This window comes from Arachis ipaensis, chromosome B8 (genome assembly GCF_059453495.1).
Source record: "Arachis ipaensis isolate K30076 ecotype BB chromosome B8, ASM5945349v1, whole genome shotgun sequence".
Lineage (NCBI taxonomy): Eukaryota > Viridiplantae > Streptophyta > Magnoliopsida > Fabales > Fabaceae > Arachis > Arachis ipaensis.
Window position 1 is genome coordinate 44,049,376 of NC_142443.1, and position 72,089 is coordinate 44,121,464.

Below are 72,089 nucleotides of genomic sequence, written 5' to 3' on the forward strand. Positions count from 1 at the left end.
TGATTGCTCCAAGGTACTTAGCAACTTGTTCTTCAGTAACATCTTCATCCTCTTCAGAAGAAGAATACTCATCAGAGCTCATGAATGGCAAAAGTAAATTCAATGAAATCTCTATGGTCTCAGTGTGAGCCTCAGATTCCCATGGTTCCTCATTAGGGAATTCCTTGGAGGCTAGTGGATGTCCATTGAGGTCTTCCTCAGTGGAGATTACTGCCTCTTCCTCCGCTCCAGGTTCGGCTGTGTGGGTTATGTTGATGGCCTTGCACTCTCCTTTTGGATTTTCTTCTGTATTGCTTGGAAGAGTACTAGGAGGGAGTTCAGTAACTTTCTTACTCAGCTGACCCACTTGTGCCTCCAAATTTCTAATGGAGGACCTTGTTTCAGTCATGAAACTTTGAGTGGTTTTAATTAAATCAGAGACTACAGTTGCTAATTCATAGTGATTTTGCTTGGAATTCTCTATTTGTTGCTGAGAAGATGATGGGAAAGGTTTGCCATTGCTAAACCTATTTCTTCCACCATTATTGTTGTTGAAGCCTTGTTGAGGCCTCTGTTGATCCTTTCATGAGAGGTTTGGATGATTTCTCCATAAAGGATTATAGGTGTTTCCATAGGATTCTCCCATGTAATTCACCTCTTCCATTGCTGGGTTCTCAGGATCATAAGCTTTTTCTTCAGATGAAGCTTCTTTGGTACTGACTGTTGCTGCTTGCATCCCAGACAGACTCTGAGAAATCATATTGACTTGCTAAGTCAATATTTTGTTCTGAGCCAATATGGTATTCAGAGTATCAATCTCAAGAACTCCTTTCTTCTGACTTGTCCCATTATTCACAGGATTCCTTTCAGAGGTGTACATGAATTGGTTATTTGCAATCATTTCAATGAGTTCCTGAGCTTCTTCAGATGAAGAGATCCTCCAGCAGAGCTATCCAATGACATCTTGGACAGTTCAGACAGACCATCATAGAAGATACCTATGATGCTCCATTCTGAAAGCATGTCAGAAGGATACCTTCTGATCAATTGCTTGTATCTTTCCCAAGCTTCATAGAGGGATTTACCTTCCTTCTGTCTGAAGGTGTGGACTTCCACTCTAAGCTTGCTCAATTTTTGAGGTGAAAAGAACTTTGCCAAGAAGGCATTGACTAGCTTTTTCCAAGAGTTCAGGCTTTCTTTAGGTTGTGAATCTAACCATGTTCTAGCTCTGTCTCTTACAGCAAACGGAAAAAGCATAAGCTTGTAGACCTCGAGATCAACCCCATTGGTCTTGACAGTGTCACAGATTTGCAAGAATTCAGCTAAGAACTGATGAGGATCTTCCAATGGAAGTCCATAAAACTTGCAATTCTGTTGCATCAGAGAAACTAATTGAGGCTTAAGCTCAAAGTTGTTTGCTCCAATGGCAGGGATTGAGATGCTTCTCCCATAGAAGTCGGGAGATCCTTGCATTGTTGGCATTGTTGTTGTTTTCGGCTGCCATGGCTTCTTCTTGTTTGAAAGTTTCTGTTAGGTCCTCTATAGAGAGTTGTACTTTAGCTTTTTTTAGCTTTCTCTTCAAGGTCCTTTCAGGTTCAGGATCAGCTTCAACAAGAATGCCCTTGTCCTTGCTCCTACTCATATGAAAAGAGAGGAAAAGAAAATATGGAATCCTCTATGTCATAGTATAGAGATTCCTTGAGGTGTCAGAGGAAAATAAAAATAGAAGGATGAGGTAGAGAAGAGAGAATTCGAACTTATCAAGAGGGACAGAGTTCGAATTGCTGATAATGGAGAAGAGTTAGTCCTTTAAATAGAAGGATTTGAGGAGAGGGGAAGAATTTTCGAAATTAAAGAAAAAAGATTTTGAAATAATTAAAAGAAATTTTGAAAATTTGGTAAATGATTTTCGAAAACTAAGATTGGGAAAGAAATTAAGTGATTTTTGGAAAAGATTTTGAAATTAGAAATAAAAAAGGTGTGATTGAAAATTAATTTTGAAAAAGATGTGATTGAAAAGATATGATTGAGAAGATATGATTGAGAATCAAATTAAAAAGAGAAATTTTTAAAATTAAAGTTGATTACTTGACTAACAGGAAATTAAAAGATATGATTCTAGAATTAAAATTTGATCCTTTCTTAATAGGCAAGTAACAAGTTGAAAATTTTGAATTAAATCATTAATTGTAGCAAGGATTTTCGAAAATAATAATAATTTAAAAAAATAGAAAGAAATTGATTTTGAAAAGATATGATTGAAGAGATATGATTTGAAAAAGATTTGAATTAAAAACAAAATCTTCCCTCTAGTGTCCTCCTGGCGTTAAACGCCCAGAATGGCATCCATTCTGGCGTTTAACGCCCAAAATGCTACCTTTTTGGGCGTTTAATGCCCAGCCAGGTACCTTGGCTGGCGTTTAAACGCCAGTTTTCCTTCCTCACTGGGCGTTTTGAACGCCCAGCTTTTTCTGTGTAATTCCTCTGCTGTCTATTCTGAATCTTCAATTCTCTATATTATTGACTTGAAAATACATAATTTTGAAAACTTTTTGAATTTTTTTAATGATGAGAAACAATCAAAATGCAACTAATCATGGAAAACTAAGATTAAATCAACAATGCATGCAAGACACCAAACTTAGAAATTTTCATATTAGAGACACTAACAAATTGAGAATGCATATGAGAAACAACAAAACACACAAAACAAGAGAATTTAAAGATCAGAGCAAGAAAATCATCAAGAATAACTTGAAGATCAATGAAGAACATAATGCATGTAATTTAAGATTAGACACTAGACTCAAACAAGAAACATAAAATATTTTTATTTTAAGATTTTATAAATTATTTTGTGATTTTTCGAAAATTATTTGGAAAAGAAAATAAAGAGATTCAAAATTTTTAATACGAATTTCAGGAATCATGCAATGTTAGTCTAAAACTCCGGTCCAGGAATTAGACATGACTTACTAGCTAGCCAAGCCTTCAATGAAAGCTTCGGTCCAAAACACTAGACATGGCCAATGACCAGCCAAGCTTTAGCAGATCATTACTTTCAACACCAAAATTGATAGAAATCAACAAGCTCTTGTGATGATAAGTTGAAACCTTAGTCCAAAAGATTAGACATGGCTTAACAGCCAGCCAGACTTCAACAAATCATCGTGAAAATCTAGAATTCATTCTTAGAAACTCTGAAGAACAGAATAGAAAATTTTTTTTGTATTTTTGAAAATTTTTTCGAAAATAAAAAGTAAAAAGCTTAAACATAAAATAAAATTACCTAATCTAAGCAACAAGATGAACCGTCTGTTGTCCAAACTCGAACAATCCCCGGTAACAGCGCCAAAAACTTGGTGCACGAAATTGTGATCATCAATGGCGCCAACAACTTGGTACGCACAATTGTAATCTCAACTCTTTGTCAAAACTCCGCACAACTAACCAGCAAGTGCACTGGGTCGTCCAAGTAATAAACCTTACGTGAGTAAGGGTCGATCCCACGGAGACTCTCGGCTTGAAACAAGCTATGGTCATCTTGTAAATCTCAGTCAGGCGGATTCAAATGGTTATGGACAATTGATAATTAAAATATGAATAAAATATAAAATAAAGATAGATATACTTATGTAATTCATTGGTGAGAATTTCAGATAAGCGTATGAAGATGCTTTGTTCCTTCTGAACCTCTGCTTTCCTATTGCCTTCTTCCAATCATTCATACTCCTTTTCACGGCAAGCTTTATGTTGGGCATCACCGTTGTCAACGGCTACTTCCCGTTCTCTCAGTAAAAATGGTCCAAATGCCCTGTCACCGCATGGCTAATCAGCTGTTGGTTCTCGATCATGTTGGAATAGGATCCATTGATCCTTTTGCGTCTGTCACTACGCCCAACACTCGCGAGTTTTAAGCTCGTCACAGTCATCCCTTCCCAGATCCTACTCGGAATACCACAGACAAGGTTTAGACTTTCTGGATCTCAGGAATGGCCGCCAATAATTCTAGCCTATACCACGAAGGTTTTAATCTTAGATTAGAAACCCAAGAGATACTCATTCAAGCTTGTTTGCTTGTAGAACGGAAGTGGTTGTCAGGCACACGTTCATAGGTGAGAATGGTGATGAGTGTCACAGATCATCACATTCATCATGTTGAAGAACGAATGGATATCTTAGAATAGAAATAGGCTTGAGTTGAATAGAAAAACAATAGTACTTTACATTAATTCATGAGGAACAGCAGAGCTCCACACCTTAATCTATAGTGTGTAGAAACTCCACCGTTGAAAATACAAAAGTGATAATGGTGATCATTGGCTTCGGCCCCAGAGAGGGAACCAGAAGAACCAAGATCAAAAATATGATCAAGTGTGTAAAAGTCTATCAAATACAATAGCAAAAGGTCCTATTTGTAGAAAACTAGTAACCTAGGGTTTATAGAAATAAGTAAATGATGCAGAATCCACTTCCGGGCCCACTTGGTGTGTGCTTGGGCTGAGCGTTGAAGCTTTCACGTGTAGAGACTTTTCTTGGAGTTAAACGCCAGCTTTTGTGCCAGTTTGGGTGTTTAACTCCAGCTTTTATGCCAGTTTTGGCTTTTTGACGCCAGAATTTCTATGCTGACTTGGAACGCCGGTTTGGGTCATCATATCTTGGGCAAAGTATGGACTATTATATATTGCTGGAAAGCCCAGGATGTCTAATTTCCAACGCAATTGAGAGCGCACCGATTGGGCTTCGATAGCTCCAGAAAATCCACTTCAAGTTCAGGGAGGTCAGAATCCGACATCATCTGCAATCCTTTTTCAGCCTCTGAATCAGATTTTTGCTCAAGTCCCTCAATTTCAGCCAGAAAATACCTGAAATCACTGAAAAACACACAAACTCATAGTAAAGTCCAGAAATGTAATTTTTATTTTAAAAACTAATAAAAATATAATAAAAACTAACTAAAACATACTAAAAACAATGCCAAAAAGCGTATAAATTATCCGCTCATCAGTTATGTATATCCAGGCATGCTTTGTTGAATCTTTCCATGTAGCTGCATAAACTTTCCCGATCTCCTTGTTTGATTCCTAATAAACTTGGGGCGTGTTTGGTTTTGTCTTTCTGGATAGAGAATCTGGCTAGAAACTTTTTAGCCAAGTCGTCAAAGCTTGAGATGGACCTAGGGGGTAGGTTGTCGAACCACCTAATCGCCATTTTGGTTAGGGTAGTCAGGAAGGCTTTGCAGCGAACTGCATCCGAGGCATCTGTCAGGTACATTCAACTTCTGAAATTACTGAGGTGATGGCTGGGATCTGCCGTGCCGTCGTATAAAGGCATATCCGGGAGTTTAAAGTCCTTAGGGATTTTGGTCTTCATGATCTCCCTAGTGAATGGATCTTGATCCTTGCGAGAGCTATCCTTATGGGTGGATCGAGTAGCTTTGGCTTTAAGATCAGCTTCGAGTTTTAGAAGTTTATTTTCTAATTCCCGGCGCTGCCTTATCTCCCTTTGTAGATCTTTCCCAGCTTCTCGCTAATGTTGGGCTTCTTTTTCAAGTTGTTTTAAATGATCTCGAAGCGTCTCTAGAGCTCCCGGGTTCGGTAAGTTTTTGTCCCCATTAGATTCCGGGGTATCTTTTGGTGTAGTATCCGCGTTTTTGTGCAGCGTTCTATCTTCTAGATCTGAATCATGGTCGTCTGCCATGGTGATGGGATGACTTCCAAATTTCCCGGCAACGGTGCCAATGTTCCGAGGGTTACCTAAAACTGTAGGTCAATCTTGGATGAGATCTTCTGTGTTGATCGGAGATGACGTGTCTGGCTTTGAGTGGAGGCCGGAGCTATCGTATCCGACTTGTTGAGCTGGGATGCACTGCCGATCCTTCGTCACCGGAGGGTGGGGGGTACTTGCAAAGGACTCCGATGCTTAAGTTAGCAAGGGTATTAAGCAGGTTTTTAGTAGAATCAGAGTATGAGTTATACCTGGGTACTCCAGTGTATTTATAGTAGTGTAGAGTGACCTTTTTAGATAAGATAAGTTAGTTATCTTATCTTATCTTATCTTATGAGTGAGGTCATCTTATCTTCAAGGGAACCACCCTTATCTCTGTAGGCTTGGGCCGCCTTTGGATTTGGTCGTGTTCCTCTATCTGGGCCCTTTATTGGGCTTTTCTGGCGATTTGGCCGAGCTCTTTGAGAAGAGGTCGGATAGTCTGACTTGAAGAGGTCGGTCACCTTGTCGCTAAACATCCCAGGTCAGATAGCTCGACCCAAGGTATGAACACTTTCCAACATGAACTGAAGAAAAATTTAAACTTTACCAAGAAATAAAAGGAACGATGAAAGAAGTAAAGAAACGAGAGCCAACCTGAAGAAAAAGGAGAAAGCTCTGCAGAAGTTGAAAGACGGAGCAACAAAATCGCCTTTCGAGCAAAGCACCAACAATCGCCAAACAGCGTCGCAGAGAAAAGGGGGGAAGTTACAGAGAAGAGAAAACCATTTTTGTGTGTAAAGTTCAAAATAAAAGAGGCAAGAGAAACGGGGCATTAAAAACTAATTAATGAGGATATTAAACCCTCGCACATTTTCAAGACAAGAATGCAAATGCAAGGCGCGCGCTTTTAAAAAGAAGCGAAGGAGAAACGCTTCACATTCAAAAGCTTCAGCAAAATCAACCAAAGTGCTCGAGCTCGGCTTTACCAGTGAAGGATTGGAATCCTAAAACTAAAGGACTCGACCTCAAAAGGAAGGCCGCACTCGAACAGGGGCACTGTTCATACCCTGAGTCGAGCTGTCCGACCCGGGTTGTTTAGCGACAAGTCGACCGACCTCTTTAGGTCAGGACTATCCAACCTCTTCTCAAAAGAGGTCAGCCAAATCACTAAGAAAGCCCAAAAAGGGCCCAACAGAGGAACACGACCCAAATCCAAAGGCAGTCCAAGCCTATAGAGATAAGGGCGGTTCCCTTGAAGATAAGAATGACCTCACTCAAAGATAAGATAAGATAAGATAACTATCTTATCTCCAGAAAGGTCACTCCACACTACTATAAATACACTGGAGCACCCAGGTATAACTCATACTCTGATTCTACAAAATACCTGCTTAATACCCTTGCTAACTTAAGCATCGGAGTCCCTTGCAGGTACCACCACCCTCCGGTGACAAAGGATCAGCAGCATAGTCAGCCCAACAAGTCGGACACAACCGCTCCAGCCGCCGCCCACCAGTCGGACGTGTCAGCTCTGACCAGTACAGAAGATCTCATCCGAGATCGACCTACAGTTTCAGGTAACCATCGGAACAAGAAGTGTTATTGAAATTCTGTTGCATTTGTTGTTGATTTTCTCACCCAAAATTTGGGTGATTCCTCCACCCCGAATTATAAGTCTTGGAGAAAGGGACATTATTGGAGGGTCTAAAAGATTTCCCGTGTAATTGACCTATTCAGGGAAAAAGTGACCATAATCATAGTTCTCACCTTGAGGAAATCCACCACTCATATCATAAGAAGCATCTTGTGTATTGATGGCTGAGACTTGCAATCTACTCAAGTGTTGAGTAATAGCACTTATCTGTTGAGACATGGCTTTATTCTGAGCAAGAAGTATGTTTAAAACATCCAATTCCATGACTATTTTCCTCACGGAGGTCCTCTCAGAAGAATACAGATATTGGTTGTTAGCAACAATCTCAATCAAATCTAGAACCTCCTTAGGGGTCTTTTCCATGTGAAGAGATTCTCCTGTGGAATTATCCAAAGACATTTTGGCAGCCTCAGTAACTTCATCATAAAAGATCTGTAACTGTATCCAGTCTGAAAACATGTCAGAAAGACACTTTCTGAGCATCAGCTTGTACCTATCCCAGGCTTCAAAGAGAGATTCACCCTCTTTCTGCCTAAAAGTCTGAACATCAGTCCTTAGTTTGGTCAGCTTCTGAGGTGAAAAGAATTTGGTCAGGAACTTGTTGACCAAATTGTCCCATGTATCCAAGCTCTCCTTGGGTTGTATGTCAAGCCACTACTTAGCTCTATCCCGTACATTAAACGAAAAGAGCAACAACCGATAAACATCAGGATGAACTTCATTGGTATTCACTATATCACAGATTTACAGAAAATTTGAGATGAATAAGTTTGGGTCTTCTTGCGGGAGTCCATGAAACTGATAGTTTTGTTGCACCAAAGTAATGAGTTTAGGCTTCAACTCAAAGTTGTTAGTAGCCACCGGAGGTACAACAATGCTACTACCATAGAAGATGGGACTAGGAGAAGTGTAAGAACTAAGAGTTCTTCTAGGTTTCTCAGGCACATTGGGAGCATTAGGAGCATTGACAGTTAGTAATGGCAACATTGTTGTTGTTGTTTAGCTCCATGATGAATTCTTCAGCATCCTCCTTAGAATTCTCTTTGAGACTCTCAACAGCTCTATAAGCTCTAACTTGCTGTTGATGCCTTCTAATGGTCCTTTCAATCTTAGGATCAAATTCAAGAAGAGGTTCCATGTCTCTGTTCCTACTCATAAACAAACAGAAAACAAGAAAAAGTGGGAATCTCTACGTCAGAGTGAAGAAAATTCCCAGTAAGATAACCTCAGTAAAGAAATAAAATAGAATAAACTAAAATAATAAAAAAAGGAAAAATTTTTGAAACATAAAAAAAATTTAACCAAAATTTTTGAAAATTAAAAGAAGGAAAATAAGAAAACAAAGGAAAAATTACTATTAAGTTGATGCACGGAAAACTTGTCACACAACAAATCTCCCTTCGGCAAGTGTACCGAATTTGTCGTCAAGTAAAAACTCACAATAGAGTGAGGTCGAATCCCACAGGGATTGATTGATCAAGCAACTTTAATTAGAAGAATGTTCTAGTTGAGCGAATCCAGAATTTGGGTTGAGAGTTGCAGAAAATAAAATGGCGGGAATGTAAATAACAGAAAAGTAAATGCTAGAATTAAAGGACTGGAAGTAAATGACTGAAAATAAATTACAGAATTGTAAATGGGAATGGGGGATTTGCTCATAAAAGTAAATGGCAAAAATTAAAGAGAATGGGTAAGATCAGAGATGGGGAGTTCGTTGGGCTTAGGAGATGTTGCAATTCTCCGAATCAAGTTTATTTTCATCTCTTCCTCAATCAATGCACTCATTGATCTCTTTGCAATCTTAAGTGATTAAATTACAATTTCTTGCAATTCAATCTCTCAAATCTTGATCAATAGCCAATTCCTTGGTCAATTGCTCATGAGAAGAGATGAAGTATGGTTACTGATTATACCACATGCATTTCCCAAATCAAGTATTGAGAGGGTTATAGTCACATACCCATCCAAACCCAATTTGGTCCAGTATGAGAAAGCATTTCTAGCTTGATCTCTTCATTCCTCTTTCAAGGTTCAAAAGAGATCCAAGTTTGAATAGCTTCTCTTCCAAGATAACTACTCAATTGGATGAAGATCGAAAGCTTTCAAGTAAAATCAAGAGGAAAGATAGAAGAAGAATAATGAAAATTAGTATTGATCCATCTAATTACAACAGAGCTCCCTAACCCAATGAAAGGGGTTTAGTTGTTCATAGCTCTTGAAAATGAAAACAAAGATGGAGAATACATCATAAAACTAGAAAGTGCAAAGAAAGTAAAATACAGAGAGTAGTTCTCTTTTTCCCAGCCCCCAGAACTCCTTTCTCAATTCAAAGCTACTCCTATATATACTACTCTTCTCAGCTTCTAGTGTGATTCTTCAAGTCTTGGGCCTTTGGATCTTGAGTTTGAAGCAGTTCCTTTCTTTATTTGGGCTTGGCTTTACTTGCAGAGAGAAAGTGCGAAGTGGGCGGAGACTTTGGTTCAAGACGTTAGGGGTGTTAATATTTAGTGAGAATATAAGTTCGAGAACGTTAGTGACACTTAACATTGTCACTACCGTTCCAATGCACCCCTTTGCCTCACGTTAAAACCCACGTTAACTAGGTTAACGTGGCTTTTAACGTTGCCCTGTTAACCTTCGAGAACGTTAGTGACACTCAACATTGTCACTAACGTTCCAGTGTGCCCCTTCTTGCTTCACGTTAAAGCCCACGTTAACTAGGTTAACGTGGCTTCTAACGTGGCTCTTGCCATCCTTCGAGGACGTTATTGACATTCAACATTGTCACTAACGTTCCAATGTGCCCCTAGGTCTCACGTTAGAGTCCACGTTAACTAGGTTAACGTGGCTTCTAACGTGGCCATCTTTAGCCATCCCAACGTTAGTGACATTGTTGAGTGTCACTAACGTTGGCTCATCCTTCATTCCTCATCGTTAGCTTCCACGTTAACCAAGTTAACGTGGAAGTTAACGTGACTCTTGGGGGTTGTGTGGTTGCTTCAATGTTACTGACAATGTTGAGTGTCACTAACGTTGTCGACAACTCTTCATCTCTTACATTAGTTCCCACGTTAACCAAGTTAACGTGGGAGTTAACATGGAACTTTGCACCATAGGCCAACGTTACTGACAATGTTGAGTGTCACTAACGTTGGCTTCTCTTCCCCCCCTTAACGTTAGAGGCCACGTTAACTAGGTTAACGTGGCTTCTAACGTTGCCACTTATGAGTAATTGCCAACGTTAGTGACAATGTTAAGTGTCACTAACGTTGGCTCAACTTCTCTTCTCCACGTTAGAGTTCACGTTAACTTAGTTAACGTGACTCTCTAACGTGGGAATTGATGGCTTTTTGAGAGTGTTATTGGCAATCACTTTTCTCATTATCCTTGCAAGTTACCTCCCCTTTTCTTGCTTATTTTTGGTCCTGAAATCAAGCAATAAAGTGCATCAAAGCTCTAGTCCAAGTCATGAGTAATGCAACATAATATTTGTCACTAAACTTATGCAAAATCCTCATGAAATTATGTAAAATGCACAATGTATGCTTGAATCAAGGCATAAGTGAATATCTACCCAAAACTAGCTTATTTCCTAAAGAAATGCATGAAACTAACCTAAAAACAGTAAAGAAAAGGTCAGTGAAACTGGCCAAGATGCCCTGGCATCACAACACCAAACTTAAAGCTTGCTTGTCCCTAAGTAAGTACTGGAACAAGAGAATGATGAATGGAATATCCAGCGGAATGAGTCATTCTTGTGGAAGTTATGTTACTGATTTTATGGTGGTTTCATGCATAGCAACTTAGGTTCATTCCGTTACTGGCTTTCAGACCTTTATCATGTCCTAAAATACCCACTTTGTTTATATCCCATGAGACCTTTATTCATTGATCCTTTTATTGTCATTTCAAGGGTTGTTTGTGTTATTTAGGCTAAGTGCTTTGTAAGGGGGCAACTCTTTAAGATAAGCTTTCAGCCAACACTCCCGAACCAGTTGGTTCAAGGTGCTAGGTGTTGAGACACCCCTAAGGACTTACTCCCTCAAGCCTATCCCCCATACATACACACTACAGGCATTTAGTTTATTTATTTTCTCTTCTTGAGACCTTGGTGTCCAGCACCTCTTTGGGTTACTAAATGTTCTGTAGTGAAGGTTACTCTTGATAGTGGACTTTCAGCTGATAATCCCGAGTTAGTTAACCCAAGTTACCAAGTGATAAGGCACCCCTAAGAGCTTATTCATCCAAGTAGATCCCTCACACAGGGGCACCACAGACACTTGCCTCAAGATTAAAACCATTGATGCCTAGCCTTATTGCTTACTCTTTTTCTTTTGTTTTTCACTTCCATTGTTCTTTCCCTTTTCTCTTATTAGGATCTTGTTATTAAATTAGTCTCATGAGTGTATCCAAAGCAAAGTATTCAGGCCAGATCATTGTCATCCCAGCCTTGTGGTTGAACCAACGTAGCTAACTTATGACTACCCCAAAGATTCATGAATGCACTTCCACATTATGAACTCTACTCTGGTCTTTTAAAAACATAATCATTCTCTTCTTCAATTTGATTTAAAATGGACAAGCTTACAAGTAAATAAGGGAATGATGCAGTGACATTTAAACCAGAAATCATGGACCTATTCAGAAGGAAAACTTAAAAGACAGAATTTTAAAAAGTTTAAACATAACATGGAAGCAGGTTCTATTTCATACAAGATCTTCCTTATTTAAAGCATAGAAAACGATGGACTAAAAAAAACTCCACCACCTTTCATTCATGTGGATGTCCATGCTCCCATCCTTGTTTGTCCTCATTGTGTCTCTCTTGAGTGCTTGTACTTCCACTTCCCTTGCCTTTTCCAAGCAGCTTCCTCCAGAAACCACTATCTTCCATCTTCTTCTTGAGTGTCTCCTTTTGCTGTTTCACTTTCCTCTCTTCTTGTTCTACAAATTCTTTTTGGACCTCATCATATGTAGGGATGGCATAGTGTAGCTGATGCATATTACTGGTCATGTAGTTCAACTCGGCTTGAGTGTTTACATAGAACTCCTCCCTATGTAGTTGCCTTCCTTCATTGAGTACACTGAACTCATTGAAAGTTTTCATTTGGGCTATCTGCCGCTGGTTGAGTTCTTGCAAGTGCTCCTCTTGAATCTCTTGCCTCTCATTCACTTGGTTGATGGCTTGAGTGAGCTGGGAGTATTGTTCCTGCTGCTGCTCCATTTGTTGTTTTTGCCATGCTTTCTGTTGGCTCAGCCGGTTCAGTATTTTCTCTTGTCCTTCCATATGTCTCTGTCCCAAATCTTCAATGGCTCTTAGAAGGTGAGTCATATTCAAGTTGGCTGGGTCATGATGCTCTTCTTGTTGATATTCTTCCTGATGATATTCCTCTTGATGAGCTTCTCCCTGGGCCCTTTGCCTTCCTATATGTGGCCTTCTTAGTTGCTGAGCCGGTGTGGTATAGACCATTCGCTCAAGTGTGACTGGCTTCCCTGGGTTCACCCAGTCTGGACTGCTGTCCTCAAATATTACCTTGGCCTTGTTGCACAAGCGGAGAATGGTGCTGGGGTACCAAAGTCTGGCACCTGAGTCAGCTTTCTCAGCTGAGTCTTGAATCCCTTCAGCAATGAGCTCATGCACTTTGATTTCCCCACCTTGTACTAAGCATTGTACCATAGTGGCTCGATTGATGTTAACCTCTGAATTATTAGCAGCTGGTAGGATGGACCTCCTTACAAGCTCAAACCACCATTTGGCTTCAGGGTGAAGGTCTCCTCTTTTTATGAATCTTGGTCTCCCATCTGAGTACCTCTCCCAGTCAGCGGCTATAACACATATATCTGATGCTATCTCTGAGAGCTCATCCTTATCGGGGCTTCTACTTATCCTTGCCTGATAACTCTCCTCATCAAAATGAGGTGATTTCAAGTGAAGAGCTCTTGTTATGGCACTTGGGCTGAAGTCCACCTCCCTTCCTCTCACATAGCTTTTGAATGTTAGGGCTTTGGTCTTATCCTCTCTAACTGCATTTGCATAGAATTATTTGATGAGGTTTCCATTGATCTTCCCCTCTGGACTGGTGAGCAATTGCCACCCCCTCTGTTCGATTTTTCTCCAAATCTGTGGTGATTCATTGGCATTGATTTGGAAGATTAACTCTGGCAATATCTTTCTGGCCCTTATCCGCTCAAATTCATGCTCATGAAAGGCAGTCTTGAATCTCTTGTCATCAAAAGGAGCACTCTCCATAGGTTCCTTCCTCTTTTGCCTCTTTGAGCTTGATGATGCCATGACTTGAGTTGTTGTTTGAGGGGGTTTGAGGCTTCGGATGGATGAAGAGTGGGTTGGTTAAAGTAATGTGTGATGAAGGGTTTAGTGTGCCAATAGAAGTGTGGAGAGTGGGGATTTGAATGTGAGGAGTGAGCATGCACTAAGGTTCACTTATATAAGAAAATCATGAGTGAATGAAGGGTGTGGATTGCATGAATGTTTACTAGATGGACGGATGGGGTTGTGTATGAAGGAAAGACAAGGATCATCACTTAATGAGAGTGATTGGTTCGGTCTTTAAGGGTCTTCTTTCTCCAATGTTGCATGGCCGCGTTTCCCCATGCGTTCTCTCTTGAGACATGTGGGTAGTGCTCTTCATTAAGTGGCAAAATCTCCCCCATTTAATTGTCCAATCAATCCCTTTTCATGCTTCTTTTCCTTTCCTATAAAGATTTGAAATAAGGAAATTAATATCATAAAAAAAAATTTAAACTCTACGGCTAGAATAAAAGGAAAGAAAGGATTTGATTGTTTATTTATGAATTCCAACTAACTAACTAACTATTGGTGGGTCCTTATATGCATTTTGGTGGCACCATGAGGTGACACCAAACTTAGTTTGGATCACTGTGATGGAGGTTTTGTGTTCAAAGCTCCCAAGACTAGCATGCATCTTGGTTTGCTTTGAACACCAAACTTGTTCCTCACTATATTCTGCATAAGAAGATTTTCACCAATTGTTTGTCAAGTTTGGATTGAAGTTCATAAAGATTGACTTATTCATTATCATCTGAAAGCATATAAAACATGGGTTGCCTCCCATGAAGCGCTTCTTTAGCGTCACTAGCTTGACGTTTTTCCTTCATCATGGTGGTTGGTAGTGCTTAAAGTCCTCCCCTCTTGCTGTGGACTTGTATCCATTGGTTGGATCAATGATCTCCACATGTTCCAGGGAAAGAACTCTGTTGATAGTGAAGACCTTAGGTAATTGAGATGGCACAGTAGGGAGATTAGGGGGAATATCTGGGAAGTAAGCTGAGACAACTATATTCCCTGGAGAGAAGTCTTCCGTAGGGATTTTCTTGTTCCTCCATCTCCTTGGTACCTTCTTCTTTGTTTCTTTTAAGGTTGCATTCCCCTTGGTGACCTCTTTTCTCCAAGGAGTTGTGATGCTGTCTTCACCTGCCTCTAGAGGTTTGGGTTCCTCCAACTCTTCCTTGAGCTGTGGCAATTGCTGTTTTCCTTGTTTGTCAGTTAAGGGGGTCTCAGAATGAGCTGGCTGTGCTTCAGTGCTTCTTTTTTCTTTCAGTGTCTCATTATCATCTGTGCTTAGTTCCTTGTCCTCTTGATCTGTTTTTTGTGAGAGTTTGAATACATCAAAGCTAAGTCATTCATCATGGATTCTCAATATTAGCTCCCCTTTCTCTACATCGATAAGTGCTCTGGCTGTAGCTAGGAATGGTCTTCTCAATATGATTGGGTGAGTGTGACTTTCTTCCATGTCCAGAATGACAAAGTCTGTTGGGAGAAAGTACTTCCCAACCTTTAGCAACACATTTTCCACCACTCCGATTGCTTGCTTTGGAGTTTTGTCAGCCAGTCTGACAATGACATCTGTGGGCATTATCTCATTGATCTGCAGCCTCTTCACCAGGGATAAGGGTAGTAAGTTGATGCTGGCCCCCAAATCACATAGTGCTCTGTCGAACATATTTTCCCCTATGGCACAAGGGATATGAAAACTTCCTGGGTCTCTTCTTTTTGTAGGCAACTCAGGTTGAATAAGGGCACTACATTCCTTGTTCATCACTATAGTCTGCCCTCCCTTGAGTGAGCTTTTCCTGGGAAGAAGTTCCTTCATATACTTGATGAATGCAGGCATTTGTTGAATTACCTTGATGAATGGTATGTTCACATGCAGAGATGCAAACAAGTCTAGGAACCTTGAGTATATTCTCTTTCCCATAGCACCATTGAGCAGTTGAGGAAAGGGTGCATAGAGCTTCAGCAACTCTTGTTGTGACATTTCTGGTTCTTTGTGATCTCTATCCTCCTCCTTTATTGAGTTGTCTTCAGGTTGTTCGAGAAGTTTTCCTTGCTTGTCTTCAGTCTCTTGATCACTTGTAGTGACCATTTTGCAATCTTCCCACCTTACTTTCTTTGCTTCTCCTTTGGGGTTTTTCTCCGTGTCACTTGGGAAGCTATCAGTAGGTTTGGGAATCTTCTCAGCTAAATATCCCACCTGGAATTCCAGCTTCCTAATGGTCTCTCCCTGGTTCTTAATATTGGCTCGCACCTCCTCTTTGAACACCTTATTTTCTTGAATCTCTTGGCATATTCCTTCAAGTAAGGCTTCAATCTTAGAGAGCTTGTCATCATTGATGAGTGATTCGGAGCAGATGTGCTGTTTTGGTTTTGATAAGTGTGTGGAGAAGTGTTGTTGTGGGGGTGTTGAGATGTCCTCTGGGTGAATTGCTGGTGAGCTGCATTGTTGTTGGGGTTGTAACGTCTCTGGTCTTGGTTTTGATCTTGCTCACTTCCCCACCCAAAGTTTGGGTGGTTTCTCCATCCAGGGTTGTAAGTCTTGGAGTATGAATCATAATTTTTCCTTGGTGAATTCCCAATGTAGTTGGCTTGCTCCTGACTCCCCTCTGCTTCTTCATTCACTCCTTCTTGGATTGTTGATGAGATGAGATTGCTGCTACTTGGTTCCTCTCCATCTTCTTGGTGAGGTCAGCTAGCTGCTGGGTAATGAGCTTGTTTTGGGCCAACAGAGCATCTACATTGTTTAGCTCCATCACTCCTCTTGTGTTCCCTCTTTCGGAAGCATAGAAGTAGTCGTTTTCTGCTACTGTTTCAATAACATCTATGGCTTCCTCAATGGTCTTCTTCTTGTTCAAAGATCCTCCAGATGAATGGTCTACGGCCTTCTTTGACTCATAAGAGAGCCCTTCATAGAAAATGTGCAGCTGCACCCATTCGTTGAACATGTCAGGTGGACACCTCCTTGTTAAGTCCTTGAACCTCTCCCATGCTTCATACAGAGCCTCACCATCTTGTTGCCTGAAAGTTTGGACCTCAGCTCTCAGTCTATTGATTCGTTGAGGAGGGTAAAATCTTGCTAAGAATTTGTTCACCACATCCTCCCAAGTTGTCAAACTCTCCCTTGGGAAAGATTCCAGCCACTTGGCTGCCTTGTCCCTGAGTGAGAAAGGAAATAAGAGCAGTCTATAGGCGTCAGGATGAACACCATTAGATTTCACTGTGTCACATATTCTCAGGAAGGTGGTCAAATGTTGATTGTGGTCCTCTTGAACACCTCCTCCAAACGAACAGTTGTTCTGAACAAGGGTGATGAGTTGTGGTTTAAGTTCAAAGTTGTTGGCATGGATTGTTGGCTTTTGGATGCTACTTCCACACTTGCCTGGGTTTGGATTGATGTAAGAGCCCAAAACTCTTCTATCCTCCCCAGCATGATTTGCTCCACCTCCTCTGCCATGGTTGTGAGTCTCTTCTTCATGATGATTTTCCATGTTTTCTTCCATGTTAGGTTCAAAGTACTCCTCAAAGTGTTCCTCCTCTTCTTCAGCACCAACTACACATTTTTCTTTTGCCTCCCTCCTTAGTCTAAGGAAGGTTCTCTCAGGTTCAGAATCAAAGGAAGTTGAAGCCCCGCTTCTTCTCCCTGTCATACAATCAACAAGTACAAGCAAAGAAAATAGGTGCAGACAGTATTTGTGTCAGAATTACTGTTAGTTGTGGGTGATGCAATATATCAAACAGTTAGTGGGTTAGTAAACAGAATTGAAAATAACAAAGAAAAACAAAAGAGTAGAGGGGGAAGGGAAGAAGTTTAACTAAAACAAAAAGTAAATCACTCAAACAGAAAATGAAATTCACAAAATAAAAATGCTCAATCTAGTGATCTTCCAATTTAATCATTGTTGATGCACAATCAATCCCCGGCAACAGCGCCATAAACTTGATGCACGGAAATCTTGTCTCACAACAAATCTCCCTTCGGCAAGTGTACCGAATTTGTCGTCAAGTAAAAACTCACAATAGAGTGAGGTCGAATCCCACAGGGATTGATTGATCAAGCAACTTTAATTAGAAGAATGTTCTAGTTGAGCGAATCCAGAATTTGGGTTGAGAGTTGCAGAAAATAAAATGGCGGGAATGTAAATAACAGAAAAGTAAATGCTAAAATTAAAGGACTGGAAGTAAATGACTGAAAATAAATTGCAGAATTGTAAATGGGAATGGGGATTTGCTCATAAAAGTAAATGGCAGAAATTAAAGAGAATGGGTAAGATCAGAGATGGGGAGTTCATTGGGCTTAGGAGATGTTGCAATTCTCCGGATCAAGTTCATTTTCATCTCTTCCTCAATCAATGCACTCATTGATCTCCTTGGCAATCTTAAGTGATTGAATTACAATTTCTTGCAATTCAATCTCTTCAATCTTGATCAATAGCCAATTCCTTGGTCAATTGCTCATGAGAAGAGATGAAGTATGGTCACTGATTATACCACATGCATTTCCCAAATCAAGTATTGAGAGGGTTATAGTCACATACCCATCCAAACCCAATTTGGTCCAGCATGAGAAAGCATTTCTAGCTTGATCTCTTCATTCCTCTTTCAAGGTTCAAAAGAGATCCAAGTTTGAATAGCTTCTCTTCCAAGATAACTACTCAATTGGATGAAGATCGAAAGCTTTCAAGTAAAATCAAGAGGAAAGATAGAAGAAGAATAATGAAAATTAGTATTGATCCATCTAATTACAACAGAGCTCCCTAACCCAATGAAAGGGGTTTAGTTGTTCATAGCTCTTGAAAATGAAAACAAAGATGGAGAATACATCATAAAACTAGAAAGTGCAAAGAAAGTAAAATACAGAGAGTAGTTCTCTTTTTCCCAGCCCCCAGAACTCCTTTCTCAATTCAAAGCTACTCCTATATATACTACTCTTCTCAGCTTCTAGTGTGATTCTTCAAGTCTTGGGCCTTTGGATCTTGAGTTTGAAGCAGTTCCTTTCTTTATTTGGGCTTGGCTTTACTTGCAGAGAGAAAGTGCGAAGTGGGCGGAGACTTTGGTTCAGGACGTTAGGGGTGTTAATATTTAGTGAGAATATAAGTTCGAGAACGTTAGTGACACTTAACATTGTCACTAACGTTCCAATGCACCCCTTTGCCTTACTTTAAAACCCACGTTAACTAGGTTAATGTGGCTTTTAACGTTGCCTTGTTAACCTTCGAGAACGTTAGTGACACTCAACATTGTCACTAACGTTCCAGTGTGCCCCTTCTTGCTTCACGTTAAAGCCCACGTTAACTAGGTTAACGTGGCTTCTAACGTGGCCCTTGCCATCCTTCGAGGACGTTAGTGACATTCAACATTGTCACTAACGTTCCAATGTGCCCCTAGGTCTCACGTTAGAGTCCACGTTAACTAGGTTAATGTGGCTTCTAACGTGGCCATCTTTAGCCATCCCAACGTTAGTGACAATGTTGAGTGTCACTAACGTTGGCTCATCCTTCATTCCTCATCGTTAGCTTCCACGTTCACCAAGTTAACGTGGAAGTTAACGTGACTCTTGGGGGTTGTGTGGTTGCTTCAACATTAGTGACAATGTTGAGTGTCACTAACGTTGTCGACAACTCTTCATCTCTTACGTTAGTTCCCACGTTAACCAAGTTAACGTGGGAGTTAACGTGGTACTTTGCACCATAGGCCAATGTTAGTGACAATGTTGAGTGTCACTAATGTTGGCTTCTCTTCCCCCCCCCCCCCCTTAACATTAGAGGCCACGTTAACCTAGGTTAACGTGGCTTCTAACATGGCCACTTATGAGTAATTGCCAACGTTAGTGACAATGTTAAGTGTCACTAACGTTGGCTCAACTTCTCTTCTCCACGTTAGAGTTCACGTTAACTTAGTTAACGTGACTCTCTAACGTGGGCATTGATGGCTTTTTGAGAGTGTTATTGGCAATCACTTTTCTCATTATCCTTGCAAGTTACCTCCCATTTTCTTGCTTCCTTTTGGTCCTGAAATCAAGCAATAAAGTGCATCAAAGCTCTAGTCCAAGTCATGAGTAATGCAACATAATATTTGTCACTAAACTTATGCAAAATCCTCATGAAATTATGTAAAATACACAATGTATGCTTGAATCAAGGCATAAGTGAATATCTACCCAAAACTAGCTTATTTCCTAAAGAAATGCATGAAACTAACCTAAAAACAGTAAAGAAAAGGTCAGTGAAACTGGCCAAGATGCCCTGGCATCATAAGTTTCAAAAATTAAAGAAAGAAATTGCAAACAATTTAAAGCAAAAAAAAATATCTGATCTAGGAAATCAAACAATGGGTAGTTGTCAATCACAATCAATCTCCGGCAACGGCGCCAACAACTTGGTCAAATTTCTAAAACCACAAACTAACTGGCAAGTGCATCGGGTCATACCAAGTAATACCTCAGGTGAGTGAGGGTCGATCCCACGAGGATTGATGGACTAAGTAACAATAGTTGAGTGATTTACTTAGTCAGACAAGGAAAAAGGAGTGTTTTGAGTTCAAATTGCATTAAACATTAATTCAGAAGAGTTAAGAAAGCAAACAGTAAATTGGTTATGAGAATTATATGAGAAAATAGTCAAGGCTTTAGAGAAGTTCAGATTTTAAGATTAACAATTCTTATTAACTACTTTGATTATGCAAAGATTCAATTCATAGCAAACTTTGAGTGATTATACTCCAATTCCTTAGTAATTTAATCCTCCTCTAACTTAATTAACTGCTAATTCCTTGGTCACTTAATCTAATTAGAGGGTTTAGGTTCAAATCCTAGTTTATAAGCTACACAAAACCCTAATAATCCAAAGATGATATGATTATATGTCATGTATCACATTAAGTTCAGATAGTTTGAGAATTATGAGAATTTAGTTTCAAGCCGTTATTCAGGTGTTTTAACTTTTCCAAAATTCAACAAGAATTCAATTTAGAAGAAAGTTATTTTCCAATATACTCTAATCCGTAGGATGAAGAACGAAAATGATTCTTGAATGTAAATCAATGCATAAATCAGAAGTAGAAAATAATAGTTATCAATCCATCCAAATAAACAGAGCTCCTAACCTTAACAATGGTGGTTTAGTTGCTCATGGTGTGAAAAAATCCTAGCTGGGAAAAGTCTAAAGTGCGGAAGAGAAGAAGAAGTCGACTAGGTCAGAATCTCTTCTCCTTTTATATCTAATCCTAATTAATGTAAAATATATTTTCTAAAACCTAAAAAAGTCTATTCTTAATTCAAAAGTAATTTTAAAAACTAAATTGAATAAAAATATTTGATGTGATTCACGCGGAAGCCCTTCAATTTCAGTATGCTAGCGCCAAACTTCTAATCCTGAACTTTGGCGCCATGTTCATATAAGGACAAACGCATTCCTACGTTCCTGGCGCCAAACGCCGAGTTGTGCCATTTGGCGCCACTATGGCCTAAACAAATTGGAGCTTTATTGTGATCCTGGCGCCAAACTTGGGTTGGATGAAGTTTGGTGCCACCTTCTGCATGAAATCGACTCCTTTTCTTCTTTCCGAACTCCGCCAAATTTGTCCGAATGCTACATGAAATTAATCAAATTGCAAAGCAAATCAAAGTAGCATTCATGATGACTTAAAACACCTAAATCTTGATTTAATTTAACAAATTCAAATGCAAATTCACTAAGAAAAGATAAGAAAAATGCTCATGCATCAGCACCTTCGTCATGGTTGGTAATTTTATCTATTTTTGCTTGTTGTCTCGACTATTCTAGGTTCTTGAAACTGTTCTAAATGGTACCCTGAGTAGTGATTATGAAATGTTGGTGAAAAAATTTTGTTTTCGTGTTGTTGATACTTGTTCCGTCTTGAGATTTGGTAGCTTGTTACACTGTTGTTGCTTTGTTTATTGCCACGAAACCCTTTTGAAATTATTTTCGCTGTCTGGGATCACTATTGTGAACTTTGACTATGTTTCGGGAATTTTATTTTGGGAGTCTTGTTACTGTTTGAGAATATGACCGTGTTGTCCCCCAATGGCGTTGTTGTTGCTAACGCAGGAGTGACGCCATGTCTATTTCTTTTTGAAAAGATCTTTTGAAATGGTGTTTTGTGTTTGTGCTTTATTTACCCGACTTCTTTTGGACGATGTCCGAGTTCTTTAGTGATGATTTCTTTGTTGTATTTGTAGGTGTAGATTTTATGTCTCGGTCAATTGTAGTCGACATGTCTACAAAGGTCCCGACTTCTTTGTTAGAGTGGGTAGATACCTCTATCCTTACTCCTATGCTGGTAGTTGATAGAGAATATGTGATAAACCACTATTTCATGATTTATCTTGTGCTCAATTGAGGGGTTTTTATCAACTCTTTACCCACTTATTCATACTATTTGCATGGTTTTACATTTGCCTTCCTAATTATGTGTTTTGATTGAAAACATGCTTCTTTGGCCTTAAGTTCCCTATGTTTAATCCTCACTTATTACCATTAGATGCCTTGATATGTGTGTTAAGTGATTTCAGAGATTACAGGGCAGGAATGGCTCAGAGGATGGAAAGGAAGCATGCAAAAGTGGAAGGAATACAAGAAGATGGAGAAATTGCTAAGCTGTCCAGCCTGACCTCTTCGCACTCAAATGACTATAACTTTAGCTATAAAAATCCAAATGACGCGGTTCCAGTTAGGTTGGAAAGCTAACGTCCGGGGCTTCGATTTCATATATAATATACCATAGTTTCTCTGAAGCTAGGCAACACGAACGCGTACTCCACGCGGACGCGTCGCAGTGACGAAAATCAGCGTGGCAGATTTCTTCTCCAACGATTTCTGGGCTGTTTTCGACCCAGTTTTCGGCCCAGAAAATACAAATTAGAGGCTATAAAGTGGGGGAATTTATTCATTCATAAGCATCAGCTCATAATTCATAATTTTTAGTTTTAGATGTAGTTTTTGAGAGAGAGAGACTCTCTCCTCTCTCTTAGAATTTAGGATTAGGATTCCTCTTAAAGGAATTAGGATTTCTTCTTATTTCAACTTACAATTTCTTCTGAGTTCCAGGTTCAATGTTCCTTTTATTTATTTTTCCAATTTAATTTATGAACTTTTCCATGTTAGATTTGAATATTCTATTTAATATAATTTGAGGTATTTCAGTTATAAGATTGTTTTATTTATGCTATGAATGCTTTCGATTTGTCCAAATTATTTTCATTCGAGTAGATTCTCTTCCCTTTTGGCTCTGGTTAAGTAATTGGTGACGCTTGAGTTATCAAATAAAGCAGTGGTTGAAATTGACAGATTACTAGTTGATCTAGATCGCTCTAAAGCTAGTCTTCCCACAGGGATTGACTAGGACTTGAGGATCAAGCTAATTAGTCCACTTAACTTAACTAAGTGGGATTAAAACCCAATTCTCATCACCGTTGATAAGGATAACTAGGATAGGACTTCCAGTTCTTATACCTTGCCAAGAGTTTTATTATTTATTTAAATTAATTCCTTACAATTTACTTTCTTGCAATTTACTATTCTTGCTTTTTATCTTATACATTAAAAACCCAAAATTCTACCTTTTCCATAGCTAATAATAAGTCATACCTCCCTGCAATTCCTTGAGAAGACGATCCGCGGTTTAAATACTCGGTTATCAATTTTATTGGGTTTGCTTAAGTGACAACCAAAACTTTTGTACGAAAGGATTTTCTGTTGGTTTAGAAACTATACTTACAACGCGATTACTTTTATTCTTTACCGATAGAAAAATCCGAACGTCAATTTTTGGCGCCGTTGCCGGGGAATTGCAAACGTGTGCCTTATTATTGGTTAATGTAAATATTTTCTTTTGCTTGTTTATTTTTTTTATTTTTTATTTTTTTTATTTTTTTGCTTTTTCATAAATTAAGATGTTATTGATTTTTATTTAGTTATTAAAAAAAATTTTCAAAAAAATTTGTTCTTCGTGTTCATCTTGACCTTCAAGTTGTTCTTAGTTATTTTCTTCGTTTTGATCTAAAAATTTTAAGTTTGGTGTCATTTTATTGTTTTTCTCTTCCCTCATTAAATTCAAAAACATCTTTTCTCTTTATTTTAATTGGATTTTCGAATTTTCCTTAAAAAAAATTTCAGATTTTTATTTTAAAACTTTTTTATCTTATCTTATCTTAGTTTTCAATTTCAAAATTCAAATATTTTTCAAAAATCATATCTTTTTCAAAATATTATCTTATCTTATTTCAAAAATCAAATTTCAATTTTCAATATTTGAATTCTAAAATTCAAAATCCAAATTTAAAATTTTAAAATTTAAAATTTTAAAAATCAAACCTTTTCAAAATTTGAATCTTTTCCAAAGCTTTATCTTATATTGTTGACTTTTTCAAAATTCAAATTTCAAAATTCAAAATTTAAATTTCAATAACCTTTTAATTTAAATTTGTTTTTATTTTTGTTTTTAATTTTTATTTGCTACTATGAACTCTCACCCCTTTGGCTATGAGTCTGGTTACAATTATGTTGCAGGAAGAGGAAATTACAATGAGAACAAGCATCAAGGTTGGAACAATCAAAGGTGGGAAGAGCCACAAGGATTTGATCAACCCTCATGGCAACAACCACCCCTTGCAATTACCAACAAGCCCCACCATATGCTTATGAACCGCCTCCTCGACATAGCTTTAAACCACCATACTCACAAGCCCCTTTCCACCATTCACTTCCATATGACCCTAATCCGTATCCACCATACCAACCACCTTATGAGCCAAATGAACCATACACAGAACCACCCCCATTCCAACACAACTACTCTCATGAACCACTACCTCAATATACACCATCTCCTTATCATTATCAAGATGAACCACCTTCCTACCATGAACCCTTTCTCCCAACAAATGAACCCTCCTATCCACCCTAAACCTCCATGGAGAAAGCACTTACCGATCTAAACTCTACTATACAAGCTCTCGTTGCCCAAATCGGACCACCAAATACCTTCAACAATCAACCCTCAAGCTCTAGTGCACTTCCTTTTCAACCACAGAATGATCTCTCCATCCCATCACCACCATCCATGGAAGAGCACCCACATCCATCAATCCAAGAGCAACATGACCCCAATGATGCTATTGACATGGAACAAGAGAGAAGGGATCATCTTTGCGAATCCATACTTCATAAGGAGCTAGAGGATGCCCTAAAGGTGAAGGTAGTAAAAACCTTTGAAGTCGAAGGAGTGGTTGAAGAATTAGTGAAGGAAGACATTAAGGAGGAGTCTGATTTTGTCTTAGTGCAAGAGGAGGCCCAAAATGTGGAGATAGGAGAGACTCTTGAAGATGAAAGAATAGTTGAAGGGAGTTGTCATGGAAAGAAAATCATCAAGGATGAGTACGGTTTTATATTAAAACTACTGGACAAAGCAGTAATTATTGAAGAGGAAGAAGTGGTTGCAAACTTAGGAGATGCTGAACCTCCATGGGAAAGTCAGGTTATAGAGCCTCCTTCCAAGGCGATTGAAATTGATGCTGAGGAGGGTGTACAACCTCCAAGGCATATCATAGTTGAAGACTTGGAAGAGGTTGGTCAAGAGATGGAGATTAAAGAAGAAGAAGCACAGCCTCCCATGCCCTTGGTGAGCAATAAAGAAGAGATTGAATTGGAAGAAAGCTACCAGGAGGAAGAGGTTGATATTGAAGAAACTTGCAAAGAGGTGGAAGTTGTCAAAGAAGAGCATAAGGGAGTGGAGCTTGCAAGTTCATTAAAAACACCTCTCCCAAGGCCATTACCGTCCAACACAACGTTCAAGTGGGTAAAATTCCTACCCTTGACCTTTACCTTCCCACTTGAATATGGGCTACTGGAGACGGATGGTTAACTTAGAGCCCTTTGTGGCATTAAGAGTAGGAGGAAGATGGTCAGTGGTAAGAATTGTCCTGCAAGGTTCATTATGGTTGGAAGCTTTAAGTTTAAATGCAAAGGTTGGTGTAGAGCTCAATTGAATGGGTCTGGGAAGTTGTTTGGACGCTTCAGTGAGAATTCTAAGGCTGAACCACCCGGATGGAATCATGATAATCAACTTGAACACGGGTGTAGAAACAAGAGATTTGGGATCCAGGAATATATGAGGATCAATTTTGGGAGCTCAAAGCTTGTGAAGAACTCCATCAAAGCTTGAGGAATTTACTTGGTATTGATAGAGCTTATTGGAAGTCCAAGCATTGGTGGAAGTTTCAGGATGAGTTCAAGCACAAGCCGCCATGACAAGGAGCTCACCAAATGTCCAACTTAAGGACTTTAACTAAAAGTGCTAGGTGGGAGACAACCCACCATGGTATGATCGTTCCTTTTTTATTTTTTATTTAGTTTTATTTGTTTTTGAGTTTTATTTTATTTTTATTGAACCTGGAGTTTTGCATTACATTCATATTAGCATTGCATTATGCATACTGCATTACAAAAAAAAAGGAGAAAGCACGCACGCGACGCGGCAGCGTTGCTGACGCGTCCGCGTTACAAGTGCATTAGGAAGAAAAGAAAAGTGAACAGAGAGTCACGCGAGAGCGTGGCTGGAGGCGTGCCTTAGGCACAAATATGCCCACGCGTCTGCATCACCCACGCGAACGCGTGGCCCTGTAAAATCGACGTAAATGGCTGTATGGCAGTATGTTGGGCTGGAATGGAGCTGGACTCGTGCTAGAAGCCTAAGCCCTCCCATGCGAACGTGTGCCCCACGCGTCTGCGTCGTTTTTCAAAGTATGCCCATTCACGCGATCGTGTCAACCATACGACCGCGTCACCCAGATTTTTGGCAAAATGCATTTAAAACAGAGAGTTGCGCGACCGCGAGGCTGCCCTCGCGCTAATGGCACAAATCACTCCACGCAAACACGTGACCCACGCGTCCGCGTCACTTCATAGAAGCGCTATCCGCGCGCACGCATGACCCACGCGCTCGCGTCGCCTGCGTCGCACAACTTATCCAGATCAGCGCCAATTATCCTATCTTTTCTTTTCTAACCCTAATTTCTTCTATCTTTTCTTCTTTCCTCTTTCTTTCTTACTTTATCTCTTTCACTTCTCATTATTTTTCACCTTCATTCTATTTTACTTAATTTATTTGCATACTTTCATTCATTACATTTTAATTTTGTGCATATTTTTACTTTTTTTTCTAAATTTATTACTTTTCTGTTGGTGTTGAATTTTCTTATTTAACTGTTGCATCTTCTCTTATATTATTTTGGGTGCTTAGTGACTTGTTTTATTCTAGTTAGATAATATTATCAATGCCAATCTTTTATACCTGTATTACTTTTGCATTGACATGAATTTATATTATCTCTCCTTACCCACACTCTCTTCCCTATTGTTGCAAATTTTTGCACTCTTGATTTGCCATGTACTTCTACTATTTTCTCACTTTCATGTTGAAGCTACCATGTAATTGAGACCCTTATTATTTGGCATTAACCCAACCATATTTTATTTGTCTTCTTATCTTTATTTCTGGGTTACTGTTCTTCTTTTTCTCTTCTTTCAGGCTGGCCACCGAAGACGGAAAAAGGGAGAAACTTCTAAAAGGGGAGACAAACAAGTCCATCTGCACAATCCTTGAAGAAAAACATCAGTTGGAACAACCCGTCCACCTGCACATCTCAGCATGCACCGAGGATGGTGCAATCTTTAAGTGTAGGGAGGTCGATACCGATCTCCGTGGGTTAGTACCTTCCTGTCTCAACACCAATGTTTAAATTTTCTTTGTTAAATTAGTTGTTGCATTTGCATGTTTAATTGCATATTTGTTTGATTTTATGCATTTAGTCACTACTTGGTTAAAGTAATAAATTTCTTTTTAGGACTCTATTTTTGAAAATTTTCACTAATTTAAATTGAAAAATTTTTTTTTTATGTTAAAACTTGTTTGAAATTGTATTTGGAACATGATTTTTGAGCCAAAGAACACACAACCTGTGAGATTTTGAGCTTATTTACATGGTTATATTATTTAACCATAAATTTTATTCTTGTGTATTTTCTTCTCTATAATTGTAATCTTTGCTTTGTTCCATTCTATATGTCCATTATTTAGTATATTTACATGCTTGCATATGATTGAGGCCATTATTTGTTATTAGCTCACTTATCCCAAATAAGCTACCTTTTACATCACCCTTGTTAGCCACTTTGAACTTTTTAACCCCCTTCTATTTCATAACCACATTACTAGCCTTAAGCAGAAAAACAAAATAAAAATCCCAAGTTGAATCCTTGGTTAGCTTAAGATAGATATTGTGTATAATTTAAGTGTGGGAAATTTTATGGGAACATGGGATGATATGAAAAAGTAGGGAATTAAATTGAATAAGTTATTTGAAAATTTGGGAAGCATGCTCATATGAAATCAAAATAATTAAATTACCATGTGCATTGAAAAAAAATTAAGTAATTAAATAAGGGGATACAAAAAAAAGGAGAAGAAAAGAAAAGAGAAGAAAAATAATATTACCCCAAATGCAAAATAAAAAGAATCAATGCACATGGGACAAAATTCAAAAATAAGTTTGATACTTGAGCATGAAATACAAAAGTGGAAAAAAATTTGGGTAGCTAGATAAAGTATTTTAAATTATATAAAGTATGTATATGTTAGGTGAGATCTTAGACTAATCAAGGATTCACTTTATAAAGCTCACTTGGCCATACATATATCCTTACCTTTACCTCAGCCCTATTACAACCCTAAAAGGACCTCATGATGTTTGCATTGATATGCTAAATATTTGTTGATTGGTTAGATGAAGAACAAAGTTTTAGAAAGCATGACTAGAGAAGAGTAGAGTGAATTACCCTATACACTTGAGAGACTAGAGTGATATACACTACCAGTGAGGGTTCAATGCTTGATTCTATGTTCCCTGCTTTTATGAGCTATCTTCTCACAAGTTTACTTGTCTTTTATTATATGATTTGAATTAGCGAAATCTGATTTATGTTTGTCTTGAAGAGCTTATTTACTTTTAACCAAGTAGGTAGAAACAATTTGTATGTAGTTGAATACATACAGATATGTTGCATTTCATACATTCTACCATTCATCTTCACTCTCTTATAGCTTCTCTTGAGCTTAGCATGAGGATATGCTAATGTTTAAGTGTGGGGAGGTTGATAAACCACTATTTCATGGTTTATCTTGTGCTCAATTGAGGGGTTTTTATCAACTCTTTAACCACTTATTCATACTATTTGCATGGTTTTACATTTGCCTTCCTAATTATGTGCTTTGATTGAATCCTCACTTCTTTTGCCTTTCCATCCCCTGAGCCATTCCTGCCCTGTAATCTCTGAAATCACTTATTACAGGGATTGGCTAGGACTTGAGGATCAAGCTAATTAGTCCACTTGACTTAACTAAGTGGGATTAAAACCCAATTCTCATCACCATTGATAAGGATAACTAGGATAGGACTTCTAGTTCTTATACCTTGCCAAGAGTTTTATTATTTATTTAAATTAATTCCTTACAATTTACTTTCTTGCCATTTACTATTCTTGCTTTTTATCTTATACATTAAAAACCCAAAATTCTACCTTTTTCATAGCTAATAATAAGTCATACCTCCCTGCAATTCCTTGAGAAGATGACCCGAGGTTTAAATACTCGGTTATCAATTTTATTGGGTTTGCTTAAGTGACAACCAAAACTTTTGTACGAAAGGATTTTCTATTGGTTTAGAAACTATACTTACAACGCGATTACTTTTATTCTTTACCGATAGAAAAATCCGATCGTCAATATGCTTATGGTTTTCGTAGACACCATAGGTTATGTGATAATCGGGGGGATGAGAGAAATTACAAAATAATAGTGGCTGACCCCGAAGAGAGGGTTTGCTTTCTCCCTTTAGGCTATCTGGAACGTCCCTTTATTTTATGTCTACGAGTGCTTTTTTACAAAGTTTGGCATTAAACTTCCTTTTTCTAATTTTGAGACAAATATCCTTTGGACTTGTAATGTCGCTCCCTTTCAGCTTCACCCGAACTGTTGGGCTTTTTTGAAAATTTACCAGCTCCTATGGCGGGAGCTCAATGTCCGACCTTCTCTTAAGGTCTTATTTCACCTTTTTGTCTTGACCAGACCCTTTGGTTTGAAAAGGGAAGCTATCTTGGCTTTCTTTTCGCGCCGTTTAGGGTAGAAAAGTTTTTTTCATTTTTGATTAAGCCTTTAACAATTTCAAGAATTATTTTTTCAAAATCCGACCTTTAGAGGGTGTCCGACCTTTCTTCTTGGATGAGAACGATGAACCCAACTTACCTTTTTATTAGGAAGAAAAGCCAGTAATAGCTAAATATGGAGTAGAGCAACAAGATGAGCTTGAAAAGTGTGTAGTCAATGTGTTCCAAGAGTGTTAGGTCGGTCTCCTTACTTGGATTCAAAAAAGTTCTTAGGAGACTCCGGTCAACTCCGGTCCAAGATAGGTAGCTTTTTTAACTTTGTCTTGTGGTTTTTAGTTTTGACTTGGTTTGTTTAATCAATGTATCTTTATTTTTTGTTTTTGCAGAAAAAATGGCTCATAAATCTGCAGCGATGAAACAAATGCGGCAAACCAGGAAAAGTGTCGTGACACGTGGTATTCAGCAAAAAGAAGCCGGGGGTGCTTCTGCCCGACCTTCTCCAAAGAATCCGGACTTGGGTCCCTCAGCTCCAAAGAAGATCTTTCCTACTCCATCAAGTCGGTTGGTACCTCCCGACTCTCCTCCAGAAAATCCGGTCGTCCCTCCTTCTCCTTCCTCTTCGGAACCTCCCCCTAAAAGACAAAAGACTGTTGAAGGGGGAGTGTTTACGACAAAGAATTTGACGTCTTATCCTAGAGCAAAAAGAATATCCTCTCCTTCAGCCACATTAGTATGGATGATGTGGCTCTCCAGAAGCATCTTCAACTCCTGTTCCGAGGGGGAATTCGGACAGCAGGAGTGTGTGCATCTTTGGCCAAGGAGTTGCAGCAGACTCATCTCATTGCCACTAATAGTTCCTTAGTGGCTTCCCGAGTTGAGGTGGAGAGGCTTGAGGGGATAAAAAAGGAGTTGGAGGAGGAGAGGGATGGGCTATCGTCCGACTTGGAGAAAGCTCGGTCTCGGGCAAAGAAGGATGAGGCAGCCCTGGCTATGTTAGAGGGGTTGAAGAAGAATGCCGAGGAGAGCTATACCTGGGTTTACGGGGAAAAGCTTGATCTTCAAGAGGCTTTGGAGAAGGCCAAGGAGAGATATGCCACACTTGAGAAATCTGTGGTCGAGGGGATGGACGAGATGTTTTCCAACCTGAAGGCTCAAGTTCAAGTTTTGGCTCCTGAGGTCGATCTCTCCTTGTTCAGCCAGGATAACATCATGGTGGATGGAAAGATCATCTCAGCCCCTGAAGACGAGGAGGAGCCTTTGCCCGACCCAAAGTCTTTGGGTGCACAAGTCGGTTAGGCTTCTCAGGCTCCCGAGGTCCTCCCTGAGGTCGTTAATGTCAAGCTCCCTCCTTCACCTCCTGGTGCCATCCCAGTTGTGCCGGTCTCTGTCCACGATCCGACTCGTGCTGACCAAGGCAAGAACGTCATCACTGGAGACGAAATTAACCCTTTACTTGGTTCTTCTTTGTAGTTTTTTCCTTGCGTGTTTTTGTATGGCCTGCTTTGTGGGTCTTTGATGAACAACTTAACTATGTAATAGCTAGTAGTTTTTGGACAAACTTACTTTTGCTTTAAGTTATTTTTCAAACAACTTTAGAATATAAAGAATCCTTTCTTCTTTTTTTGGAGGAGATCAAGCTCCTCTCTTTGTGCTTGAGTATTGGATCTTTCATTGTATAATATAACCCTAAGTGACTCTTCAACAATTTATATGGGGATCATGGCTTCTATTCCATAAGCAAGTCAGAAAGGTGATTTCCCGATTATGGAATAAAGGGTTGTCCGATATGCACATAAGACTTGGGGGAGCTCGTCAGCCCATGCTCCCTTTGCGTCTTGTAGTCGGCATTTCAACCCGGTTAATATGACTTTGTTTGCAGCTTTAGCTTGTCCATTAGCTTGAGGATGCTCCACCGACATAAATTAGTGCTTTATCTTGAGATCGGCCACCAAATTCCTGAAGGTCGAGTCGGTGAATTGGATTCCATTGTCCGTAGTGATGGAGTGAGGAACCCCAAATCTTGTGACAATCTTCTTGTGTAGAAACCTCCAAATTCTCTGGGCAGTGATAGTTGCTAGTGGTTCCGCTTCAATCCACTTAGTGAAATAGTTAATCCCTACTATAAGGTACTTGACTTATCCCGGAGCTTGAGAAAATGGTCTGAGTACATCAAGATTCCACTTCGTGAATGGCCATGGTGAGGTGATGCTAATAAGCTCTTCAGGAGGTGCCACATGAAAATTCGCATGCTTCTGGCAAGGCAGGCACTTTTTAACAAAGTCGGCCGCTTCTCTTTATAAGGTCGGCCAGAAGAAGCTGACCTAGATCACCTTCTTGGCTAGTGATCGGGCTCCCAGGTGGTTCCCACATATGCCATTGTATACTTTTTCTAGGACCTTCTTTGTGTTAGAGGTTGGGATACACTTCAAGAGAGGTGTTTTTATTCCTCTTTTATATAGGATATTGTGGACCAATGTATAATTTGTGCTTCTCTTATCAGTCTTCGAGCCTCTTTTTCGTTCTCCGGGAGGATACCAAATTTAAGATAGTTGACTATATAGATCATCCATCCTAAATTTTGATTAGATATAACCATCACATCTGAGCTATGATCTTCCTTTGATATTGATGGTGCATGGAGAGTCTCCTGGATGAGGCTTCTATTGTTGCCCCCTGCCTTGGTGCTGGCTAATTTGGAAAGGGCATCTGCTCGGACATTTGATTCCCGAGTTATATGTCGGACCTCTCCTTCCAAGAACTGTGCTAGTTGTTCTCGTGATTCATCTAAGTATTTCTTCATGTTGGGGTCTTTGGCTTGATAAGTGCCATTAATTTGTGATGTTATTACTTGAGAATCACTGAACACTATCAGCTTTTCTGCCCCTACTTCTTTAGCCAGTTTTAAGCTAGCAAGCAAGGCCTCAGACTCTGCTTCATTATTAGAAGCAGGAAACTTGAACCTTAGTGAAAGTTTTATCCGGGTTTCTTGCTCACTTTCCAGGATGACGTCTGCTCTGCTACCTGCTTTATTAGACGATCCATCTATGTATAAGCTCCATGTTGTGGGGCTGCCCCGATTTTTGGTGTATTCAGCTAGGAAGTCAGTGAGATATTGAGATTTGATTGTTGTTCGAGCTTCACACAAACTCAGACAATTCCACAACCCATTGGAACATTCGTCCTGCCAAGTCCGTCTTTATAGAATGTGCTTCACTAGTTGGTTAATACGGACCTTTATGGTGTGAGCTTAAAAATAAGGTCGGGGCTTTCGAGAGGTAAGGATAAGAGCATATGCAAATTTTTCTATCTTTTGATAGTTTAATTCTGCTCCTTGCAAGGCTTTGCTGACAAAGTAGACAGATCGATGTCTATTCTTATCTTCCCTGATCAAGCCTGAAGCTATAGCTCGGCTTGCCACTGCTAGGTAGAGGACGAGCTCTTCTTCTGCTATAGGTTGGGTAAGTATGGATGGTTGACCCAAAAAGGATTTGAAGTCTTGAAAGGCTTGTTCACATTCTGGAGTCCACTCAAATTGCTTCTCCTTTCTGAGAATTGAGTATATGGGTAGTGATTTCAATGCAGACCCTGCTAGGAACTTGGATAAAGCCGCCAACTTTCTATTCAATTGTTGAACTTCTTTAAGATAGGTCGGGCTCTTCATGTCTAGTATAGCTTTACACTTGTCTGAGTTTACTTCTATACCTCTTTGAGTTAGCATGAAGCCTAAGAATTTTCCCGCCTCTACTACGAAGGTGCATTTTGAGGGGTTTAATCTCATCTCATGCTTCCTTATTGTAGAAAAAACTTTGGAGAGGTCAGGCAAGAGTGTTGAGTTGACCTTGATTTTAACAAGCATGTCGTCCACATATACCTCCATAAGCTTCCCTAAGTGGGAAGAAAATACCTTGTTCATTGATGGGTTGGAAATCAGATTCCAACACCTAAACTCACCGGCAAGTGTACCAGGTCGCATCAAGTAGTAATAACTCACTTAGAGTGAGGTCGATCCCACAGGGATTGATGGATCAAGCAACTTTAGTGGGTGATTAGTTTAGTCAAGCTAGCATTGGTGAATTGAGTAAAATTGAAGCAACAGAATGTAAATTGCAATGAATTGTAAATTGTAGAAAGTAAAATGGACAGAAGCTTAAATTGGCAGAAACTTAAAGAGCAAGAAAAGTAAATTGAAAAAATCTTAAATGACAAGAAAGGTAAATTGCATGAAAAGTAAAGGGGGTTGGGTGCTGGAAATTAAAGAGACAGTAAATCATAACTCAGAACAAGAAATTTGAATTGCATGAAAATTAAATTCAGATCACAGCAAGCTCAAATGTAAATTAGCAAGGAGGTAAAGAATTTTAATTGCATAGAAAGCAGACTCAGCTCAAGCAAAATGTAAAAGTGCAGAAAAGGAATTGCAGAAGAGAGAATTGTAGAGATTGAAAGTGTATAAGCGAAATTGCATTGGAAAGAAAATGAAGCAGAGAAGAAAAGAGAACCCAGATCTGATTTCCAATTCTCAAATTCAAACAGGAAAATTAAAAGAGAGTTTCCTACTCTACTCCTACTCCTACTGCTCTCTAATGGAACCAGCCTTTTTCAAAAATGGAACAGATGCCTTTTTATAGGCTTTTTTAAAAATAAAAAATGAAATTAAAATTAAAAAACAAATTACAATTAAATGAAATTCCTATTCTAACTATCTCTTGTGCCTTTGAGTGATGATAATGGGCTTTGCTTGCTTTGGCCTTGAATGAGAGTGAATCTGGATGGTGTTAGCTTGGTTTAAGTGGATCAGGATGTATTTGGTGACCTGGGCCTGTGTAAAATTGGATCCAAGATGGCACTTGATTGAAAATGACCAAGAATGCTAGCTCCAGTAGAGCGCTTAGTGAGAAAAGGTAACGTAGCGCTCACTAGCCCCCTTGTGTCAAGCCTCGAGCCTTGCTTCTTGGTGTAGAGCTCAGTTAAAAAAGATAACGTAGCGCTACACATGCTCCTTGGTGCAAGCTTTGCTTTTCTTCATGGGCCATGCCCGAAAACGTTAAAACATTTTAACATAGCGCTCTATTCTTTGAACGCTGCTTCCTTTGCTTAAGTGCTCCGTTGCTTTTCAATTAACGTAGCGCTCATTGTTCTAATGAACGCTAGGCCAATTGGTAATGCCGTTTATCCATTAATAATGCCAATTAATAATGCATGGTTCATGATGGAATTAAATGCATGCATGCTTTAATTAGTGAACGTTTAATTAGTGAGCGTGCAATGTTCCTTCATTTCATTCATTCTTTAATTGGCATTAGTAATTAAGTGATTCATGCATGCATTCGTTGGCTTTACGGTAATGCCAATTACCATGAAGCTCTTTTATTTCATTCATGCATGCATGCTTCCATGGCTTTATTAATTAATAATGCCAATGCTTTTATTTAATGAATATGGCATTAATAATACTAGTGTGAATAAGCCAAGGTAGGGTGCATTCATTTAATTCATTCTCCATTGGCATAATAATTAAATGCATGCATGCATATGATAATTCATGATAATAAGGCCAAGGCTTCATGGTTATGGGCCACGCTTTTAAAAGCGTGGCCTAAAGTTCCAAGCGTGCTCAAACTTCAAAGTGTGCCCCTAAAATTCATTTTTTCTTCTTTTGAGCTTATTTTGTGTTATTTTTCTTTTTTTTCCACTTATTTCCTACAAAATTTATAAAATCAAAAGATCAAGGAAATATACCATTTAAGCACAAAAGCATTCAATATTTAAGCACTAATCATCAATTTCTTGTATGAAAAAGTATAGAAAAACGTGACATGATGACATGTCATCATTCATCAGTCGCTGGTATGTGGATCCGACATTCTTTAACCCAAAAGGCATTACTAGATAGTAGTAGTTAGCTTTTGGAGTTATAAACGAGGTCTTTTCTTGGTCTGGCCTATACATCGAGATTTCGTTGTATCCCGAGTAAGCGTCTATAAAGGACATGTATCGATAGCCTGAGGCTGAGTCGACCAGAGCGTCAATATTAGGGAGAGGGCATGGATCCTTGGCGCAAGCCTTATTGAGGTCCGTCTAGTCTACGCACATTATCCACTTTCCATTCTGCTTTTTTACCAGGACCACATTGTCCAACCACAATGGATATTTTACCTCTCTTATAAACCCTGCTTCTAATAAGGCTTGCACTTGTTCTTCCACGACCTGTGTCCTTTCTAGCCCAAGTTTCCAATGCTTTTGTTGAATAGGTCAGGAGCCCGGATACACGGCGAGCTTATGAGACATCAGGTCAAGATCTATACCAGGCATGTCGGACACTTTCCAAGCGAAGAGGTCAGAATTTCTTCTTAGAAGGTTAATGAGCTGCTTTTTTAATCCTTCTTTCAAGTTAACCCTTATATTTGTTGTTTTTTTAGGGTGATCTCCAATCTACACCTCTTCCACTTTCCCTCCAGGTTGTGGACACAGTTCTTCCCGAGTTCGAACACGTCCAAGCTTGATGGTGTTGACTTCTTTTTCTCCTGGGCTGCCTTTCACATTGAGGCTTTCGTTGTAACACTTGTGCGCTAGTTTTTTATCTCCCTTTATTGTGTCAATTCCTTCTTCCGTGGAAAAATTCATACATAGATGTGGTGTAGAGACAACTGCTATAAGTCAGTTCAGTATTGTCCGGCCTATTATGGTGTTGTATGCCGAAGTGACGTCAACTACGATGAAGTCGATGCTTAACGTCTTTGACTTCGCGCTCTTTTCAAAAGTAGTGTATAGAGAGATATATCCCAGAGGCCGAATCGGCGTGTTCCCCAGTCCAAAGAGGTTTTCTGGGTATGCCTTTAGATCCTTTTCCTCTAACCCGAGTTTGTCAAAAGAAAGTTTAAACAATATATCTTCTAAGCTACCTTAGTCTATAAGGGTTCTATGGAGGTTTACGTTGGCGAGGATTATTGTTATCACTACTGAGTCGTCATGGCCAGGCGTTACCCCTTGAGCATTTTCTTTAGTAAACGAGATGATGGGCAAGTCGGGAGATCTACTATCCTCCCCGACTTGGTATACCTCTTTAAGATGCTTTTTCGTGATGATTTCGATATTTCTCCTCCAGTAAATCCCCCATTAATGATGTGTATATGTCGCTCGGGAGTTTGAGGTGAACGTTCTTGTCGTCCTCCCTCTTCGTCTCTTTTTCTCTTCCTTTGGTCATCCGACCTATCTGCCAAATACCTATCTAGTCGACTTTCTCTAGCTAATTTTTCAATGACATTTTTTAAATCATAACAGTCGTTGGTAGAATGGCCAACTTGTGTATGATCAGACGAGGGGGTGGAAGCTTCTCGGTATGACATATCTCTCTGTAAACATCTACAAGAGAGACCCGGAGGAGAGTATAGTTATGATACCTTAGAGGTTTCTCTGGGTTGTACTCTTGTTTCTTCTTAACTTCTTTGTCTTTTTTCCGAGGTGGGTAGGGCAGGCTACGTCTCGGAAGTGGTTCTCTAAGTTAAAAATTCTCCTCCATGTTGATGTATTTCTCTGCCCGTTCTTGTACTTCGTACAAGGAAGCTGGGTGTCGCTTGGATATGGATTGAGAAAATGATCATTCTTTATGGTCATTAACTAATCCCATTATCACTGCTTTAGTAGGTAGGTTTTGAATCCCAAGTATGCTTTGTTGAATCTTTCCATGTAATCTCGGAGTGTCTTCCCAACCTCTTGCTTAATTCCCAGCAAGCTTGGGGTATGCTTTATCTTATCCTTCTAAATTGAGAATCTAGTAAGAAACTTTCTTGCCAGGTTGTCAAAACAAGTTACCGACCTGACGGGTAAGTTATCAAACCACTTCATTACGGCTTTGGTTAGATTCATTGGGAATGCCTTGCAGCGAGTAGCATCAAAGGCATCGACTAGGTATATTTAACTTTTGAAGTTGCTAAGATGATGCTCGCGTCGATCGTTCTGTCATAAAGATCCATATCGGGGGTTTTAAAATTTCTTGGAACTTTGGCCCGCATGATCTCTTCTACGAATGGGTCTTCTCTTCCTAGAAGGCTTTTTTCCCGATCTATTCGATTACTCCTTTTTCGGAGTCAGCTTCCAATCTTAGGAACTTTTCTTCCAGTTCCTTTCGTCGTCATACATCCCTTCGTAGTTCCTGTTCTTCCTGTTGTCGTTCAGCTTCTTGTTCAAGCTGCGCTAGTCGTCCACGGTGGCCATGGACTAAACCTAGTATTTCTGTTAGATGTGGGGGTTCTTCATCTTCTTGTGAATGCACCTCTGATTGAATCCGCCTCGACTGGGAATTTTCTGATGTCCCTTTTCTGTAAGGGACATGCGTTCTTTCCCGTGGTGGGGGTATGACGAGTACAAGGTCATCCTCGTGGGGCTCAGGTTCTGATTCAGACGTCGTGTGCCGTCTTCATACTGATTGTCCGCTATCATCAATGGTTGAATTCCAGGTCCTCAGCAATGGCGCTAATGATCCGAGGGTTACCTGAAACGTTGATTTGGATGTGAGGTCTAGGATTCTTCTGAGGCAACGTCCGACTTGTTTGGTGTCAAAGTACCGCCGTCCGAATTTTTCGTGAGGAGGTGGGGGTGGTACCTACAAGAGACTCCGATACTTAAGTTAGCCAGAGCTTTAGGCAGGTTTTAGTAGATTAGAACGTGAATATACCTGTGGAGTGTCAGTGTATTTATAGTAGAGTAGATAATCATCTTTTAGAGTAGTTCCATCTTTGTTGGTAGATAACCGCTCCCTTTATCTTCAGAGTTTGTAAGGATCTATCTTTTAGTGGAAATAGAGATAATAGGAGAGATTCGAAGAGGTAGTTACTCATTTGGATAAATAAAACTAGACCTGTTTTGTCGTACCCAACCTCTTAAGAGGTCGGGTTAGCTAGGATAGACCATCTTCTTGGATAGGCCTTTTATCTTTATTGGGTCTGACTTTATTTTTGGGTCAAGGTATGAACATATTTATTTCAAACTTTAAATTTTAAATTCTTAAATTTAAACTTCATATGCTAAATATTCTTTTTACGTTTGTATTTTTTATTATTTTTAATTTTAAATTCTTTTAATATTCAAGTATTAGCTGATTTGTTTAAAAAAATATTAATTCCAAAAACTTTTTCATTTCAATTTTTTCCTTATTTTTTTTTCTTGGTCCTTCATTTTCTTTTACTATCCTCCAATTTTTAACATACCACCTTCTTCTTCGACGACCAGTCGACCACATAAACCACTACTAAGTTTTATTGCATCATCAACTCAGATATTGACACTCCTCCATGTTGATGCAAGCCGACTATATAAAACTTAGGTCAATTCATAAGATATATATGTGTCTGAAATACTTGTATTATTAGGTTCATGGTATTGACTGGTAAGTAATGTATTTTTTCTTTTATTAATTAACAAATAATCAAAATCAGTGTAGACATTGAATGGTGGGTGGTTGAGAAAGGAAAGGTTTATGTGGTAGTTTGTGTTGTGAGAAGAAAGAAGTGGTGATAAATGAGGAATTGGAGACAGAAAGAAATGAAAAAGAAAGAAGACGAGGACAAAAATAAAATATAAATTTGGATTTAAAATAAAATTTAATTTTGATGTATTGTCATTGTAAAATAACTTTATATTTACGCTTTTTGTTTTTGACATTGTGATTCAGGTGATGTTTTTCAGCAATATAGATACTTGATTTTTTTTTTTTTTTGTGGATACCACAAATCTAAGAGTCAGATTTGTGATTTTAATTTTTTTTTTAAAAAGTACAAATCTGAGAGTCAGATTTGTGGTTTATAATTTTTTTTTCCACAAAACTGACCCACCGATTTGCCTATCTATTAAAAAAAATTTTCACCTCACACAAATCTAAGGATCAGATTTCTTTATTATCCCAAATCGAACCCTAAGTACTTAGTCTCCGATTTGTGAATTCCAATTAAAAAAAATTATCTCCATATCCATTAAAAAACACACCATTTTTTCATAATCGAGTATAACAAATTCTAAATTTCCATAACTAAAAAAATTAGCCTTATACCTACATCTAATCGAGTAACACATCACCAAAAATAATTATTAATTTCAGTCAAGGACAAAGCTAGAAATTTTTTTAGGAATGACCAACATGAAAAATATAACTTAAGAAAAGAAAAAAATTAAAAATTAAAAGAAAACACAACTAAAAATTAGAGACTTAGTACGGGTCATTGCCCTCCCTTCCCATTAACCACTGATTTCATTGATGGTATGAATGAATATTCAAAAGAACAAATGTAGTTATATACCTATATAAAATATTTTATACGATTAATGCATCAAAATTAAACTTTCTTAAAATATATAAGATGCAGTTTAAACGCTGAAAATAAAATTAAATCAAATTAAATTTTAAAAACAATTTTAAAAATATTTTAAAAATTTTAAGAACAAAAAGTATATTTTACTTTTTATTTGATATTTACGATAATTTTAAAAATATCCCGTGTTAATTTAACTAAAAAATAAATTAGAAAGAAACTAAAGAGATAATCTTTCAATTATTATGAATTTGTTTGTATTTTAAAATTTTAATTGAAAGTGAGGATGCTTTGAAAATTACTTACAATTAGTGTATTAAACTATTAATAGGCAAAAGATTATTGTTAATTTATTCTTTTATTTATTAAATATATAATAATATTAAATACGAAATTAGTTAATATGGTATGTAGTTCATATGGTATGTAGTTCATATTTTAACTAAGAAATTTTGAGACAGGTCTTAAAATTAGCAAAAAAAACATGATTTAAAGAAAAAAAAAAAGAAATTTGTGTACAAATTTTGTATGTATGTAATTGTAAAAAAAAACGAGTATTGATACATGTACATCAAAGTTTGAAAATTCAAATAAGCACATGCTCCATTACGAACTGTCCATCGCATTGGAGTTGTTCGTGAATACGAGAAACTGCTGCATCCCAAACCCTATTCACGATCGAAAATCGGAAACACTTAGTAAAAGGAATCACTGTTTAGACAATAGTTTGCATAAGAATCAAGTCAAATAATATTCAATCAAGAAGATGAGTTTATTTTAATTGAAAGATAAGAGAGCAAGGATAGTATTATCATTGGCGTCTAAAGCTGAAATTGTAAACAGAGGTAATTATATTCACAAAATTCTAAATACAGAAAGGAAAAGTATATGTAGACAATGAAAATACTAAACAATGTGAACAATTAATATATCGGATGTTCAATTCACTAGGTGTGCAGATGGTTATCCTAATATTAAGATTTAGGTAGGTAATTTGGAGTGTAGTGTGTTTTTACTTTATTGGGCCAATTTTAGAATCCATTGTTCACATTGTTCACAAAAATCATGATCTACCTAGCAAAACCCTAACCCTTAATGACACTTGACAAAAACTTAGTATGACCAAAATACCAAACAGAAGGTGAGCAAAACAGTTATGCAATTCCATTTGAACCAGCCGCAACATAAAACTATTTGAACCGTTAAAACTTTTAAGTTACGGTTGCTTCAACAGCTAGCCCATGTGATAGTCATCAGTCCATACTGGCATTCTTCAGCTCCTGCTCCCGTGCTGCCTCGGATTTGTATCATGTAGTGTAGGAAAAACATGAAATGTTAACGACTTTCCATGCAATAAGAACTACTGTCTTTCAAAGAGATCAACTACCTGGATTGGCAGGTTCCTGGCTTCCCTGGTACATGGTCTCCATTATTGTAAACACCTTTAAATATATTTTTCTACGATAATCAGTCTGAAATAAGGTGAAACCACATCCAATCAATCTTCCATCATCCATATATGTGTTCGCATAGATAATGATAAAAGAAAACGACAATGAGGCCAGTTACTCGTAAGTATATACCTGGCTGGATGCGGCTGCAAAAATCTTCTCCTCAAACCTTCGGGCAATCTTCCAAAGTTCTTGTGATCCCTCTGGACCACTAACACGAAGATGTCTTCTTAACGTTTCCCTTCTGAAAGAAAACCAGAGTAGCTTCATAGTTAGATCAAAGTGAGTGATATTTTAAGATCCACAAAGGAGAGAACACGATTGCCAAAATATCAATGAAACATGCTCGTCGTCCACTATATAGACTAGGAGCAGCACTAGCTTGCTAAAGCTCATATAGAGATTATGAATGAATTGATGAAATTGTTACCTTCAACGGTAAGTATAGGTTACAAAATATAGAAAAATGGTATATCAAAACTCAAACGAGAATGAAGAGCTAATAATACCTTGTGATCTATCAAACTAGAAATTTATATAGTTTATTAGTGCTACAGCTTTCACTAGAAGACATCTATTCGGTCAAAGGGGAGAAAAATATAAAGTGAACAGAGGATTATAAATCCTCCTAAAAATTAAAGAAAGGAAAATGCATATACGGAACAGAAATAACTTGATGTAACAAACCTACTCAAACCATAAGTATTAATGCAGTAATGGACATCTCTTTTTAAAAGACCAAGTGCTTTAGAACAAATAGAAGCCAAAAGCATAATATTATCCTAAAGTAGCTGCTGATTTGATTTGTATCTTCTTCAGTTCCTCAATTAAAATGCACGCTTTGTGATCAAATTATTTCCATATGACAAACCTCAAGGAAATATCATTTATGGCTACTTTTTCTTTCAAAGTGCAAATGCAGGCAAAATGAAAGCTATTCGGATCACCGAATACAACATAAGATGAAATTTACATTCTGTTGACCATTCTTTGTCAGGAATCAGGGCGAAGCTGAGATCTCCATTCCCTTTCTCTTGCTTCTGTAAAGGGATGGCCAACATGAATAGGCTCCAGTTAATGGTATAAGTAAATTTACATTATCTGAGGTACAAATGATAAGACATTAAATCATTCCAAACTGTAAGGAGGAAATAAAAGGTAAATTAAAGCACTAGTATCATGAGAACAAAACAGTATCTAGATAATAAACAGTCATGCATTTGCCATGGACATGAAAATAAAGATTCACTATTTTCTAAATCAATCTATGCACAAATGAACAAAATTTGGCAGGTTCATGCAACAAGAGTTATTGTCCTCCAAAGAGATCAATTACCTGGATTGGCAGGTTCATTGTTAAGGCCAAGCTGATTTGATAGTTGTCCATGGCGTCCCTGGGATGTAGTCTTGATTCTAAGCAACTTTAAAGATATTTTTCTAACGTAATCACTCTGAAATAAGGCGATACCACAGCCAATCAATCTTCCATCATCAATATCTGTGTTTGCATAGGTAACGATAAACAAAAACAGGCAACTTATGAGGCCACTGATACTTGTAAGTATATACCTGGCTGGTTGCAGCTATAAAACTCTCCTCCTCAAACCTTCGGGCAAGCCTCCAAAGTTCTTGTGTTGCAGCTATAAAAATCTTCTCCTCAAACCTTCGGGCAATCCTCGAAAGTTCTTGTGATCCCTCCGGGCCACTAACAGAAAGATGTCTTTTTAACAATTCCATTCTGAAAGAAAACCAGAGTAGCTTCATAGTTAGATCAAAGTGACTTATACTTTAAGATCCACAAAGGAGAGAACATGATTGTCAAAAAATCAATGAAACATGCTCGTCATCCACTATAGACTAGGAGAAGCACTAGCTTGCTAAAGCTCATATAGAGATTATGAATGAATTGATAAGATTGTTACCCTCAACGGTCAGTATAGGTTACAAAATATAGAATACTGGTATGTCAAAACTCAAACGAGAATGAAGATTTAACAATACTTTGTGATCTATCAAACTAGAATTTTATATAGTTTATTAATGTTACAATTTTCACTAGAAGACATCTATTCAGGAAAAGGGAAGAAAAATACAAAGGGACCAGAGGATAATAAATCATCCTAAAAATTAAAGAAAAGAAAATGCATATAAGGAACATAATAAATTGATGTAACAAAGCCACCCAAACCATAACCAGGAAAAAAAGAATGCTAAAGGATCATCAAAACTTATTGTTTTTGGCCATCACTTAGCCATCAATGTTTAGAAGTATGGGATAAAGTATGTTGTTGGACTACTAGACTAAAGAAACTAGACTAAAGGAATTGAGTTGACAGCTAAGTGATGGCTAAAAACAATAAATTTTGATGGCCCCCTAACATTTCTCTTAAAGAAATAATGGACATCTCTTTCAAAAAGATCAAGTGCTTTAGACCAAATAGAAGCCAAATGCATAATCTTATCCTAAAGTAGCTGCTTATTTCATGCGATATCTACAGGATTGCAGAAGCAAACCTTCAGCGAAACAATCCAAAGTTAAGGAAATATTGTATATTTTAGCAAATATTTGTCTTCCTTATTGTTTATCAGCTGGTTGATTATAATCTATAGTGCTTTATAACTTCTTCACTTCCTCAACTAAAGTGCATGCTTTGTGATCAAGTAGTTCCACATGACAAACCTCATGGAAATATGATTTATGACTACTGTTTCTTTTGATGTGCAAATGCAAGCAAAACAAAAGCTATTGGATCACTGGATACAACATAAGATGAAATTTACATTTTGTTTACAATTCTTTGTCGGCAATCAGGGCGAAGCTGATATCTCCATTCTCTTTCTCTTGCTTCTGTGAGGGATGGCCAACATGAATAGATTCCAGTTAATGGTATAAGTAAATTGACAATATCTGAGGTACAAATTATACATGTAAATCATTCCAAACTGTAAGGGAGGAGAGAGAAGGGGGGGGGGGGGAGGATAACAATTTAAACCACTAGAACCATGTGAACGAAACAGTATCCAGATAATCAACAGACTCATGTATTTGCCAAGGACATGAAAGTAAAGACTCACTATATTGTAAATTAATCTATGCACAAACAAACAAAATTTAGCATACCAGTCAAATCTTTGTGCAAAAGATGTTGATGGTCAAAACGGGTATGCAGCATTTACAAGATACATTATGAAATAGAATAAAACAAGAAAAATTGAAGATGAAGAATCCTCCCAGAAACTGAAATGGGCTAGTGCTAGTGCCTAGTAACTAAAGAGAATTTCTTTCGTGAAGACTGGAATAGGATGAAGAGCTAAGATTATCCTTAAAATTTTTAGGAAATGTGCATGACTGACTACATGCACATAATATCTTTATTTTTCAATATTTTTTCCTATTATAAAAACAACAATCTTCGCTCTTCACCCAACTTCACTATTCTCCATAGTATTACCCGTAATTGAACTCGACATAGAAGTAGAAAGCAATGTTCTGAAACTTACTCTCCAACAAAAGAATCTTGGAAGCTATTTTCTCAAAATAATCAGCCTGAAGTTAAGCAGAACAAAAGAAATTAGAGTAAAAGCAAAAGGGTGAATAAAAAGGGTTATCCAAATTATGAGCCTACCTGGGTTGTAGCACCACCATAACTTTTCTGCTCAATACTATGAGCAATTTTTTGACGTTCAAGGTCTTCATCAACGTCCCCAGGAAGATGACAGAACTTTAACTTGCCCATTCTGGGAAATTGAAGGATAGCAGCATGAATTGAAGAGGAGACACACAAAAAGCATTGTCAACATAGAAAAGAAAACAAACCCTAAAGCTTACATATTGTTGAGAATGATTTGGCGGGTTTCAGGCTGCAGTTGATCCCTCCAGTTACTTGTTGTTGTTGTGTCCATCACTGATGAATGAAGGGTTCGCTCTTCAAAATTAAAGTATGCAAAACAAGAGAGACTTCTAATGAAAGAATTTCATAGCTACAAACACCTCCAAAGCTTTGATCATCAAAAGGGAAAGGGGGATGATCTAAGCTGAAAAGTAAACTAATGGGTAGCGGTAACTAAAAGGGAAATAGAATGAATGACGAATCAAACCTGAAATAGTAGCTGATGATGATAATGAAAATGATTATGGATGGTGCGAGTGCGAGCTGAGCTGCCACGAGAATAGAATTTTGTAAACCCAAAATCAAGCCTGATTTCTACGGCGCACACGCTCGGGCATTTGGTATGCACCTTTTTCTCTTTTATTTATTTTTTTATTTTGGGTAAACTATTTTTTTTTCTAAAATATTTTAAAAATTTTAAAAATACTATTGACATTTAATTTAATTTTATCTTTTAACACTTAAAATGAATTTCAATTTTAACTATGTAATCCAAATCCAAATTTATATTCTAATTTGACCATGCTAGAGAACTAATAAACCCACATCCAACATTGGACTAATTTTTTTTTAAATAAATAATAGAAGAATGTTAGGGGTCAGCAAATTTTGTAATTTATAGCTATTAATTAGTTTTACTAGTATTTTTAATAGTGTGAGATTACATCTAATAGTATAGGATTGATTATTTTCCTTGGTTAAGTACTGGCCAAATTTTAATATAATTGCTGGCTTTATAGACTTTCTCTAAATGATAAATAAGTCATTGACTTTTTATTTCGAAGATAAATAAGTTCTCAACTAATTAAAAATACAAAAATATTTTTCACTTTTTAAAATGTGAGACATCTAAATTTCTTTGAAAGACCGAATTATTCTTATATATTTTAAACGGAAAGACTTAAATGTCTTGTAATTTAAAATGTGAATGACGTTTTTGTAATTTCAATTAGTCAAAAATTGTTTTCAAATTAAAAAGTTAGAGGTTTTTTTTTTTTTAAATATTGATAAAAAAATGTGTGTTACACTAAGTTATTTGGTTTCAAGTAATTTTTACTTTGTTATGAGAAATTTTTTTTTTTTTACTTTTCAAAAGATTTTGTCTAAAATTTTTTAATTAATTTAAAAAACGTCATTGATGTTTTTATTAAAAAATATTTTTTCAAATTTTAAAAATTATTAAAGAACTAAATGGCATTGCCATTTTGTTATTTAATTAAATTTAAAAAATTAAAATGATGTCATTCTTAGAGTTTAGTACAACATATATAATAGATCATTTTAGAGGATAACACCAATCTGTTAAAAAAAAATTCCCAACATTACAGAAATAAATATTATGCAAGTAAAATAAATCCAATAAAACAAAAAATTGAAAATAAAAATCTCAATTTTTATTAATTTCTCTTTATTTCTCCTCACTTCTCTTTTCTTATAACGGTCAAATAACACAATTTCATCCACTTAGCAGCAGCTAGGGCTAAAAGTGAGCCGAGTGGAGTTGAATTAGACCAAACTCAAGCTCAACTCACGAAAATTAAGATTGGCTCACGGCTCAACTTATTAACAATTGAGCCTATTCCGTAAGCTCAAGCTCGGCTCTCGAACTAGCTCAAATAATAAGAACATAATCTATAATTCTATATCAATAAATTATAACTTATATATATTGAAAAATATTATAAAAAATATAAATTTTATACTCTATCAATTATAATTTTTTTTAATGTCTTACATCAAAATTATATATAAAAAATAATTATAAAATTTTAGATAATTTAAAATATTAATATATATTAAATTATTAATATCCATATCTTATATGTATTTAATTTATACTTTTAATATTATATATATTATCGAGCCAACTTATGAGCTAAACTTATCCAAACTCAAACTCGACTCATTTAATTTATGAGCTCAATTCCAAGCTTAAGCTCGGCTCACCAGCTCACAAGTTCAGCTTATCGAGCTATTAACGAGTTGAGCTCGAGCTGACTCATGAGATGACTTGACTCACTTTCAGCCCTAACAGCAGCCACCACGCTTACCTCCAACCACTATTGTCGTTCTCATCGATTACCTTAAATTTTAAATTCTTAATTTTAAATTCTTAAATTTTAAAGTTAATATTCTAAATATTCTTTTTACTTTTGTATGTTTTTATTATTTTAAAATTTAAATTATTTTAATATTCAAGTATTAGTTGATTTGTTTAAAAAAATTAAGAATAAATAACCATTTGTACCCATAAAAGATGAAAACGCTGATATATGTACCCATATTAGATCGAACTGAACTTGTACTCACACAAGATGCCCTCCGTGTGACAAAAGTACCCTGTCTTGGATATGCACTTGTTTCGTGGTTATCCGACCCTACGTGGAACTCTAACCCGCCAAAGCCCTATCTACATAGAAGTGAATAATTTTTTTCACTAAGGGTTTGGAAGAAGAAGTACATTTCGCAGGAGAGATCTGCTGTGCCCTAGCAGAGGTTCATCGTCACCGTCGCTCCATTCCCAATTCGGAAAAGACGACTAGAGCACTCCCAATCGGTCATAACAAAGACTAATAAAGAATCGTGCATAGATTAGTGAGTAGAGCCTCATACCAGGCGTTTCGTTGTCGACAGCGAAGACGTCACTCCCTTTGACCAACGAAGAACAGAGGTATGTCATTGCCACTTTTGATTTATTCTATATGTCATTGCCACTAGTTACACCTATTCTGTTACCCTATTAAACCCTGTGATTAATTTTATATGTTTGAGAATTGTTAGAATAATTGGTTGAGGGTTTGTGTTAGCTGCAGTTACAGACAATATTTTCTTAGATTGTATTGTTAAAATTTACTTACAAGAATGGTCACCATCCATATAACTATGTCTATTAATCATAGAGGATGGATTGAGAGAGGGCCATGTGAGAAGGTTAGTTACATTGGTGGAGAAATAACAGAGATTGAGGGGGTTAACGTTGATACCCTCAATGATTTTTTTCATATATAATTTGCTGAAGGACAATGGATATACGTCTATTGCTGATTTTTACTGGCTAGAACCTGGGAAGGAGCTTGATAATGGGTTGAGGTTACTAAGGATTGATATGGACATAGTTAAAATGTATGAGGTATCCGTGAAGAATGGTAACAAAATTAATGTCTATACAGAGCATCTGGTGGATCATCCTGTGCTAGTTAAGAAGAATATGACTCCATCAAAGATGAGAATAAAGAGTTGTGCTAAAAGGGTTCCAACTCCAAAAAAGAGTCCAAAAAGAAGATTGATAGTATTGGAAGATGATGATGATGCTGAAAATAGTAGGTCATATCCAAGTTGTGAAGGAAGCCCAAAAAAATAGTGAAGCGCAAACCAGGGAAGAGGCCTATAAAAAAATAACCAGACTGAAGTTGAGGCCCAAAATGAAGACAGTGTCAATATACTCCAATAGAGAGAAAATCCAGCACCTTCATCATCCCATGAAGCAAGACAGATTTCTTAACCTCCCCCAACACCTGTCCTACCAAATGAGCTACCATCAACTCAGTCCCAACCTTCCCAGCTACCTATTGAGCATGACCAGAAACCAATACATACTGATGATTCAGACCCATTCCCGCCCTCTGAAAATGCCTCTGAATATCTTGCACCTGAATAATTAACCTAATACATCCTATAGCCGTATAGAAATCCACTTTCAAAATCAATCCTTGAGTCATTCCCACCATCTGACTCCAATAGAACAACCCAACATAATCAAATCAATCCTTCAGATGAGGTTGAGGAACGGCCAAAGGTGAATAAGAGAAGATCAACAAAGAGGCATCTCCCTACAGGACCCTTCATCCCGAACCCTGATCTGGACAAGCCTCCAACCTTCTATGTTCCAATTGATGAGGATAACTTTTTTGATGAAAAGGCTGGATATCATTGCTATGAGTCAGAGGACTTGCATAGCATAGCACGTGATGAAGATACTGACTAGACTCCAGTTTTTCCTCAGAGCAATACCGATGCCTCTGTTAGCCAGGTGCGGTAGGAGTTGGGGATGGAGTTTGAACCTCAACCATTTTAAGAAGGCATTCCGGAAGTTTAATATCAACATTGGAAGAAGTATATTCTTTGCTCGTTGTGATTCTACAAGATCTAAAGCTATATGCTACGATGAGGACTGTCCTTAGCAAATATATTGTGCTAAGAGAATATTTCCAACAAGTTATCAGGTAAAGACTTATGTAAATGAACACATTTATAGCAGAGACAATCATTGTAAGTCAGCAGATGAAAAATGGATTATAGATGAGCTAGAGGAAAGGATAAAGGGTTAACCAAACTTGACAGTGAGAGAGGCTGACCAATACTTCATATCTAAGTATGATGTGCTGATCAACAAGAGAAAAATTTACAGATCTATTAAGAAGGAAAAGGAGGGGATTGAGAGTTTCGAGATTCCACAGTATGCAAGACTTTGTGATTATGCTAACGAGATACTGAAGACTAACCTTGGCTCGACAGTAAGGATACACACGAATCCTATACCTGATTCAAATCCTCTTTTTCTGAGGATCTATGTATGTTTTGATGCATGCAAGAAGGGATTTATAGGTGGTTGTAGACCATTGATAGGGTTAGATGGGACTTTTCTTAGAGGGTATTACGGGGTCACTACTAACAGCAATAGGACATGTTGTGTAACACCCTCATTATCAGAATGTCACGCTTCCAGCTGCGCCACTCTGATTGTAAGAAGTATTATGACTACTACATATATTAATAAAAAAATAGGAGCCTTTGACTCGAAATAGTATTGCTGATTTCTTTAAAAACCGAAAACTACTTTATCTTGAAAATAAACAAACATATATTTATATACAAGACTTCTTACATAAGTAACTTATAAATATAATATACATACACAACATACAATTTCTATACCTTTTACAAGATTATAATATTAAAGGGGAGGGAAAAAAAGATAATATCTAAACCAAAACATAACATAAGAAAAACGTAATAAAACTCTTCCGAAACTTTTTCATCCGTTTCCTGAAAAGATAAAGCTGTAGGGGGTGAGAACCTAACCACAAGGTCTCACCACGGAGTTTCAGAATTTTCATAAGAAGATATTTAAAGAGAAATCCATTTTTCAAGCTCAGTGATTATCGTTGTCTTATGAATCTTTTAAAAACCAGTGGCTGACCATCCAAAACCTTTTCAAAGAAACAATATTTAGTTTTTCAGAAATCTAAAATCCTTTCTTTTCTTATAAGAAAATCTTAATGAGTTTCCTAGACTGTATGAATGACCAACCTATTCCAAGCATAGGTTCATTAAGTCTATGCTGAACCAGCTTGATTTTTCATACTTTACTAATACCTCAATCAGAAACCTATCACAGCCCCCAACTCAGGCAACTCAACTAAATTAGCAATCAAATCATCACATCAGAAAAACAACCATCAACTTCACCTCCACCAGCATGAGGAATCTCTCAGTAGCACACACATACAATACAAACAAAGAAAACACAGGTAGAGATAGCAGTTACAGCAAATAGCTCAGATAGCAGTTAATAACAATTAAGCAATTAGACAAACCCAAAAAATTCAAACTCAAGCAAAGCATACAAATGCACATGATGAATGCATATCCTATGGCTAATGAGCTCATTTGTCGGTTATATAGCTAAACCCGACATGTCCGGTAGCTAACCCAGACACTTTCTTTCTGTTGCACATTAATATCATTAGAGGAAATACGTGTCCTGTCACCATTAAAGGGATTATGTGTCATATCACCATTAGAGGAAATATGTGCCCTTTCACCATTACAACCAAAGAGAAAATACAGATATACTTGTCATCAATCATCCTGAACCATGTCTTATTTATCATATTCATTTAATTTCATAATCAAACACAATCTTCTTCGTTCTTATTCCTCATCTCTTTCCCAGAACAAGTGGACAACGCCACTGTCTCTTACTCGGGGTCTCAACTCTTAATCAAATTCAATTTTATTTTCATATCCATTTTTCAATATCATTCAATTCATTCAAAAATCATACTTTTAAAATCAAATCTCATCATTCTTCTTTCAAATTCAATCCTCACCATTCCTCCCATTCTGTTCATTAAGAATTCAAACTCAAAACATAATCTTTTCCTTAATAACTCCGAAACAAGTCATAAAATCCTTAAATCTTAATCTTTCTAAATAACCACTTTAAAAGAAATCCCCAGTTTTTATAAAAATTTAGGTAGCATCTCCTCTAAAATTTGGACTAAGCCACCCTTACAGGTCCCATCAAAACCATATTTTCCAACCCATTCTCAACCAACTTCAACATCAAACAATTATCAAATATCAAATCCTTTCTAATTTTAAACCAGTTTTGATATCAGATCAGGTTTGATGTCAAACCATTTCGAAATCAATTTATTTCTCTAGTTCAATTTATTTCCAATAAATCAAATTTATTTCCAAATCTCAATCATTTTCTAAAATCCAACTTATTCCAATAATAAGTCTTTTTCAAAATCAACCAGCTCCGATTTTAAATCATTAAAATCAAACCAATTCAAAACCAAACCGCTTCTAAAATTAAATCATTTTCAATGCCGATCTAGTTTCACTATCAATTTCTCATCCACAACCGCACACCACACAAACAGTCAGTAATTCAATTCAGCGAACAATCACATCCATAAGACAAACATAATCATAGAAATACAATTTTCACATCCATATCTATCTATAACAATTCTGTAATTTAAAATATATTTTAATAAAAATCCCTACCTCGGAAAGTCGAACCAACGCGTTAAAGAAACCCTTTTTTCCTTGGCCCGAAAACAACGGCGTCATCTCCGACTATGTTCCGTAGCAGTAACAGCCACAAGGGCACCGGCTAACAATAGTAACTCAATCCTGACATACAATCATCACACAAAACTCAATAATTTATAACAGAACAGCGACAAAGAGAGGTTTCCTGAGCAAAAGAGGCTTACTGGACCACTAGGAAGGAAGGACAGGGACAGCAACACCTCCGGCATACTTTCTGGTGACCACGGAGCTGTTCTCCAGCAGCCAGGCACGGCGGTGCAGCAACGCTCCTCGTGGCTCCTTCTTGTTTTGCAACAGCGAAGCATGGTAATGGCGACTGGACTTGAACGACGACAGTTGGAAGCGGCGACGGTGACATGCAGTGGTGGTGAGATGGTAACAACAGCGGTAGAAGCAGCTCAGAGATGGCGCGGAGTGTGGTGACAGTGATGGAAGCTTCATCAACAACGAGTCTGACAGATTGGTGGCTCAGTGATGACGACAGTGGTAGGATGCGACGGCGGCCTTTCTCCAGTGGCGGCAACGTTTTGTGAACGGCTTCCCTTCCCGGCAACTCAGCTCCCCTCTCATTCTCTCTTCTTCCTTGGATCCCTTGCTTTCTTCCTTTTGCCCATTTCTCCTTCCTTCTCCCTCTCTATTCTTCTCTGTTACCCCCCTCGCTTCTCTTTTCTTTCTTTGTTCTTCTACTGCTGCTGCTGCTGTATGTTTGGTAAAAGAAAGGGAAACATAGGCGGCTAGGGTTAGGTTGGAAGGGGTAGGGTTTAATTTGAAAATTAGGATTTTGTGTATGTAATTAGGGATTTTGGGTTTAAGTTGAGTATTAATTAAAAACCAAATTTAATCCAAGAATAATATCTATAAAAATACTATTTAGTTATCAATTTAAAATTTATTTTCAAATAAATACTCTAATTCAATAATTAACGATAATAGAAATCAATTTCTTTTATAATAATAAAATAAGTTAAAAATCTAATTATTCAACTTAAAGCATATAAAATTCTTATTATTATTCAATTACTAAAGTTTTAAATCATAGATAACAAATTACTTAATTTATATCTAAAATCTCTTAAAAAAATAATCTTAATTAAATATAATAAATCATAAATACATTTATTATTTAATTTTTTATAAATCTGGGGTCTTATATGTTACAAATAATCATATCTACCCTATTGCCTATGCAATTGTAGAATCAGAAAATTAAAAAAGTTGGAAGTGATTGTTAGAGATACTAGAGGAGGATGTGTGGTGCGCGAAATTTAGAACTTCGCACAGCTTGACCGGCAAGTGCACCGAGTCATCCAAATAATACCTCAGGTGAGTGAGGGTCGAATTCCACGAGGATTGCCAGATTGAGCAAGTTATGGTTATCCTACAGATCTTAGTCAAGCGGATAGAAAGGTATTTTTGATTGTTGTAGGCGCATAAACAAACAATAACAAAAGCGATAAATAGATAGGATAAAGACAGTAATTAGCAGTTGGTTAAGGCTTCAGAGACGCTTCTTCTTCTGAATTGATACATCATACTCTCTATTTCAACGATGAATAATTTTTCAATGGTAAGGCTGCAAGTGATTAAGCCATGGGTCGTGGTCATTAATCTCCTCAGGTCCAGACCAAACATCCGAACGGACTAGATCAATCTGGGAGAGGGTGAAGCGCGTGCAAGTCAATCCCTTTATTGATCCTACTCAAAACGTCATAGACAAGGTCGCTTCTTCCAGATCAGAGACTGCTGCTCTTATGGTTCTAGCCCTTAGAGCCACATGAACCTCAATTGTCCCTGACTAACGAGGTTATATGTCACATACCCCATTAATCTAGATAATTCTGTTGGAACTCGTGATGCATCCTTAAGCTGTAGCTCAATACTATCCAGGTCAGGACTCATAAAGAACTCATGTAGAATTGAGATTCATAAGGATAAAGAACGACAATGCATCTGAAGGTTGTAAAAGGCTTAGAGAAGGGGGGTTGAATCTATGACCTTCTTTTGCTTTAACAATATAAGGCTTAACTTATAAACTTTCAATCTGAATCTGTATGAACTCAGCAGTAGAAATTTATGAGACAATTTTGTTTTGTCTCATGAATATCAGAAAATAGAACAGAGCAGGGAAGAGAGAAGATGACACCATCATGCCTGGTTCAGTTGCCTTGTGCAATGCAACCTACATCCAGTCTCCACCACAACAGTGGTGGAATTTCCACTATAGTTAAAGTATTACATACACCAATTCCACAAGATTGACACAATCCTTTTATTTATCAAGTTCTAACCTAACTTGACTTGGCTATACTAATACCTAACTCTTTACTCTTAGTGCTAACCCAACTAAGAAAGGGATACCTCACTGGTACAAGATTCAAGACACAGAATCAACCTAAAGAAATTTGAAATCACTCTAGGCTTTTCACTCAAGTGTTTCTCTCTACCTTTTTCCACTCTTAGGATCTTTCAAGAACTCTCTCATTTAGCCTTTCACCTCAAGAAATTACAAAAAAATAAACATTGAAAAGAAAATTACAATCTGTAAAACATGAAGGAGATTAATGCTTCAACAGCCTCTTTGCTATGTGATGAACCAGATTAGCTTGCCTCTAATTTAGTTCCTCATTCTAGTGGAATGCTTCTTATACTAGGAAGCACTATCCAAGTTGGTGAACTTCTTCAGAGAACTCTTCTCAGAACATAAACCTCCAAACAGTGGTTCTCTCTCCTTGCTTCAGAATAATGAAATAATTGTTTTTTGTATCTCCTTACATGTTACTGAGTTGCTCTCTACCAAGTCAACTCCTCGAGTTGTGTGCTACCAACTTACTTTTTCACTTTCTTCTATTAATCTTCAAATTAGGAACTTTGGTTCTGACCCTCTTTCTTGACCGAAAGCCTCAGGATAGCAAAGAAAAATATTTTCAATGGTAAACCTAAATCTGAACCCTTAAGCTGCAACTTTGTCCCCGAGAAACAAATTTGGCCATTGATTTACAGCAGTGATTATCAGAAATCACTTTTTTCATGTATCCCAAATTGGATTGACAGAGAGTTAGAGAAGAAAAGGGAAAAGTAAAATGCATGCAAGAGGAAACAAATCACCTTTAACTTCTGACTTAGCCTAAGATGGTTAGATTTGGGTGATTAGACTTTTGCCTTTCTAATTAAGCTTTCTCTTTCTTTCTTCTTTGATGAAACTAGCAAGAGGAACGAAGTTCTCTCTCTTTTCTCTATGTCTAACCGAAAGAAAAAGGTGAACGTTACTTTGGTGGAAGCACTTTGGAGGGATTAATTTGAGAGATCAATTCGGGCTTGGGTTGGCTATGTCCACTTGGTCCATCTGATTTCTTTGCTTTGTTTTCTTTGGACTTACTTTTTTTAAATAGTCCACTTGCTGTTTTAGTTTATTATAAACTGGCTTTTTGCTATATTTGATAAATGTGGCCTGCATCACCTAATAAAAAATAATCAACACTAATTGGGTAGTTAACCCAATAAAAATAATATTTGTCATCATAAATTATGTTAGTTAATTTCTTAACTCAACAATTTCCCCCCTTGATGACAAACATAATTGAAATAATGATCAGAAGGAATTGAAATTTGATAAAGTTTAGAGCCTTATCTTTGATTTTGTGTTGCTCTCCCTTTCCTTTAAAAGGGCTGCTCCCCCTAGATTTGTGCTCTTCTCTTCCTTCCTGTTTATTATTCTCATATAGAACACAGTAAAGTGCAACATACAATTCAGTTTGACTAAGGGATTTTACACTTCCATCAACACAAATTCAACCCTATACTAAACATATCACAGCAGTAATTTTAACAAATATCCATTTCAAAACCTGCTCAAAGATGAACAAAACAGAGCATCAAATCTCACAAAGACATGACCAAGCAACAATTCTTGTAAGATAAAGTCAAATTAGATGGTTACAACTTGATCACAGCAGCATCCATGTTCACTTCACAAAAATTGTCACAGGAACCATTTAATTTGGAAATCACATGACAGCAACAAATATGTCAAATTCAATTCAATTACCAATATCACAACTACTACTACTCCCCCTTTTGTCATCAAGCGCGGAAAACACTCAAGACCAAGTAAAAAACTGCATCTTAAAACCTGCAAGAAAATGTTAATGTAAAGTCTAAACATCAAATTAATTGAAAATAAATGCAACAGTAGTTAAAAGATTACAGTCATCCAAAATACAACATAGAGTAGTTCAAAAGAAACAATAACAGTTTCATGAGACAAAAGTAAATAGAAGGCAGCAACAACATGAGATAAATCTAGGCATTTGAACCATCTACCTCAGAATCAGCATCTTCTTCAGCATCAGTGGCAGCATCTTCATCCTGTTGGAGATTATCAATGAACTTCATGAAAACAGCCACTCTATCTCTTGATTTTCTGAGGAAGTTCTCATGCTTGATTGCTAGCTTCCTATGTTCTTTGCTCATAGCAATCATATGATTTGATTAGGAGACAAACTCTTGGACCACATCTTTAACAACAAATAGAGCAGATTTTTATCCAGTGGAGATTGAGGTGCCCTCGGTGGAAGGAGGAGGAGAATCCTCAGGAATGAAGTCATCATCTTCATCATCATCTAGAACCACCCTCTCAGAGCGAGTAGGTCCCTTTTTCTGTTGTTTCACTGAACCACCTCCCTTTAGATAAGAGTGTCTATTCTCATAGACTCATTAGACAGATCAACACCAAAATGTTCAAAGATACAAGTTAAGAACATGCCATATGGAAGGACTTTATCTTTCTCACTTTTAACAGAATTAAACATATATAATACCATTAAATAAGCAAAGGAGATTTCTATTTTAGTGACGATCGCATACAAAACAAGAGTGTCAGTGTAAGATACCATCTGATATGAACCACTTTGAAGAAGTATGATGTGATTTATTATACGGTGCAATTAAGCACGTTCATAGCCCAGGGCTTTGTGAGTGGGGGTAATGCCATCAATTAAAGAAATATGTTCACAAACATAAGCAAGAGCATCATTGAAAGACAGACATACCCCTTCATCCCACTTATCCGAAGTGTAAGTACAAGCCCCAACATCAGTGTATTTCAAGGAATCACTGATAGTTTCATTGTTTAACACAATGTCACGGCCTTTCACATATGAATGAACACTGCCCTCATGATAAGTCATATTAGCATAAAACTCTTTGACCAAAAGTGGGTACATTGGCTTTTTGATATTAAAAATATGATTTCAATCCAGAAAAATCAAGTTATCAACAAAAGGAAAGCTTTTTCTTTCCAGATTAGGTAAATCAATGAGAAAGGAAGGACACAGGGTGTGATGAGCAATAACATTTTCAAAGAAATCATTATTCATGGAAGATCTAAATCTGTGAGGGTTATAGTTAGAATGGGAAGTCATGAAGTGTGATTTGTGTGCAAAGGAATTAATGTCTGGTTCTCTAACAGATTTAAGAGGAATACGTGTTTTACCTCTCTAAGGACGAGTAGGGACAGACCTAGGTTTTGGTCTGGTGGGTTCAGAAGCAGGTTCCTCTATAGCAGTGCGCTTCCCTTTCGAAGTGCTTGGCTTGGATGGAGCACTAGGAGGAGCGCTAGGGGTTGTAGTTGGCTTGGAGGAAGATGATTCCATGAGGGATTCATAGTGCGAGCCATGGGATCTGTGCGAGGAGGAGATGTAGGAGGAGAAGGTGAAGAAATAAATGTTCGGTCTTGTGAACAAGTAGAGGGTTTTGGTTTTGCTGGAAGCTTGAAAATCTTTTCACGAGGAGGCTTTTGAGGAATAGTTTTCTTCCTCATTTGGTTGGTTTCTGATTTTGAACAAAGAGAAGCAGTAAAGGTACTGGGGAGAAATCGAAGGGTTGGAGGAAGAAGTTATGAAGGGAGAAGAATGAGTGTTGGTAACTGCACCATAAAAAAAGATTTTCTTGAAACATACAACAGCATCATCTAAGATTTGACCTTGAAGGGACTTGACATCACAGAGAAAAAGTGATTAGATTTTATTAAAAAAATTAAAACAGAAAGTAATTTTAAATAAGAAAACTTTTGATAAAAGGACAAAAGGAATAAAATAAAATAAAACAAATAAAGAGAATAAACCACATGGATATTGAAACACTCCTTTTGGGCGCAGAGGTGGTTGGGTTTAAGGAAATACATTGGACCACTCAAAATCTGAATTTTTTTAGGGTAGGCCCAGATGATTCAGCATATGCAATAAAGCCCAGATAATGCTGTTCAGAGAGATGATTCTTCATATGCTCAAAATTGTCTCATACTTGTTTATGAGACAAAAACTTTAACGAACACATCAGCAATTTTCAAACAATGAATCATAACTTAAAATCCCTAGACTAGTTCTAAGCATTGCAAAATCTATTTTCAGCTAGTGGTTTAGTGAAAATATCTGCCAATTGCTCTTCTGATTTAACAAATTGAATGCTAATATCCCCTTTTTGAACATGTTCTCTTATTGAGTGAAATCTCACTTCAATATATTTAGTTCTAGGGTGTAAAACTGGATTCTTTAAAATATTAATGGCACTCATATTGTCACACAACAAGAGAATATTTTCAGCAATTAATTTATAATCAGCAAGCTGTGTTTTTAACCACATAAGCTGAGAACAGTAAGAAGAAGCAGCTATATACTCAGCCTCTGTAGTGGATAAAGCCATTGTGGACTGCTTCTTACATGACCAAACATTCAGAGACTTTCTAAGGAAACAACATAAGCCTGATGTGCTCCTTCTATCAACTCTATCACCAGCAAAATCTGCATTACAATAAACAACTGCAGAAAAATCATCAATCTTAGGATACCATAAACCAAAATTGGATGTGCCATGAACATATCTAATGATCCTGTTAACTGCAGAAAGATGTAACTCTTTTGGTTTTGATTGGAATCTTGAACACATTCCAATACTTTACACAATATCAGGTCTAGAGGAAGTTAAGTACATAAGAGAGCCAATCATTCCTCTATACCTAGTCTCATCTACATCTTTCTCAATTTCTCCCTTTTCTAATTTTGAATTAGGGTGCATGGGAGTTTCCATGGGTTTGGCATTTTCCATACCAAATTTCTTAACTAGTTCCTTGGCATACTTCTCTTGATGAAGAAAAATACTATTTTCAGTTTGCTTAATTTGAAGCCCAAAGAAAAAATTAAGTTCACCCATCTTACTCATGTCAAATTCACTTGTCATGAGTTTTCCAAATTCAGTACAAAGGGATTCATTGGCTTATCCAAAAATAATGTCATCAACATAGATTTGGACTAGAATGAAAGAATCATTAGAATTCTTGATAAATAGAGTAGTGTCTATGGTGCCTCTTTGAAAACTATTTTTCAAAAGAAAAGAGCTAAGTCTCTCATACTAAGCTCTAAGAGCTTGTCTTAAACCATAGAGAGCTTTTGATAATTTGAAAATATGGTTAGGAAATTCTTTATTTTCAAAACCAGGTAGCTGAGCCACATACACTTCTCTATCTATCACACCATTCAAGAATGCACATTTCACATCCATTTGATATAGTTTAAAACCACAAAAAGCAGCATAAGCCAGAAGGAGTCTTATGGCTTCCATTCGGGCAACAAGGACAAAGGATTCATCAAAATCTATTCTTTCTTCTTGGTCATATCCTTGCGCCACTAGCCTTGCTTTGTTTCTTGCAATGCTACCATCCTCTCCTAGCTTGTTCTGAAATATCTACTTGGTGCCGATCACTTTCTTTCCAATTGGCTTTGGAACCAATATCCAAACTTGGTTCTTCTCAAACTCATGAAGCTCATCCTCCATTGCCTTTACCCAAGAAGGGTTATCAAAGGCTTCCTTGATATTCTGAGGCTCTATTAGAGAGAGAAAAGTAATGTTTGATTCTTCATTTGCCTTTCTAATTGAAGAACGACTCTTGACACCATGAGAGATGTCCCCAATAACAAATTCCTCAGGATAATTCTTTAAGAATCTCCATTCACGAGGTCTAGTGGACTTGGAGGCGATTCGGTCACCAAGGGATTCAGGGAACTGGTGGTTTCAGGATTTCCTTCAGATTCATGAGACAAAATAGAATTGTCTCTTGTTGGATTTTCAGCCGCTGCAGGTTCTGATTCAGATTGCTCAGAAATTTCACTTTCATGATTTTGGGCCTTTTCATCATCCTTTTGAACCTAATTTCCTGCATCACAATCTTCTGAAATACTTTGAACCAAGTTAGTGTCACAAAATGTAACATATATGGACTCCTCAATTATCCTAGCATCTTGGTGATAAACTCTATATGCTTTACTATTTGTGGAGTATCCTACAAATAAGCACTCATATGTCTTTGGATCAAACTTTCCCAAATTATCATTGTTATTTAGAACAAAACATTTGCATCCAAAGATATGCAAGTAATTCAAATTTAGTGGGTGACCTTTCCAAAGTTCATAAGGTGTTTTCTTCAAGAATTTCCTTATGATAGTTCTACTCAAAATGTGGCAAGTTGTGTTAACCGTTTCAGCCCAAAGGAACTTTGGAACATTACTCTCACAAAGCATTGCTCTTGTCATTTCTTGAATACTTCTATTTCTTCTTTCCATGACACCATTTTGTTGTGGTGTCCTTGGACAAGAGAAGTTGTGAGATATTTCAAATTCCTCACAAAAGGATTCAAATAATTGGTTTTCAAATTCAGTTCCATGATCACTTCTTATAGAAGAGATCTTTAAATCCTTTTCATTTTGAACTTTGTTGCTAAAAATTTCAAATGCCGAAAAGGCTTCATTTTTGTGTGCAAGAAATAAAACCCAACCGAACCTAGAGTAATCATCCACAATTACTAAACCATAATGTTTACCACCTAAGCTTTGAGTTCTTGTTGGACCAAATAAATCAATATGTAGCAATTCAAGTGGTCTTTTAGTAGAGATGTCTTCCTTTGATTTAAATGAACTCTTTGTTTATTTTTTCTCATTTGACAAGTATCACAAGTGATGTGATGGACAATAGATTCACTATATCAATTATAATGAATCCGTCTTTGGCAAGTATACCAATTTATCGTCAAGTAATAACTCACTATGAGTGAGGTCGAATCCCACAGAGATTGATTGATTGAACTACTTTAGTTAATACGTGAATTAGTCAAGCTAATCAATAAGAATTGTTGAGTGCAGAATTCTAGGTAGCATAAATGTAAATGACTTAAAGATAAAGGAAAGCCATAAAGTGCAGAAAAGTAAATGACAAGAATGTAAAATGCTAGAACATAAATGACTGAATTGTAAATGGGGAATGGGTAATGGCAGAAATTAAGAAAAGCTATAAAGAATAGGGGAATTCATTGGGGTCAAGAGATGTTGCTCTCTTTGGATCGAATCTAGATCATCTCATCTTCAATCATGCAACTCATTGACCTCTTGGCCATCATGATTGATTGAACCCCAATTCCTTGGTGATTCAATCTCTCAAATCCTGATAATCACCCAATTCCTTGGACTAATTGCTCATGAAGAGAGATAAGCTTGGTCTCTGATTATACCACACATCCTCATAGATCCAAATAATGGGTGGATTTCATGTCACCATATCCAATCCCAAAACTTAGATCTATTCAAGTGTGAGAAGAGATTTCAAGCATGGTTCCATGTTTCCTCTTCCAAGGTTCCCATGAAACCCAATTTGCATTCAACCTCTTTTCCAAGATGATTGAACACTAGACTTGAGAAATAAAATTCCTTCTAGCAAATCAAAGAGAGATGAAAAGAAGAAGAAATTCACTATCATTAATTCATCAAGTACAACAGAGCTCCCTCTCCCAATGAGAGGGAGTTTAGCTACTCATAGCTTAGAGAAAAGTACAAGAGATGGAAGAAGATGAAGTAAAGTAAAGACTACTATTAGCCAACCCAACTAACCAACCAACTAACCAACCCCTTTTTCAATACTCTCAGGGGGTATTTATACTACTCCTATTACTAGAAAATGAAAATTACAAAAAGGAAAAGAAAATTACAATTGAAAATAAAAGGAAAACTCATTAAAATGAACCATGTGCCTGGCGTGTGAGTGGCGTGCCACTGCCAGCTCCTCAGCTTGGCTTGGCGTGCCACGCCTAGCTTCCAAGTGGCACGCCTCCTTTCTTGCAGCTAGCCTGGTGTGCCATGCCTTCGTGCTCAAGTGGCACGCCCAAATGACTTCTTCCTTTTCCTTCTCTGCAAACTTAAACTAGCGTGGCACTCCAGGTCTGGCATGTCACGCCTTCAATAAAGCTCTCTTTCCCTCTTCTGGAAACTTGAACTAGCATGGCATGCCCAGAACTGGCGTGCCATGCCCTTATTGAATGCTTCTTCTTTCTTCTCTGGTCAAATGAACTGGCGTGCCACGCCTAGATCTGGTGTGCCACGCCCTCAATAAGTCCCTCATGATCTTCTCTAGAAAGTAGAGTTGGCGTGCCACACCCAGGTCTGACATGTCACGCCCATTGTAATGCATGAATAAGCCCTTTTGGTCTAGTAAACTAGCGTGCCATGCCCAATATTCAAGTGGCACGCCCCTGGTCATTTTACCTTGGTGTGCGATGCCTAGAGTCCCAAGTGGCATGCCTTCGAGGATTCTTCATTCTTTCTTTTCTGGAAACTTGTATTGGCGTGCCATGCCCAAGTCTGGCATGCTACACCCTTGTTGGAGCCACACTTATCATCTCTGGTTGGTTGAACTGGCGTGCCAATCCTTTAATCTCAAGTGGCACGCCCATAATGGTGTCGAGCTCTTCAAACTTGGTGTGCCACACCTAGAACTCAAGTGGCACGCCCAATATATGAACAAGGTTGGCGTGCTACGCCCCAAACATCAAGTGGCACGCCCATTGTGTTGAACCTTCCACTCCCCTCTGCTTAGTTGAACAGGCGTGCCACACCTTCGATCTAGCGTGCCACGCCCCTTGTGGGTCTTCAATAATGCTTCTCTGGAATGTATAGTTGGTGTGCCATGCCTGGCCCTGGCGTGCCACGCTCATAGTAAAGCTCCAAGAATGCTTCTCCGGAATTTATAGTTGGCGTGCCACGCCCATTGAAAGCTTCATGGACTCTCTTCTGGACTTGCCAGCTGGCGTGCCATGCCCATTCAATTTGTTGGTGTTTGCATCAAGTGGCACGCCCAGCACAGACGCTCAGTTCCTCTTCCTTGCTTCCTTCTCCTTTTGTTGCTCATTTTACCTGAAATTTGAACAAAACTCATTTCAAAGAAATGTACCATAAATTCATCATTTAGTTCATGAAATTGCATTAATTGAATGAGATTTCACTATTTCTATGGTCCTTTTAGATAAGAGAAAGAGGTAGATGATGCAAGTCATCACAACACCAAACTTAAGTTTTACTTGTCCCCAAGCAAATCAATGTGAATTATTCTTAATTGATTGAAACTTCCTTAAGAGATGTATTCACAACTAGAGATAGAGGCTAAATATCAATTCATGCATGAACTTTGTTATTTTCATATTACAATGAACTCTTAGACCTTTGAGTACTCTTTTAAGTGCTTGCCTTAAGAGCCCTTTCTATTGATTGTCACCTTAAAGTAGTAAGAATTGTTATTTTTGTTTTCTTTTGATTGTTCTTTCCTTTTCATTCCTCTTTTGTTTTCTTGATTGACCACAACTCTAAGTGTTTTGTCTCAAGATGACCCTTTAGGTTAAGCTTTCAATTAGCACTCCCAAACCAGTTGGTTTTAGGGTACTGGGTGTTGAAACACCCTAAGAATTTGCTTACTCAGGTCTCTCTTCTTGACACATCTTCACCACAAGCATATACTAGGATCTTGGCTCTTTGAGCTACTTGTTTCTTTCTTAAATCCTAGTAGTTAATGCTCAGAGCCTTGGGTCTTTTGTTTACTACTCCTTAGTTCTATGGATATTCAAGGGTCATCTTTGGCCTCTACTTGTTGTGTCCTCTATGTCCAAGTGTTCATTATGGTCTACTTACTTTCAGATTTTCAATCATGATTCCATACTTATCCCCCATCTCTTAAATTGAATTATCTCACTTGGGTCTTAGTCTTTTGCTCTTGTTTTTGCAACACATCATCATTGATTCTTGTGACAACAACTACTTTTATTGATGTAATGAAGACTTAACAAAGAACATTTTCTTTCTCAATTTAACAACATAAATTCAAAGGACTCATAGAAGGACTCTAAACTCATAAAAAAACAACAACTACTATATCAAAATAAACTACAAAGCAGTAAATTCAAAAGATAAATTCAACCATGAAACTCAACAACCTTGTACTCTTGAGCAACTTCAATGCATAGGTCCCTTCTCCTTATCCTTCTTTTTGGAGGACCCATCACCATCCTTCTTCTTGGAGGCTCCTTCTTGTGTAGGGGTGTCCCTTGGCTTCCAAAAGCTCAGCCTCCTCATATAGGTGATCTCATTTTTTATGTGCTTGTCCACAATTTCCTCCTGCCTTGCACTAAACTCTTCCATTGCTTGCATGAATGTTGGATAAGTGGGGTTCAAATTAGCTACTGCATTACACAAGTGATTCAGCTTCGCTTGTGCATAGCAGTCATATTGCCTTCTTGATATGGTCCTAGCCTTATAGAGGGCCCTAAATTCAACAAGGTTCCTCTGTTGCACTTGTTGTTGCTCCATAATCTTGTTGAGGCTACCTTGCATTTCTTCCCAATAAAATTGGCCTTGCTGCTCTTCCATGTATTCCACACTCCCTTGGAGTTGCTGGATACTCTCTTGCATTTGCTCCCATTGTTTTTGTGGCTCCCTAAGTTGAGTGATGTCTTCTTGCATGTGGTTGATGTTCCCTTACATTTGGTGAATGTTTCCTTGCATCTCCTCCCAATTAAAGCCTTCTGGAAATTGTGCTTGGAACTGTGGAAATGGTGCTTGTAGTTGTGGAAATGGTGCTTGAACATAAGCTTCTTCTTGTTGTGGTGGCCCTTGTGGCTCTTGCACATGAGCCCTATGTTTCTTGGCTCTTTGTAGTGGGTTGATGGCCACCACTTTCTCCATCTTCTTTGCAGTGATTGGGTTGTCTTGCTCCACCAATGTTTCATCAATTACCTTCTCCACTCCAGCTGCATCACACAGTCGCTGAATGATGCTTGGGAAGGCCAATCTTGTGCTATCCTTGGTGCTTTTCAGCACTGATGAGCGGATAATTCATACGCTTTTTGGCATTATTTTTAGTATGTTTTTAGTAGGATCTAGTTACTTTTAGGGATGTTTTTATTAGTTTTTATGTTAAATTCACATTTCTGGACTTTACTATGAGTTTGTGTGTTTTTCTGTGATTTAAGGTATTTTCTGGCTGAAATTGAGGGACTTGAGCAAAAATCAGATTCAAAGGTTGAAGAAGGACTGCTGATGCTGTTGGATTCTGACCTCCTTGCACTCAAAGTGGATTTTCTGGAGCTACAGAACTCCAAATGGTGACTCTCAACGGCGTTGGAAAGTAGACATCCAGGGCTTTCCAGCAATATATAATAGTCCATACTTTGCCCAAGTTTAGACGACGAAAAATGGCGTTAAACGCCAGTTCTACGCTGCAGTCTGGAGTTAAACGCCAGAAACACGTCACAAACCAGAGTTGAACGCCAAAAACACGTTACAACTTGGTGTTCAACTCCAAAAGAAGCCTCTGCACGTGTAAACTTCAAGCTCAGCCCAAGCAGACACCAAGTGGGCCCCGAAAGTGAATTTCTGCATCAATTACTTACTTCTGTAAACCCTAGTAGCTAGTCTAGTATAAATAGGACTTTTTACTATTGTATTTACATCTTCGGATCATCTTGGGACGTCTAGTTCTTAGATCATGGAGGGCTGGCCATTCGGCCATGCCTGGACTTTATCACTTATGTATTTTCAACGGTAGAGTTTCTACACACCATAGATTAAGGTGTGGAGCTCTGCTGTTCCTCATGAATTAATACAAAGTACTACTGTTTTTCTATTCAATTCAACTTATTCAGCTTCTAAGATATCCATTCGCACTTCAACATGAATGTGATGATCGTGACAGTCATCATCATTCCCTATGAACACGTGCCTGACAACCACTTCCGTTCTACCTTAGATTGAATGAGTATCTCTTGGATTCCTTAATCAGAATCTTCGTGGTATAAGTTAGAACCCATGGATGGCCATTCCTGAGATCCAGAAAGTCTAAACCTTGTCTGTGGTATTCCGAGTAGGATCTGGGAAAGGATGGCTATGACGAGCTTCAAACTCGCGAGTGCTGGGCATAGTGACAGACGCAAAAGGATCAATGGATCCTATTCCAGTATGATCGAGAACCGACAGATGATTAGCCATGTAGTGACAGTGCATTGGACCATTTTCACTGAGAGGACAAGATGTAGCCATTGACAACGGTGATGCCTAACATACAGCTTGCCATAGAAAGGAGTAGGACTGATTGGATGAAGACAGCAGGAAAGCAGAGGTTCAGAGGAACGAAAGCATCTCTATACGCTTATCTAAAATTCTCACCAATGAATTACATAAGTATCTCTATCCTATTTTATGTTTTATTTACTATTATTATTCGAAAACTCCATAACCATTTAATATCTGCCTGACTGAGATTTACAAGATGACCATAACTTGCTTCATACCAACAATCTTTGTGGGATCGACCCTTACTCACGTAAGGTTTTATTACTTGGACGACCCAGTGCACTTGCTGGTTAGTTGTATCGAAATTGTGACAAATTATGAATTAAGATTAGAGCACCAAGTTTTTTTTGGAGCCATTACCAGGGATCACAATTTCGTGCACCAAGTTTTTGGCGCCGTTGCCGGGGATTGTTCGAGTTTGGACATCTGACGGTCCATCTTGTTGCTCAGATTAGGTAATTTTCTTTTTGTTTTATTTTCAAAAATTTTTCAAAAATCTTTCAAAAATTTCTCATCTGTTTTCGAAAATTATTCTAAATTTTTAAGAATGAATTCTAGTGTTTCATGAAGCATGTTGAAGCTTGGCTGGCTGTAAAGCCATGTCTAATTCTTTTGGACTGTGGCTTCCAACCATCATCATAGAAGCAAGTTAATTGGAATATCAGCTGTTGCATGCCTGATTTATATCCTAAAGCTGGCTGGCTATTAAGCCATGCCCAACCCTTGGATTGGAGCTTTAGGCCAACATTGAAAGATTCCTGCGATTCTTATTAAAAATTTTGAATTTCTTATTTTCTTTTTCCTATATGTTTTTCGAAAAAATTTAAAAGAAAATATAAAAAAAATCATAAAATCATAAAATCAAAAATATTTTGTGTTTCTTGTTTGAGTCTTGAGTCAATTTTTAAGTTTGGTGTCAATTGCATTTTTTTTCTAAAAAATTTTTGCATTTTTCGAAAACTCATGCATTCATAGTGTTCTTCATGATCTTCAAGTTGTTCTTGGTAAGTCTTCTTGTTTGATCTTCATATTTTCTTGTTTTGTGTCTTTTCTTGTTTTTCATATGCATTCTTGAATTCTTAGTGTCTAAAAATTAAAAATATTTAAGTTTGGTGTCTTGCATGTTTTCTTTTCTTGAAAATTTTTCAAAAATAAGTTCTTAGTGTTCATCTTGACATTCAAAGTGTTCTTGGTGTTCATCTTGACATTCATAGTGTTCTTGCATTCATCACATGTTTTGATCCAAAATTTTCATGCATTGAGTCTTTGGGTTGTTTTTCTCTTTCTTCATTGAAAATTCAAAAATAAAAAAAATATCTTTCCCTTTTTCTCTCTTAAAATTTCGAAAATTTGGATTGATTTTTTCAAAACTTTTTAAAATTTAGTTGTTTCTTATAAGTCAAATTAGTTTCAATTTAAGAATCTTATCTTTTTCAAAATTTTTTTCAAAAATAATATCTTTTTCATTTTTCTTATTTATTTTCGAAAATTCTAAAAATATTTTTCAAAAATCTTTTTCTTAATTTTATATCATATTTTCGAAAATATCATCAACAATTAATGTTTTGATTCAAAAATTTCAAGTTTGTTGCTTTCTTGTTAGGAAAGATTCAAACTTTAAGTTCTAAAATCATGTCTTGTGATTTCTTGTGAATCAAGTCATTAATTGTGATTTTAAAAAAATCAAATCTTTTTCAAAACTAATTTCAATCATATCTTTTCAAAAATATCTTTTTATCTTATCTTTTTCAAAATCATATCTTTTTAATCATATCCTTTCATATCATATCTTTTTCAAAAATTTGATTTTTAAAATATCTTTTCTAACTTCTTATCTTCTTACCTTTTCAAAATTGATTTTCAAATCTTTTTCAACTAACTAATTGACTTTTTTTGTTTGTTTCTTATCTTTTTCAAAACCACCTAACTAATCTTCTCTCTCTAATTTTCGAAAATTACCTTCCTCTTTTTCAAAATTCTTTTAATTAACTAATTATTTCAATTTTTAATTTTAATTTTATTTCATTCTTAATTTTCAAAAATTACTAACCTTTTTCAAAAACTATTTTCGAAATTTAACTTTAAATTTTAATTTTAATTTTTCAAATTCTCTCACCTCTCATCTCCTTCTATTTATTTATTTATCTACTAACACTTCTCTTTCACCCAAAAATTCGAACACCACCTCCCTCTCTGTGTTCGAGTTTTTTTCTCTTCTCTTCTTTACATTACATTCTTTTCTTCTTCTACTCACACAAAGGAATCTCTATACTGTGACATAGAGGATTCCATATTTTCTTTGTTATTCCCTTCTTTGTCATATGAGCAGGAGCAAGGACAAGAACATTCTTGTTGAAGCAGATCCTGAACCTGAAAGGACTCTGAAAAGGAAACTAAGAGAAGTTAAAATACAACAATCCAGAGACAACCTTACAGGAATTTTCGAACAACAAGAGGAGATGGCAGCCGAAAATAATAATAATGCAAGGAGGATGCTTGGTGACTTTACTGCACCTAATTCCAATTTACATGGAAGAAGCATCTCTATTCCTGCCATTGGAGCAAACAATTTTGAGCTGAAACCTCAATTAGTTTCTCTGATGCAACAGAACTGCAAGTTTCATGGACTTCCATCTGAAGATCCTTTTCAGTTCTTAACTGAGTTCTTGCAAATCTGTGATACTGTTAAGACCAATGGGGTTGACCCGAGGTCTACAGGCTTATTCTTTTCCCGTTTGCTGTGAGAGACAGAGCTAGAATATGGTTGGATTCTCAACCTAAAGATAGCCTGAACTCTTGGGATAAGCTGGTCACGACTTTCTTAGCCAAGTTCTTTCCTCCTCAAAAGCTGAGTAAGCTTAGAGTGGATGTTCAAACCTTCAGACAGAAAGAAGGTGAATCCCTCTATGAAGCTTGGGAGAGATACAAGCAACTGACCAAAAAGTGTCCTTCTGACATGCTTTCAGAATGGACCATCCTGGATATATTCTATGATGGTCTATCTGAATTAGCTAAGATGTTATTGGATACTTCTGCAGGTGGATCCATTCACCTAAAGAAAATGCCTGCAGAAGCTCAAGAACTCATTGACATGGTTGCTAATAACCAGTTCATGTACACTTCTGAGAGGAATCCTGTGAGTAATGGGATGCCTCAGAAGAAGGAAGTTCTTGAAATTGATACTCTGAATGCCATATTGGCTCAGAATAAAATATTGACTCAGCAAGTCAATATGATTTCTCAGAGTCTGAATGGAATGCAAGCTGCATCCAACAGTACTCAAGAGGCATCTTCTGAGGAAGAAGCTTATGATCCTGAGAACCCTGCAATAGCAGAGGTGAATTACATGGGTGAACCCTATGGAAACACCTATAATCCCTCATGGAGAAATCATCCAAATCTCTCATGGAAGGATCAACAAAAGCCTCAACAAGGCTTTAATAATGGTGGAAAAAACAGGTTTAGCAATAGCAAGCCTTTTCCATCATCCACTCAGCAAAAGACAGAGAGTTCTGAGCAGAATCCATCTAGCTTGGCAAATATAGTCTCTGATCTATCTAAGGCCACTCTAAGTTTCATGAATGAAACAAGGTCCTCCATTAGAAATTTGGAAGCACAAGTGGGCCAGCTGAGCAAAAGGATCACTAAAATCCCTCCTAGTACTCTCCCAAGCAATACAGAAGAAAATCCAAAAGGAGAATGCAAGGCCATTGACATAGTCAACATGGCTGAACCTAGAGAGGAAGGAGAGGACGTGAATCCCAATGAGGATGACCTCATGGGACGTCTCTCAAGCAAGAAAGAGTTTCCTATTAAGGACCCAAAGGAATCTGAGGCTCATATAGAGACCATAGAGATTCCATTAAATCTCCTTTTGCCATTCATGAGCTCTGAAGACTATTCTTCCTCTGAAGAGGATGAAGATGTAACTGGAGAGCAAGTTGCTCAATATCTAGGAGCCATCATGAAGCTGAATGCCAAGTTGTTTGGTAATGAGACTTGGGAAGATGAACCTCCCTTGCTCATTAGTGAACTAGATACATGGGTTCAGCAAACTTTACCTCAAAAGAGACAAGATCCTGGAAAATTCTTAATACCCTGTACCATAGGCACCATGACCTTTGAGAAGGCTCTGTGTGACCTAGGGTCAGGCATAAATCTTATGCCACTCTCTGTAATGGAGAAGCTGGGGATCATTGAGGTACAGCCTGCTTTATGCTCATTACAATTGGCAGACAAGTCAATAAGACAAGCTTATGGATTAGTAGAGGACGTATTAGTAAAGGTTGAAGGCCTTTACATCTCTGCTAATTTCATAATCTTAGACACTAGGAAGGAGGAGGATGAATGCATCATCCTTGGAAGACCTTTCCTAGCCACAGCAGGAGCTGTGATAGATCTTAACAGAGGAGAATTAGTCCTTCAACTAAATGAAGACAACCTTGTGTTTAAAACTCAAGGATCTCTTTGTGTAACAATGGAGAGGAAGCATGAAAAGCTTCTCTCACTGTAGAGTCAACCAAAGCCCTCACAGTCAAACTCTAAGTTTGGTGTTGAACTCCCATATCCAAACTCTAAGTTTGGTGTTGGGAGTCTATAAAATTGACCTGATTACCTGTGTGGCTCCATGAGAGCCCAATGTCAAGCTATTGACATTAAAAAAGCGCTTGTTAGGAGGCAACCCAATGTTATTTAATCATTTTTATTTTATTTTCTCTTTGTTATTTCATGTTTTATTAGGTTGATAATCATGTGGAATCATAAAATAAATCCAAAAATTAAAAACAGAATCAAAAATAGCAGAAAAAAATCACACCCTGGAGGAAGGACTTACTGGCGTTTAAACGCCATTAAGGAGCATCTGGCTGGCATTCAATGCCAGAACAGAGCATGGAGCTGGCGCTGAACGCCAGAAACAAGCATGAAGCTGGCGTTCAACGCCAGAAATGCATGCAAAGGCATTTTACATGCCTAATTGGAGCAGGGATGATTAAAGTCCTTGGCCCCACTGGATCTGTGGACCCCATAGGATCACCTCAGGATCTGTAGACCCCATAGGATCACCTCAGGATCTGTGGATCCCACAGGATCCCCACATACCTCCACTCACCTTCCCTCCTCATAATCCTATATCACCTCAATCTCTTTCCCATCACCTCTTCACCACTCACACCTATATAGTCGAATACACACATCCCTCCATCTCCTCCATATCTTCTTCTTCTTCTTCTTCTTCTATTCTTTCTTCTTTTGCTCGAGGGCGAGCAACATTCTAAGTTTGGTGTGGTAAAAGCATTGCTTTTTGTTTTTCCAAAACCATTTATGGC

At 37.6% G+C, this 72,089-nt stretch overlaps 1 protein-coding gene and 2 non-coding genes across 10 annotated transcripts; 1 reads left to right on the forward strand and 2 right to left on the reverse strand.

Annotated features, from left to right (window-relative positions):
- The first annotated feature begins 16,601 nt into the window (after positions 1–16,601).
- LOC148547863 (small nucleolar RNA R71) lies at positions 16,602–16,705 on the forward strand. Its single transcript, XR_015898805.1, has one exon. It is a non-coding gene; the product is annotated as a small nucleolar RNA R71 (small nucleolar RNA).
- A 23,905-nt stretch (positions 16,706–40,610) lies between these two features.
- Positions 40,611–45,813, reverse strand: LOC107614045 (uncharacterized). 8 transcript variants are annotated; one of them, XM_021109401.2, is made up of 11 exons: positions 45,690–45,807; positions 45,421–45,496; positions 45,218–45,329; positions 45,093–45,138; positions 44,373–44,439; positions 43,161–43,329; positions 42,928–43,042; positions 42,565–42,692; positions 41,724–41,835; positions 41,528–41,612; positions 40,611–41,431 (listed from the first exon to the last, which is right to left on the reverse strand). In XM_021109401.2, exons 2-8 carry the CDS (start codon positions 45,492–45,494, stop codon positions 42,592–42,594), a joined length of 684 nt encoding a protein of 227 aa, XP_020965060.1. In that variant the 5' UTR covers positions 45,495–45,496; positions 45,690–45,807; the 3' UTR covers positions 40,611–41,431; positions 41,528–41,612; positions 41,724–41,835; positions 42,565–42,591. The 8 variants fall into 8 exon arrangements, with proteins under 8 accessions (XP_020965060.1, XP_088353401.1, XP_016171750.1 ...); XM_088497275.1 differs by having other exon boundaries at positions 40,611–40,808; positions 42,565–42,631; positions 45,421–45,517; XM_016316264.3 differs by having other exon boundaries at positions 42,565–42,631; positions 45,421–45,517.
- Positions 45,814–69,616: 23,803 nt separating this feature from the next.
- LOC148547864 (small nucleolar RNA R71) lies at positions 69,617–69,724 on the reverse strand. The gene has a single exon (XR_015897366.1). It is a non-coding gene; the product is annotated as a small nucleolar RNA R71 (small nucleolar RNA).
- Between the last annotated feature and the right edge of the window lie 2,365 nt (positions 69,725–72,089).

Bases quoted from the DNA above. Each gene is read 5' to 3' on its own strand.
- LOC107614045 (XM_021109401.2), bottom strand. From the start codon at position 45,494: ATGGACACAACAACAACAAGTAACTGGAGGGATCAACTGCAGCCTGAA. The intron at 45,330-45,420 runs GTAAGCTTTAGG...TCAATTTCCCAG, and splicing joins CAAATCATTCTCAACAATAT to AATGGGCAAGTTAAAGTTCT. The intron at 43,330-44,372 runs GTAAATTTCATC...GTTTTCTTTCAG, and splicing joins CAAAGAATTGTAAACAAAAT to AATGGAATTGTTAAAAAGAC.